This window comes from Mus musculus, chromosome 15 (assembly GCF_000001635.26).
Source record: "Mus musculus strain C57BL/6J chromosome 15, GRCm38.p6 C57BL/6J".
In the NCBI taxonomy this organism is placed as follows: domain Eukaryota; kingdom Metazoa; phylum Chordata; class Mammalia; order Rodentia; family Muridae; genus Mus; species Mus musculus.
The window spans coordinates 54241667-54303336 of NC_000081.6; the positions used below are offsets into that span (position 1 = coordinate 54241667).

General features: G+C 39.8%; 1 protein-coding gene across 1 annotated transcript; it reads right to left on the bottom strand.

The window, feature by feature from the left end:
- Nucleotides 1-8952: 8952 nt before the first annotated feature.
- Tnfrsf11b (tumor necrosis factor receptor superfamily, member 11b (osteoprotegerin)) lies at nt 8953-36818 on the bottom strand. The gene is made up of 5 exons (NM_008764.3): nt 36549-36818; nt 18138-18504; nt 14319-14510; nt 12375-12599; nt 8953-10716 (listed from the first exon to the last, which is right to left on the bottom strand). The coding sequence occupies exons 1-5, from the start codon at nt 36579-36581 to the stop codon at nt 10328-10330; spliced, it is 1206 nt and encodes a 401-aa protein (NP_032790.3). The 5' UTR covers nt 36582-36818; the 3' UTR covers nt 8953-10327.
- Between the last annotated feature and the right edge of the window lie 24852 nt (nt 36819-61670).

The following is a 61670-nucleotide window of genomic DNA, read 5'->3' on the forward strand; positions in this document are numbered from 1 at the left end:
TGGATATCACAGCAGTCTGTAGCTAAGGGTGTTAGGATTTAGTAAAATGATGATGGTAAAATAAATGAGTAGTGGCGGTCAGCCAGAGTGAGATAATTGAAACACTGGGATTTAATGAGATGATGTCTATAATAGTCTTAAGTGTAGGGCTGTGCTCCTTGTTAGCTCTCAATAAATGACATTTACTGTGAGTACCAAGGTCAATGTAGGAGCAACAGCAAATACGTAGAAGATGTGCAAATGATATCCAGGTTTTTCACTTTATATAATGTTGCTTCCTGCAACTCTAAGTAGGCCCCATGATAAGAGACAGGTGTGGTTAATAAGTAAGCCTGATTAGTCAGATATTCAAGGGTGGATCAAAGCATGCATCCAGATAGGGATAACTCTTTATTTCTATCTTTGTTTGCAGATGCCCAGAGTTAAACAGGAGTCTTAATTAATATGACTGAATATAAAGAAGGAAACTGTTTCCTTAAGTTGACTAAATGAATCCAGTAACTAGCCCTCTGATTTATGTAATCTAAATCAGTATGAAGGAGTCCTAGCAATGTGGGTGTTTAACAACCATCCCGAGTGATTCTTAGAAACCATTGAGATTCTTCTTATGAAATGTGGGAATATAGCCAGTGCAATCTGGAGGAGCTCACTTAAATCCATAAAGGCTGGGTGTTTCTACTAGTAAGTGAACTGCTTTGCCCAAGCTCAGTTTCGGTGAGAGTTTGCATGTATTTGTAAAGGAGGGAGACATTCAAGTAATGCTATTTAATAAAACTCACAATTCTGCAGGATGGTTTTAGGATGGTTGCACCGAAGGAGGATATATGAAGAGATGACATCATATTATTCCTTACAGACATGTGATTCTATGAGACAGATGCAGATTTTATACACCACCCTAACCTCTACCCTTTAAAAAAAAACTTTCATTTGTCAGAAGCCCATGAATCATGAAACCCCAAAATATTGGAGTAGAAATGTCAAACTGGAAGCCATTTTTGTTTTAGTCACAACAATTTTGTGGAAATATGACTTAAGCCTTTGTGTTTCAAAAGATGAGCTGGATTTCTCAGAGGGAGAGACTCACAAAAGCCCAGGAAATGGAAGATTTATTTTGTATTAAATACTTGGAAAAAGAGAGAAGTCTCAATCCATTACTCATAACCAAATGCCAAGGGATGGTGTTCCTCCGGTTATGACTTTTCCAGAAAGATGAACTGTCCTTGAATCTAACACATATCTTCATTCCATTCTGGACCTCCTACATTTTGTCTAAGTTGAATATGTCATCTCTTCTAATTCATCCTATTTTCCTCTCCCAGAATAATCTTTCCATTTGCTCTTTTGCAGATAATCAATGTGAGTCCTAAGCTCCCAAAGGCTCCTGCTATGGTTACAGTAAATTAACCAATGGCTTCTACTACAATAGTAACATTACATGGGGGTGGGCATACGACCTCACAAATCAGGACAGGCAGCATCTCAATCCCAAAGACCAACTTATTTACTTTATAAAGTAGCCATGAATCTTATTTAGAAATAATAGAAGCCATCTTGGTTGAGAAGGAAAAAAGAATGATTCATGAAACTGAACACTAATTTGTAGGACTTGCTATCTGTCTATGCCTGACATACAGAGGATCTATGCCCATGATCCTCTGTCACACACTTTTCTCTGTAGACTTGTTTTACATTAACACCTTTATGATTTCATTGACTACAAAAGGTCAACGGTAAGCAACTCAAAATGATTGAATCCTAAGGAAAGTTTCAAATCTCTTGAATGAGGGATGTGGAAGGTTTATTATTAGACCCACGTGGAAGCACTGGGTTTAGATGGGAGTAACACTAGGAAGAGGAGTTCACTGGAAAAACAATGATTCTGGGTAAACAAAAGTAAGTAGATTCAGCTATTAGAATGCAGTGTCTTAGTAACCAGTATCTAGGAGCTTATGTTATGCTACTTATTAAATCTGTATAGGAACCACATGGGTCCAGCTAATGTCTCCTCAATGTACCATGTACTTCAGGTTTTAGAGCTTTTTCATGCTTCAACCACATGTCACTTATAGCTCTTTAACCTATGGTTTCTGAGCCCATATAAGGAATGTGACCTGTGTGGGGCTGCCCTGGGGTCCAAGACATGACTTTGCTGGATTTGTTAAACTCAAATGGCATTTGTTCATGCTGGAAGGTTCTAGCAATTACATTTCCTCAGATTGAACTGTTTTCAGGAAAGATGCACTAGACAGAGCTGCTGCTGGTTGTTTTTGATGCTTAAATATCTGTTTTACAATTTTATACTTTGGGGATGGGGTGGAAAGACAAGCAAGAAAGCCATAAAGAATCAGAGCTTAGTCAACATCAATAAGCACAAGTACACTGAGAGAAAATGCTAGGTTACAGAAAGAATAACAGAAGTTCATCCCATGCTGAATTCAACTCAAGAAATGGCTTCAAAGAAATTAAATATATTAGAAAAACGATACTCCCAGGGCCAGAGATCTCTGTATTAGTAGCAACTGTTGGAGTTTTCCAGTTCTCCAGGTTTTCTGCTTTCTTTACGCTCTTCTCTACCCTCAACGGATAAATTCTTTTTGTTTGACAGAGACTATTCCCTGGGTTAAATTAATGAAATATTGCTAGGTATTATATACATATGTATAATAACAGCACTTGGAGGCAGAGGCAGAAGGGTTGGGGAAATTATGAGGACAGCCAGATCTACATAGTGAGACATCATTTTTAAAGATAGAAAGAAAGTCAGAGGTAGAGGCAGATGTATGGATAAAAACAATGGAAGAGTAGATAGGTTTAAAGATGCTGATAGTTTATAACTGGGTCTTTCCTTAGAGCTGCAACCTGTAGAAAGTGCAACCTTTTGAGTCCTCTACTTTGTCACTCAAAACCTTTCTTTATTATAGCAAAAAAAATTTAAGATAACATAGTAAGTAAGACTTAGGTAGAATGGAGAATAGGTTATGTAAATAAAACTTTCATAGAATGTTTTGTTGACACACAAACATTGGACTATCTGTCTAATGGTGCTTCCTTATATTAGAATTGTAGTCTATAATATGATCCTATCAATAATACTTTCTAATATATCTATGTTTTACATGGGCAAGGGAATATAACATATGTAGACTCATGGGCATACTTTTTAAACTCAAATTTATTCTTCCAAACTAACATTCAAAGAACAACTTTGACTTGCTATATTTTTGGCTTCTACTGTGGTAGATGCAGAATTGGAAGATGGATAAAGAGTACTCGAGTTCAAATTCTCGAGTAAGGAAATCTACTGGAGACCTGAGATTATAAAGCACATAAGTGGCCCCAGATCTAAGAAGAGACAGCAATAATAAGGACAGAGGGCATCCACATGCAAGTATCCCAGGAGAACATGGGGCTGAGTGCTAGGAAAAACAATTTAGCTGGTAAGAAATTGAGGACAGCCAAAGACAGGCTAGTGGGTCAGTGCCAAAATCCCTGAGAGCAACAAAAGTTGGAGGCTTCCTTCAGCAGTTTCTGCTTCTGTGAACCCCTCTGAATGTTCCCAGAAGGTACAGAGAGAGCTCAGCGAGCCATACAGCCTTAAAAGAAGGAGGAGGAACAGTAGCCCTAAGTGGAGAATAAAATGCCTACTTAATAAAACAAAACTGTTAAGCCATCAGGGAAACGGGCAAAAACTGCAGGCTTTATGATATCAGTGATCACTCATCAAAGCTGAGAGCAGAAAAATGAGGCAGAGGGAAAAAGAGTCGAGAGAGAGAGAGAGAGAGAGAGAGAGAGAGAGAGAGAGAGAGACACGGGATTCGGGGCTGAACTCACAGCTTCAAGAATTGAAAAGGCCCCACACAGACCTAATCCAGAGCCTTAATGAGAACACCAGAGACTGTGTGTACCCCCCACTCCCCCAGTAAGGCCAAAAAGCTTTGCATAACTAGCAGCAAACGCAAGAAAGCAAAGAGTACACAAATGTGCAGGGAAGCTTCTTTGAAGCACAGCTGCAGTTAAAGGCCAACATCCTTAAAGGGGCATTGCTCTCATGGACAGCCACCAAATCCAAAGGAATGCCCATGTACAGAGAGGTTTGAAATCTGGGCTGTGTGTAAATACGGGGGGGGGGGGGGAGTCAGTGTAAATACAAGAAAAAGAATCAGGTAGATCCTGTTACTAACTGGATGAATAGGAAGCCCTTCTCTATAGTTCCAGTAAGAGGGAAGAAAGGAAAGCTAATCACCAGGTCTACAAACCATGCACACTCCTGTTCACATACTGTCATAGCCAATGTAGCTTTTAACGAAAACTCGAAGCTTATGAAGAGGCAAGAAAAGAGTCAAAACAAACAAGTACAAACACACCCAATAACCTTGCCAGGCCACAGAAAAATCACTGAAAATAAGTTCAAGACTTAATAAAAGGTGACAATTCTTAATGGAGTGTGGCACTGGATAAGCAGTAGAGTCAACCAATTAATGGTGCTAGGCATGGTGGTGGATGCCTGCAATCTCTGGAGGCACAAACAGGATGATCTTAAGTTTAAGGCAGTCTTGGGTGCATAACAAGTTCAAGGCCTGTCTGAACTATATAAAACCTTGTCTCAGGAAGCAAATGTGCTCTGCTGGCGACATGGCTCAGCTGAGCTGGTGAAAGGGCTTGGACACAAGCCTGATTTATGACCTGAAATCACTTGACGCCAGATTTGATGACTCATATCTGTGACATCAACACACATAATCTAAGATGGGAGGTAGAGACAGGAAGCTTGGAGGACAATTAGCCTGGAAAACATAGTGCAGTGCAAAAACAACAGAGACCTCACCTCAACAAGGTAAATGGTAAGAACTAACTCTACTGCCAAAAGTTGTTCACTCACTTCCATATATGCACATGGGCATGAATGCTCACACACACACACAAACACACACACACACAATCAACATCCTAACTTCTTAAATTGATAAAAACCAACCAACCAATCAACAAACAATCCAAAACAATGGAATAGTACAGAGATTAAGAGCCAGGTGCACAGATACAGTGTCAGGTGAAGATATATATGTGTGTGTGTGTGTGCGTGTGTGTGTGTGTACAGCCAAATATAACTCAGTGGTGAAATGCTAGCTTTCCCAAAGCATTCTGCTGGGACAAGTAAAATTCAGCACACATTCTATAAAATTTAATGTAGTTGATAAATCTGAAATATAAAACTGTGAAAGAAAACAGAAGAAACACTTTAATTTGGATTTAGTGTGGGTACTGGAATATAAGGTGTGCCCAGGCACATGGGCACATGCTCACACATGCACAGAAACACAAACACACACACAAACAAATTCCTGAGTGTGACCCAAACCTGTAATCCAACAATCCTGAGTTCAAGGTAGGAGGATTGAGATAAATTCAAAGCCAGCCTGGCCTGTATAGTGAGTTCCCAGGAAGTTAGGGGGACAGACATAGTGAGACCCTGTCCCACAATAAAAGAAGGTATTTTGTGATTTTTTAATAGCAGCTCAAAGTTTTGCTTTTGCAAACTCACAACAAAAATATAAAAGCTAGGACACAGACTGAGAAATTATAGTAGAAAACCACTGTAGGCTAAAAGGCTTGCACCAAGGATGGATTAATATAGCAAAAATGGCCATCTTGCCGAAAGCAATCTACAGATTCAATGCAATCCTCATCAAAATTACAAATCAATTCTTCATAGAGTTAGAAAGAGCAATTTGCAAATTCATTTGGAATAAAAAAAAAAACAGGATAGGGAAAACTATTCTCAACACTAAATGAACTTCTGGGGGAATAACCATCCCTGACCTCAAGCTGTATTACAGAGCAATAGTGATAGAAACTGCATGGTATTGGTACAAGCATACATAAAGAACCCTTAAGCAACAATTAGAAAAGAAGAAATATAATTAAAATGGGCAAAATATCTGGATAAAAAATTAATGAAGATTCATAGATGGCAGGAAATATATGGAAAGAGGGCTAGAGAAATGGCTTGCTGTTTTTCTAAAGGACTGAAGTTTGACTCCCAGCACCCACATCATACATCTCACAACCTTCTGTAAGTTCAACTCCAATGGATCTGATTTTTCTGACCTCTGCAGGTAGCTGCACATACCTGCACATATCCATGTAAACACAGAGAACATATACACATATTGATGCATATATGCATATATACTTAAAATATAAATATGTATGTTTGTGCATTTTTAGATTAATATGCATGAATGTATTTACTGTCTGTCTCCATTGAGAAAGGCCTAAATATAAAGACATTTCAGTGACAAGGATTTACCTAACACCCTGATCCTGGTTTCCAAATAGTGTTTTAAAAGCTTATCCATTATTACTGAGTGTGTACGTGATGAATTGTCTACATATGCCACTGCACACACATAGAGTTAAAAACACAACTTTGTGGTGTGGGTCCTCTCTTTCCACCAATACTTGGCTTCCAGAGATTAAAGTAGTCACTAGGCTTGTGTGGCAAGTACTTTTACCCACTGAGCCAACTCTCTGGCCTAGAAACATTTTTTTTCTAAATATAATGTTTAATGAAAGGAAAAAATACCTGATTATAGGCCTGAGGAAAGAGATTTTTTTTCCAGAATTATAAATATAAAAGGGAGAGATAAATCATGACTGGAATTTTTCTCTTGGAGAAGACAAAACTTGGAATAAACCAACCCCCAAAGAGTAGCTAAAGAGGCTCATCCAGTAAGAATCTGAGTAATTTTGCTTCAATGCCTTTAGGTTTCAAACTCAAGAAGCTGACTGCTGTAGGCCATTTCATTTTTGGGCAATAAGTTCTTCAGTCAATGAATTGGGGCTCCCAAGTACCAGGTGCAGACTACTAGTTAACCCCTGAACCCTTGCCTTATCCTTCAATATTTGACTTCCATAACCCTGCCTTAGTATGACTAAGGAGGGATCCTGTTCCTGAAAGGAACTTGACTTTGCCTTGGCTTTGTATTTCTTTAGACTTATGAGTTTGCATTGCTACAACATGAGATTAAAGTTAGTGTAACTCTCTAATGCACAGGACAGGGGGCAAAGGAGGAGATGTAAGTGGACCCTACTCACAAGGTCACTTCTTGGAAAATGAAATTAATAAGTCAGTGCACTCCCCTATTAGGTGTCTTCATGTCAATCCTAGACTAAGACAACAGAGGTCACTTTAGGTAATTTGACACTCAATTGAAAGTTAGATGTGTATGAATGGAGAAAGAGTAGGAACCTCCATTCAAAGGAAAGTATTTTACTTCTCTTCTTTTGAAAGCTTGGATGCCACCTCTACGCATTTACTCCAGCTACTCTAACAAATGTCACAGATGGTATGGTTGAGAATAGCAGAAGCATTTCCTCAGACGTAGAAGAAAGATGTGAGCCCACTAGCCCACCCAGGGTCCTGGTAGCTGTCTGTGTGCTACCACTTCTGGCTTCCTAGACTCAGGGCCCCACCTCTTCCTTCTCTATCCTCACACCATGGTCTCCTTTTCCTCACTTGGGTATTTCTGTTTTTTAGTTGGATGTTTTATTTATTTACATTTCAAATGCTATCCCCTTTCCCAGTTTCCCCTCTGCAAACCCCCTATCCCACCCCCTCCTTACCCTGCTTCTATGAGGGTGTTAGCCTCACAAAATTTGTTTCACTGAAGACCAAACAAATCAAGGAGTGGAAAGGAGGAGAGCTGAATAAAGAACTTTATTAAGAACGATAGTGTGTTGAGGAAGACAACCTCTCCCCTTTCAATGACCACTTAATTCCTGTTCTGGAGGGAGAAGCCTTCAAATAATATTTCTTTTTAATTGGTTATTTTATTTATTTACATTTCAAATGTTATCCCCTTCCCTGGTTTCCCCTCTGCAACTCTCCCATCCCCCCAGCCCCTGCTTCTATGAGTGTGCTCCTACCCCCCACCCACTCCTACCTCACTGCCCTAGCATTCCTCTGCACTGGAGCATCAAGCCTTCACAGGACCAAGGGCCTCTCCTCCCATTGATGCCAGATAAGGGCCCTTCAGCTTTTTCAGACCTTCCCCTAACTCCTCCATTGGAGTCCCTGTGCTCAGTCCAATGGTTGACTGTGAGCATCCACATCTGTATTGGTCAGGATTTGGCAAAGGCTTTCAGGAAACAGCTGTATCAGGTTCTTGCCAGCAAACACTTCTTGGCATCTGCAATAGTTGTCTGGGTTTGGTGTCTGCGTGTGGGATAGTTCCCCAGGTGGGGCCGTCTCTGGAGGGCCTTTCCTTCAGTCTGTGTTCCATTCTTTGTCCCCATATTTCCTTTAGACAGAAGCAATTCTGGGTTAAACTTTTGAAGATGGGTGTGTGGTCCCATCAACTGAGGGGCCATTCCTAACCTCTCGATATGATCTCCACAGGGCATTTCCTATAAAGACCCTCATCAATGGAAATGGGTCAGTGGGACAATTGAGGATCTTTTCATCTCAAAGTCCTTAATCTAATTACATCAACAGAGTTCTCTTTTTTAAATGAAGTAACATGTACATGGTCTCAGGATTATGATATAAATGAAATGATGTGAGGACAACCGACAACCCAGTTGATATATCTACCTTCCCGTTACCGCCTTTTCTCTTTTTAAGAGTTAGGTAGTGCAGTTTTCATTTCTTCCAGTCAGGAGCATAATTTGGTCTTCTGATGTGGTTGGTGTCACTTATAACTTGTTTCATCTATACACCAATCCGGACTTCAGAAATTCTCCAGTTTCTTATATAGAAAAAACAATCACTTTGGAGATTTTCCTGGCCCACATCTCTTCATCTCTAAAAGTTTTTTACAGCGTAGCCCAGGATTTTGTATTTTAAACAACTCCTAGATGTTTGTGGTGATCAAAGATGAACAGGCAAACTGTAAGCCAGTAAGCCTAATAATGTCTTGTTCAAATAAAAACAAGAGTAAAAGAAATGAAAAATAATTTGAAAACTTTAATGATGCTATTTATATAGTATGATCATAAAAATCTTTAAATAAGGTACATTCAATTTCTCAGAGCATCTAATATTCAGATAATTTATAGTTCATACACTTTCTGACATTAAACAACTGAATACATAATGTATTTTTCTATAAAATGATATTACATCTTATACAGATAAAATTATATTATAAAAACATTCCACACTGGAAAACTGACAGTACCTATGGGAAAACACTACAAAGTTTCTATTAAAAATATATTTTATCTCTTTTATTTGTCTCAATAGTAAACAGAATATTTTTTTCTTTCTAAAATTAAGTCCTACAACATTTCTCTCTAGGTTTATAATATGTACAAAACATATCTGCATGAATATAAATAGCAATACTGTAATAGTCTTACAGATATATTAGTAACTTTTACAGAAGAACATCAGCTTTTTAATAAAAGCCTTTAATACAACTGAAATCTCAAAGACTTTTACGTTGATATTACCATATTCAAAGAGATCCAATGGAGTCTAGACTTGATTTCTATTACTACTATTACTATTATTTCCAGTTGAATTACTACATGTGGTAATGAGAGGACACACAGTCTGTAGATACTGAACCAGACATGACAGCTGGATAAACTGTTGGGGATTTGTTGAATATTGGAGGAGATATCAATTCTTTCTCCATATAGTAGTTTCTTCTGGTGCTATGAAACCAAGCCAGCCATTGTTAATGTAAGAAATAAAATTAGTTGATTATTTTTCAAACTAAAAGTACTTTGAGTCAGCTTAGGTCCAACTACAGAGGAACAAGAAACACTGGGCTCTTGGTGGCAATCTGTTAAATAAACTACCACAACCCACCCCTGCCTGTCTAGCTAAGTCTGCAACTCAAATCAAATCTTTAGAGGGAAAAATAGCTAACAGTCAAGCTTGCCTAGCAACCTACAAAGGTGATGAGGCTCTGATAAGCATTATAAACAGAACGTCATAGACTATCAGATGCAGAAGGAAACAGACCTTCATCTAGGGGTGACACATAAAATAGTAGAAGCCATCTGATTGCTCAGCTGTGAGGAGAGGAAGGAAGGGACGTATGTTTGAGGTTATAAAAAAAATACCCTCTGTTCTCACTCAGCATGCTTGGCTTTCTGGGTATACACCTGGTTTTATACAATTATAAAATAGCCTGCCTCACTCTCCGGACTCAGAGTCCCCAGTGTGTGTGTTGGGGGTGGGGGCGGTCTTCATTCCCCCCGACTGATGAGAAAGGAATCACTGGGCCGTTTCAAGTGCTTGAGAAACAGTCTTCTTCTCCTCAGTCAGTTTTGGCCCATCTTGAAGAAACAGCCCAGTGACCATTCCTAGTTATAAGCAGCTTATTTTCACGGATTGAACCTGATTCCCTATCATTTCTAAAAAGAGCTTCTGATACAGTCTGTACATTGTGAAGCTGTGCAGGAACCTCATGGTCTTCCTCAGACTGTGGGTGACAGTTTTGGGAAAGTGGGATGTTTTCAAGTGCTTGAGGGCATACATCAGGCCCTTCAAGGTGTCTTGGTCACCATTTTTGATCCTCCATAAACTGAGTAGCTTCAGGAGCTGCTCGCTCGATTTGCAGGTCTTTCTCGTTCTCTCAATCTCTTCTGGGCTGATCTTCTTCCCAGGCAGGCTCTCCATCAAGGCAAGAAGCTGCTCTGTGGTGAGGTTCGAGTGGCCGAGATGCCGCTGCACGCTGCTTTCACAGAGGTCAATGTCTGCAAGAACCAAAGCGATGCTCACATCAGTCTTCCTCATCTAACACCTCAGGCAGACATGCTCACACAATTCATGACTACATTTTATGTGAGCAGTTATTTCTGATTAAGGTGATATTATTGTATGGTATAATAGGAAATCAGACAATTTATTTGAAGTATCCAACAACAGTCTTGTGAGAAGCTTCAGCTACTAATAACAGAAAACTATGGACCGACCACCTTCAGTTTTCCCAGTAAAACGTGAAACTTTAAAATCACAACATTTCAGGGGAAAGGGAAACAGCAAGTACTCAGGTTCTTTCATTTATAATGAATATTTTTTCAGTTGGCATCTAACCTTGGCCCTATTTGACAAGAGTCACTTTAACTAGTCTTTAATAAATATACACAGCACTGGAGAAGCACCCGAGTGTGGCAGATATGGGAAGCCGGTAATGGGAGTCCAAGAACAGTGAACACACAGCCTGGGGGGCATTTCAGCAGTGAGCCTGGGCATAAACATAAGAAGGAGTAACTAATGTCTCTATTAACGACATGAGTCATTTACTATCTGTGAGCCTTGAGGCAACTCCGTTCGTCTTTCTGGGCTGCAACGGTTCTCATTTATAAAGCCGGGAATTGGGTCCTTTCACATACTGACAGTTCCCGGCTTTCTATTTCTTTTTCTTTTTGCTTCAGGGCTAATTATAGGTTCAAAGAATAATGTTGTTTTGCCAGAAACACAAGAAAAGTTTAGTCTTTGCATAGGTAAAAGCACCGGCCTGTCAAGAGGGCTAAGTCTGCTAAAATCTATCACTCTGGCTTTCCATGTCTGAAGCTTTATGGGTGGTGTAGAAAAACTCTTTCAGATATTAGGTATAGGAGGGTATTTTCTGTTCCTTATTGTCTGCATTAAGAAAACCCTCCTTCATCTCTGTGGCATGTCTTCCCAAATAGTAAGTCTCTTTGCATTGTATATCATAAAGTCAAAAGATTATGATATAGTATGCATAAATTTCATGCAGACTGAAGTTCATGTTCTCCTCTTTGGGTCCCCTCTCTCCTTCCCTCCATGCCCTTCCTCTTTTCCCTCTCCACCCTATTTCTAAAAGAGATGCTTCAGGAAACTCTAGCACATGCAACTACACGCTTTTAGCTAGCCCTTTCTTCTAAGAAGCTCAAACATTTATCGGACCTTACTAATCCTCACCGCAGGTGTTACAAAAATGGTAATTTGGATGCAGGCTATATAGTTAGGATTAATGAGAGGTTACCGGAAAGACACTTAGTGTCTCACTGAAGAGAATTACCAAGTACAGCAGTGCGCGAAATGTGAAGCAGGAGCCAAGGGACCAAGAACCTTCTTCTAGGCAGACGTGACTAGTGTGAAGACCTAAGGAACCTGTGCGCAGAATCCTATTCCCTGCGGCCTAGACCTACATGTAAAAGGCATGCCCTTTCTTTCAGTTACTGCAGCTGTTAGAACAGAACCATTCTTAGCTGTAACAGGAATTGTGTCTACACTTTCAGTTGGTGAGAAATTGCCAGTACCATGACAATTGCAGGAGGAAAACACCGGCCCTACTACATAGACAATAGACAAAGTCTACTTCCTATTTTATGGCAACTTGGTTCCTTTGATCACCCATTGACTTGTTTATTTCAGGAGCTGGTACCTTGGATGATCTTCTTCACCATTTCCTGGTCTCTGTTTTGATGTTTCCACAGCTTCAGCAGCTGGAAGGTTTGCTCTTGTGAGCTGTGTCTCCGTTTTATCCTCTCTACACTCTCGGCATTCACTTTGGTCCCAGGCAAACTGTCCACCAAAACACTCAGCCAATTTGGTATAATCTTGGTAGGAACAGCAAACCTGAAGAAGGCCTCTTCACACAGGGTGACATCTGTAGAAAGAGTGACCAATAACAAGATTCACTGAATGCTATTACTTTCTGCAGTCCTTCCAACAAAAATAAAACAAAACAAAGCCAACCACAAAATGAGTATGGGGGTTGAGTTTTCTGCGAGACACCATGCTAAAAGGGAAGTTTGAATTAACAGTTTTCTGTAGGATGCTCTTAATATAGAGACCAACTGGGCTTCTGTGTTATGAATTCTTTCATTCCCCTTTGTCTTGGGGGGGGGGTGGTGAAGAGGTAAACATTAATAGACGTTTAATGAGAATTTAATATGAATACACACAAATATTTGACAAAAATTCTATAACTTAATGTAAATATTAATACTTTGTTAAGAGGTTGCTTGGCAACTACCAGGTACCTCAAGGTCAGGGTCAAAGAAAAAAACAAAACATAAAATCATTCCCTAGAAAGAACGTAAGCAATAATCAAAATAGTGCATTGTGTTTGTGTGCAATCACGATAGTGTATTATTTAATGTGTTGTAAACATGTTTATCAGTAGAAACAGAAATATATAGGTGAATGTTAAACATTAACCATCTACATTTTTTTCTAAGTAAATTTCACAGTGTTTTCTTTATAAGTATTAAAGTTAATAAAGTGAAGGAATTGGCATATAATAGATGCTCAATGAATTGCAAAAATAGATTCAGTATTAAGGCTAGAATTAACTCTTTTCATTAGCCTTCCCATTCATTCTATTTGATTTTATTTAGATTAGAAAAGGGCTAAATTAATTAAGGTATCAAATAATGTAGTGAAAGACATTGGAAATGGTTTGAAACTATAAAATATGCCTGTGTTCATTCTTATATTTCATGTTTCTCTATAATAAAGAAAGGACATTTTGGGAGAGTCACATTGGTTTGTGTCACTTTGACCTTATGAATAAAGGCACAGCATTGGTGTATAAGTCCCTGAGGTGAAGTACTGAGATTAGTGTAGGAGCAGGGTGGCAGGGTGAACGAATACACTGATAGGATCACCAAAGGGAGTGGTTTCTTCTATTTGCTGTGACTACAAGCCAATAAAGGATTTAACACAACCAAAGCCCCTTGCAGCTTCAATGCACTAAACGTATGGATATGACTGATAGCAAAACCAAGTTTTCATTTCTAATTTCTCAACAGTTTATGTCATTTTTAGTTGCCAACTTATAGTTTAGCTAATACAGACATTCTAAGAAATTATAAAAATATGGAAGTCAATTCTACAATTTAAGGTTGGCAAATTCGTGCTCAGGTTATAAGCTTGAGGTCCACAATGGGTTATTCTTGATTTTAGTGTGAGAGCTCTAGGAAGCTTCAGTGTCCCTGGGATCAGTGAGGAGATACAAGGATTTGTGTTGTTGTTTTGTTTTCTTTGTCTTTTGTTTTTGAGACTGTTCGTTTGTTTGAGTTTGAGCTTTCAGCAGCTGTTAGGTAGGTTAAGAAGCAAGAAATGTGAAATTTAGCCAGACTTGGTGGTATACGCCTTTAATCCCAGAATTCCATAGGTATAGGCAGGCGGATCTTTGTGAGTTCAAGGCTAGCCTAGTCTACAGAGTAAGTTCCAGGACAGCCAGGACTGTCAACACAGAGAAACTCTGTATCAAAACAAACAAACAAACAAACATAAAATGCAAAATGTGAGTTTGTGTTCTTCTCAGAGAAGGCTATGCTGAGATGATAAGAGGACAGGGTGGCATGCTGTGTATAGTTACCTATTCCACACTTTTGCGTGGCTTCTCTGTTTCCGGAACACACGTTGTCATGTGTTGCATTTCCTTTCTGAATTAGCAGGAGGCCAAATGTGCTGCAGTTCGTGTGTTTTATACAGGGTGCTTTCGATGAAGTCTCACCTGAGAAGAACCCATCTGGACATTTTTTGCAAACTGTGTTTCGCTCTGGGGTTCCTGTTGGAAAACACCCAGAAATTTAGCACCTTCTTCCCCAATCCTTTCTCTGCAGACAATAACTTAGCACAGTTCTCGACAGTTTTCACCAAGTGTTTACTGCTACTGTGTATTGCAGGGAACTTTCAGAGTTTCCATTTTTCACTTCATTAGACAGAGATAACAAAACTTCTATAGTCATCCCCTCAGGCTCTTTCCCCTTCTTGTAATACCCACACAAGTTTGTTGCGCTATTACCTACAAAGACGCTCCTGAAATGGGAGATGGAAGGAGAGGCGGGTGGGGTACTCATTAGTGCTGCCTCTGACAAAGTGCCAGTAAGGCTTGTCAACCGTATTCTTTGCACAATTATTCCTGGAAAAACCATCAAGATAAGTGCTGTGTGTCTGCTTTACTGTCTGTCACTCTTTGAAGTCAGCACCCATTCAATGTTGCATCGTTAAATTCCAATCATTTCTTACGGAAGATCTTTCTCTCCTAGCTCCTAATTGGGAACCATGCTAACCTTGAGAAACACACAATTACAATAAAACTCTTACAGGTGGTGGTAAAGTTGACTGCTGACTCCAGTCATATCCCCAAGGTTGAGCTACATAATAGACACATGATGGTGTAGTGTTTGTTTACACTGTTGAGTAAATAGCATGGTTAAATCTTTGGGAAGGATAACTATAAGGATATTTTACTTTGTGCTTCTAAGGCATTCATTACTTTTGAAGACATCACTGGGTTTGAAAACTCTTGAGTTGAAGAAACTTTCAATAGAGATGCAACTGAAAATAAATATATTCAAGCCCTGGACTCTATTATGCATGAGCGCAGCACACATTATAGTGCATTTGCATATGAAAATATCTCCATCTAGTGTAAGCTGGCTGAACAGATTTAGACTTCCATATTCAAATGTAGATTGCATAGGCCAGCTCTGGCTCATGCAAGATAACAAACACAAAAGAGACAAATGAAAGCTACAGAAAGTTATTAAATTTCATTTATTAAAAAGTTCCACCTCCCATTTCATTGTGTCGTTTACCTATCCTGGAAAGAAAAATAAAAGACCAGTAAAACAGTGTGGTTCTAGTCTCATCTCCTGTCTCTTCCTTTATTTTTTTTTCTTCTTTAAAAAGTGATGATTCATTGCCCTGTAAAAAGATAAAGGGCTAGCAGGGATGGAGAAGAAGGAAAACCACAGCCCCGAAGTCTCACATAAATGCTGTTTTCAACGCTGCGGTGACATTGTCATAAGATCCACCCTCACAAAACAAAGAGAGTGTACACTGGATAGTATACTTCCTTCCTACTTCCCTCTCCTTAGATGGAACCCTACTCCATGCTCAGCTCTACAATCTTGTAAGTAGAAATATTTAGGCATCTAGTCTCTGTCAACTTACTGGGAATACGTCACTTAAGTGTGTGCATCTAAGAATCCATTTGCCAACTGCCACATGATTTACACAGAAAGAAATGTTATCCTTCTTCAGGTATGTGTTTGTGGCTTGACTTTTCTGGTGTCACCTAACAAGAGATCATGGATGTAAAATAGTTCTTTGGGTGAATTGCCCTTTCTAATTCTTTTAACAAGAGGAATCCAAAGAATAACTTGTTGGTAAGCTTCCTCTAATAACAGGACTTTAAAAAAAATCAACAGAACTGTTGGGCCTAAAAAAGATGTAGTCATCTAAGTGATGATTCTGCCTCATTAGTATGTGTAGAAACAGCAAGCATCTAGCCTGACAGATAAAATGTGAGACACTACAATGACAAGATGAATTGTAATTCACTAAGACAGTCCAAAGAAATTCAACAGGAAACAGAGGACTGGCCAGCAGAAGGATATGAAGGACAGAATATGAAGCAATCTTGACTTCAAAACAACAACAAAAATAGTTATCAAATATTTTGTAGAATAACACCAAACAACACTCCCTGCCTTTGGGCCTGCAAACCTCTGTGCAAAACCACCTTACAAGTTTTCAGGGGAAAAAAAAAAGGTTAAATAAAGTCTACCATGGTACCTCAGAAGAAAGCATTTGCCTTTACGCTAAGTCTTCTGGTTACTTGTTGCTTCATCCTACAGAAACATTTTCATGTTTATGAGGGCAACAACCTCACTATTTCTACAATATTCAACTTTTGACCTGCACAGTTCATGCTTAATTTCTGAATATGAATCTATTCAAACCACTTCACTGAAGTAATGAGGCTAGGGTTTTTCTACTCCATTGAGTCCCAAAGTAACCGCCCCCCCCCAAAAAAAAAAGTAGGGAATTACAGTTCTTTCTCCTTGAACTGCAAAATGTGGTGGTATTACCAAGGTCTTTCCTGCAATGGTCACTCTTTTAAAGATTCCCTGCAAAAGAGACTAAATAGATTTCATTTTTTTTTTTGGTTTTGGTTTTGTTTTCTTTCTTGAGACATTCATACACTCATTGAATAGCCTAGGCTGGCCTGCCACTCACTATGTACACTTGGTTAGCCTCAACGGTGTGACCATCCTGGAGCTTCTTTGGAGATGGGACTTCCTTGGCCTTGCTATTGCTCCTGGCTTAAACTGTAGATGCTTCCTGCATTTGGCTTCAAACGTAAAATACTGATCATTTAAACTTTAACTTGTCACAAGTAATCCATGTCCTAGGCTATGACCTCTCCACCAGGAGCAAATGGACCTCCCGTAATGGACAGAAGCCTGCAGCTGGTAGCTAGTTGCTGGACTCACCAGTCTCAAGGGAGACAGAGGACAGGCTCTCAGGGAAAAGAATCATCCAGCTGTGTAAAGAGCAGTGAGTTGAGTGAGAGATCCTGCTTTAAAGTGAGTTAGAGCAAGTTATAGGGATTTCTCTCTCTTCCTGATAAATTCGTGTGTGCTCTTCATTTTCCTAAGCCACAAGCAGTTGTAAGTTACAGTGCAGCTTTGTGGCTTTGTGCATGTGCCAGAAAAGGAATACGGGTTTCAGCTTTCAAAGTTTCTCACTAGCCCCAGCCCATGCTGTGGGGAATGTGAAAAGGAAAAGTAATTTATACACAAGGACTTCCTGTTTGCTTGACAATCTGTTTTGTCTAAGATAAAGACTAAGCTGGTAATAGGGTGTGCTACTGTCTTTCTCCTCACAAACATTCAACTCCCATGCCAAGGCGAGAAGCAGCTTCATTTTTAATAATGTAATGTATTTCTCCTAACCGTTCCCATTTTTACATAATTAATTATAACTCTTCATTGTTAGTACTCCGGAGTCTCATTAATATCAGCATAATTACTCTCTTGGTATCGATTAACATTTCTGATGTTTGTCAAAAAAGCACTGAAGACTGAAGCTGTCCATGCCAAAGTGAAACATGATGGTCTATGTCATCCTCTCTCCATGCAGCTCAGACCATGGTCCTTTAAAATGGGCAATTCATCATGTATCTCATCAGGGAGCAATTTGCTGCATTTGCGATTCCTCACTAAATTACACTATAGTGGTAAAGGACTCCTTGGAGAAAGGTCCTTTGGAAACAATCCAGACACATAGCACACAGATAACAGGTACTGTTACCTTTTATTAGGACAAGTGTCCCCTAAGTTAGCTGCTGTCTGGCTCTACATGGTCCTCCTTGATTTTTCTATGCCTCATAATAGATACTTACCAGCTTGCACCACGCCGGAGCCCGGGGGACAGCTCCGGTGCTTCAAGCAGAATTCGATCTCCAGGTAACGCCCTTCCTCACACTCACACACTCGGTTGTGGGTGCGGTTGCACTCCTGCTTCACGGACTGCAGTTCCTTGCACACTGGGCTGCAATACACACACTCATCACTGGTGTGCCAGCTGTCCGTATAAGAGTGGTCAGGGCAAGGGACACACAATGTCTTCCTCCTCACTGTGCAGTGCTGTTTTAGGTAGGTGCCAGGAGCACATTTGTCACACAGGAGCTGATGACCAGTTTCTGGGTCATAATGCAAGTACTTTGGAGGAAGGGTTTCCTGGGTTGTCCATTCAATGATGTCCAGGAGCTAGAAGAGACACAATAGTTTATTAAGGTGGAGATGGAATGGTAATTCTATGCCAAGGTGACATCTGAGCCAAAAGTCACTAACCACCCTAATCTTAATTCCATTCCTGGGAGCTCCTACACAAGAGAGGCTCTAAAGCCATGACTTTGCTTCCAGATGTTTTGTCAATAGCCAACAAGATAGATGGCAACAGGTGAACAACATGATGCAGACTCAAGACTGCAATCAAAAAAGCTCAAAACAGCACCACTGACACATAGGCTACTGCTGAATGGCCATTTGACCTCAGAGATTTCATTACTCCAGGTCTCAGGGTCACCTCTGTATTAATATGTGGATGAACTGGTCACTCTCCCGACAGTTACACCAAAGTCACTAAATCTCCTTGTTAAAAATGTAGACCTCCAAGACTGAAGAAGTATGGTTCTCTTCGTGGGGAGTTGGACTTATGAATTAGCAATGCAAATGAACAAAAGCACTGTGTTTATTCTAATGGATGGAATGACCATAATAATAATGGTTTTCTCATTGACTTTACTAGTTACTGTAGGCCAGTCTCTGTTCTAGGGACCCAAGATACAGCTCTACATTAAATGGCTCAAAGACTCTGCACCTAGAAGTTTACAGTCCAGTTAAAAAAGACAATCCATGCAGTAAAATGAAATAGGTTAGAAACTAAGCATTATTTTAAAAATAAATGGAAATAGCAGGTTAAGGGGGTGGGAAGCATGGAGTAGAAGATGAAAAGGGCATAAATTGCTAATGCAGTTATAGTAGCTGGACTCAGGACCAGATAATGTCTCAATTTCTGTAATTAAGGCTTAATTGATGAAAAGCAATGGAATAGAGTTGATGAAGTGGGACAGGACATGATTTTCAGTGGCCATTCATAGGATGAATCATTTACCCATCCATTCATCCATTCACCCATCCATTCATCCATTCACCCATTCATTCATTCAATAGATCCATGTGAAATGTCTACTGGGAGTCAGCACCAGGAGTATGCTGGTGCATCACACATGAGGACAGTCCCTGTAAACTTGCAATCCACTAGGAAGAACTCTAGTATTTTAAGATGGACATTTGGGAGAAAGAGGATAACATTTGAAATGTAAATAAAGAAAATATTCAATTAAAAAAATGGGGAAAAAAAGATGGACATTTTCTCCAATAAGGATGCTGGCAGACAATCTTGCATCACATAGGAAAAATGCATCGAGAAGATGGAATGACTCTCTCCTTGGATTAACTGGGGAAACATGAGGGACCAGGCATGGTTTCAGAAGCCACCATCCATCATAAGAAGTCTGTGAAGGGAGAGAAATGACTCTACAGGCAAGGGAGCTTCATGGAGAACCAGTGGCACGTGAACTCTGTCTCTTGTTCTACATCCCCAAAGGTCTTCAGAGAACAACTTCCCACTAATTACAGGAAACATGTTTTCAGAAAGAGCAGTGTTATTTGTGTGTAGAAGGTGGCTTGCTTGCTTTTTACTGTTTGTTTTTTTTTTTTTTTTTTTTTTTTTGGTACAAGGATCAACACCGACTGTTTACAGGTTCGGGGAAAGAAGCAAACCAAACACAGTATGTTTTTCCCCCAAACTCTCCTGTTTATAGTGTTCAGGCAATGCCCTCTGCTCACCACCACACATACCAGGGGCAAACATGCCAAGTTAGAGAAACAGTATTCACTATTAAATCATATGTTGTCAAGGCAAAGAAGGCTAACTAGTTAGCACCTTTCATAAGCATTCAGTATTTTAATCTAGGAGACTCTGTTCACTTTGCAGTAGAACATAACCAGTATCTTAGGCTATATGAGCCAATAAACTGAAAGAAAAGAACCAAATACCTCCTGAGAATGATGGATCTTTTAGTAGAATCCTTTGATGTGACATACTCCAACCTACAACCTGAGAGTGGAGCAGTCTGAAGTCAGGCAGGCCTGCTGGCTCACCGTGACACCCCACAACTCTGACGGGTTCTGAAAAAAGCTTGCTCTTTTGTTTCCCTGAGGCTATTTATTAGCTTGAAAGACACAAAGATGAAGTGACTGGCTAAATTTTGATTTGAATATGGTATGAGGCATGTTTTAAGGATCTGGTTCAAATATTTCTCCAGTCCCCAATGAGGTTTTCCTAACACAACATGCAAACCCATATGAAAGCAATGAGACATACTTTCATTTTTTTTCAATTGCTGTTCACTTTAGATTTCCTGGAAAGCCACTTTTGAGGGTTTTGTCCACTTTCAAGAGGTCTGGCTCAGAGGTCCAGAGAGGCCTTTTGTCACGAGTACAGCAGCTAGTCATGCTTCACATCATTTTCCTGTGCCCATTTCCACAAGGGTCAAGAATGCTCATTTGTTCATCAACATTGCTCCACCCCTTCCATTATTCAAATGTGATGAAGATGGGATGGGAGAGGGAAACTGCTCATGTGCTTCACCCTGCAGAGCCACAAAAACTCCAACAACTGCATAGCACTTCTAACCTGGAAACACAAATTTTGAAATGGTCTAAAATCCAAAACTTCCTGACTCTCCTGTAGGTGTTCAAGAACATTTAGATTGTAGAGAAATGGGGGGTTGAAATTTGGGGACTGGGGGTCTCAACTGTCAAAGCACATGCAATTATTCTTAAATCATTTTAAAAATCAAAATAGAAAATATTTCCAATTCTAAGACTTTCAGATTCAAGACTCTAGCATCAAGAGCATTAATGCAATTTGTATTTTTCTAGGAAGTTGACATGATATTACTGTTTCTTTAAACCAATACCATAGAAAGCAGTTATTTCTTTAAGATAAAGGAAAATTGAGGTGAAAGGTATTTAGAAAGAAATGGAATGAACAAACTCTGAATTTAAGAATTAGAGAGTAATTAGTAGAGACACTTTCCTCAAGACTACCATGTGGAATTATCATCTTACACAGTTTTAAAACCCAGAAGGAAAAACAGACTTGTTTTCAGCAAGTTCAATTGGACCTCTGTGCTCTGCTTGGGAAAAAAAAAATCCTCTTTAGTAAAAGTAAAAATTCTGTGTGGTCAAAACTGGATAGTTAGGTCTCAATCTTTGGTTAGCCCCAATTCCCACACAGAATTTCTGGACTTGGTATTTGGACAGAGGATGGGCAAGTTTACTACATATCTTCTTCTGCATCCCCTTTCTTACTTCCCTTTCCATTTCCTGGAGCAAAGACAGAGACATGGTCTTAACATTAGTTATTGCTTCTTTATCTACTGATAAGATTTAAAACTTAATAAGGGTTTAAAAATAATGCAATCTTCAAATATCCCTGACCATCTTCAGAGGCTGAGGTACATATATAAGCATGTCTGTTATCCGGAAAGAGAGGCCCATTGGACACGCAAAGTTTATATGGCCCAGTACAGGGGAACGCCAGGGCCAAAAAGTGGGAGTGGGTGGGTAGGGGAGTGGGGGGGAGGGTATGGGGGACTTTTGGGATAGCATTGAAAATGTAATTGAGGAAAATACGTAATAAAAAATACTTAAAAAATAGTTCACAATATAAATAAATAAATAAATAAATAAATAAATAAGCATGTCTGTTGAACCTGAAAGTGCTTTTTATAGAAAGAAACATCCTTTTCAGGACTTATGTCTGCTTTATAAAAGAAATTAAGTATAGCTTTCCTTTTTCTTTCTATATTTTCACCTGTCCTCTTTCCATCCCTTCCATCCCCGCCTCTCCGTTACCTGGTCTAACCTCACATTTTTTAAAGTAATCTAAAAGTCCTACACTCTGCTACTTTATACCAGATTAAGATTTGTTCTAGAAACTTCCATATTACTTTTCTTGAAAGCATTGTTAAAATTCTATGTCTAAATGCTGTACTGTCCACTCCATTTTCAAATGTTCTACTCAATCAAGGAATTTTCTATACCAAGCCCGACCATCTTTCTTGTGTACCAAACTTTAACAGAGGGCAGAAGTGAGTGAAGATGGTGGGTAGACTGAATTAGTCCTCTAGTGTCTTTTCTAGCTTGACCATTGCCCTCTTCTTAGATTTGACAATATAGTCAAACAAAGTCAGATACAACTATCCTAGTCTCACGTCTTTTAGACTTTTAACTCTACTCTATTTAGCAGCCTCTTGCTATGCAGACTTTTTTTTTATACCAATCGCCACTTTTCAGATTCACCTATGTCTTCCATTCCCTCTCAGATGAGAAGCAATTTGACTAGAGCCTTCTATTGGTTTATGTGACTTTATGACTTCCTAAAGGAGAGAAGAATACACTTCCTCTGGCAGGTTTATTTTTGCATTATGCAATACAGACTGGGCTTGCTCTCTGGTCTGCAGAACCATGAATGACCCAGTGGGTTTCCATTTATGGAAGGTTCATTAAAAGCATCCTACGCAGGTCCTGAAATAGTCACTTGGTTTGGGAGTTCCTTTTGTAATCCCTCGTCATGATCTTTGCCACAGAGAACTATTTGAGGACTGTCCAGAGTTAGCTAAACGTCTGGTCAGTGTGTAAACCATGCCATTTCCAAGTCCATCTCAGTCATTAAAGGAAAGATCCAGGATACATGCAATGGAGAGTTTCCTGAAGATTGCTTGTAGTATAAATCATAAAACTTATTTAAAATAAGCAGTTTTTACATTAAGTCCGATTTGTTTGTCTGTTTATTATTTTGATTTTGGCCCTTTTTATTCTTCCATTCACCTTCCATTCCTTAATTAATTGGCTCATTCAGCAAACATTGATTAAAACAAACACTATTCTCTGGAAATATATATCTATAGATTTATATATCTATGCAACTCACTGATTCCCCGCCCCCCCCCCCAAGCCCAAATGATGGCAGAAAAAGAGACTAGACACTAAGGAACGAACTGAGCAGACAACTGGGTCAACATTATGCAAAACAGTTGATGATAAGAGAAGGGAGGGTAGAGGAATATTGGCAGATTTTTACTGGGAAGGGCTGGGATTCAAAGAAGCAGCTGTATTTTACATTTCCTGAAGTCTCCACTAATTTCTGAAAAACGAAGTATCAGCATATATGAATAAAGAGAAGGACTTTAGGTGGTAAATTTTGTTGTTTGCTTGTATGAGACTCAGTGATGATGTTGAGCAAACAGCTGGAAATACATATTGATAATTCACAAATGCAACTGAGGACCCATTTTTAAAGGTCCTGAGCACATAAATGTCTGTAGGAGGAGAGCACATGTATTACCTAAAGATGTTGTATATAAACAGAAAAGGGGAACTACACACTGACTTTTAGTATTTGTATATATTTGTGACATGAGATGAAAAGGAGAATGTAACAGTGTATGAATGTCATTGACAGTTTGTTAGAAGTGTACAAAATTAATTATGAATAAAGTTTGAAAAGCCTACAGCCTGGCAACCCAATATGAACACCCATGTGCACTTTCCACTGGAGAAGTTGCATTTAGACTATGTTAACCAGATTGCAAGCTTAGTTCTAGGACTGCCTCAGTGACCCTGGGCCAGTTATTTCTGTCTAAAATGAGAATGATTCTGATTTTTGTATTCTCCAAATAATCAGTTTCAAATAAATAGTAACACAGAACCTTATTTTTGTCAATATCAGTTTTTATTCCATCATGCCCATAGGTTACTACTCCATCTCCAGCAATGTATAAACTTGGGTGTTTCATCTTGGAAATGCAATTGATAGGTGGAGGCATGAAAATCAAAAGATCAAGATCATAATTGGTTCTATATAAAGTTCATGACCAGTTTGGAGTTCATGGGACCCTGTTTCTAATATATACATAATAATTTATATATGATATATATATATGAATGACATAATTATATATTACACATTATATAATAAAATTGGTTTTGGTATCTTCCCAATGATGTTACTACTTTTTTTGGTTCTGCCAAAGAACTTAAGGCTGATCCATGTTTTTCAAGGATTTTTCCCCCCTGGGAGATTCAGAGAGTCAAGATTTTGCCTCCACATTCTTTGAATGCTTTCTATGAGTTTGTACAGATAGAAAGTCTTGGCTATATCTCGATATTGACTCAATCCAGTAGATAGGTTGAATGCCTTCTGTGTAAACCTCAGATAATTGGAGATTGGACAGCACAGGTTGACAACAGTGTAAAGGATACATTTGCAAGGACATGCACAGAGCCTGCATTTCCTTGTCTCTAGAAGGACAGAGGTGAAAGATTTGCCTAGATGCGTTTTTTAACACATCTTTCATTTGCATGGAGTTTTGCAAGCACTGTTTCATTTGGACTTAGCCTCTGTGAGCAAAGGCAGTTCATTGGAGAGGTTTATCTGCTGCTGCCAGGTCCCCTCCTGGGGAGTAGCCTGCTTAGCAATTTCCACACTAGCCAGTTATTTGACTCAGGGTTATGTCTCCAGGTAAGGAGTCAAAAGCAAATGAATTAAATCTGTTCATCTCCACATCTGTGCTCTGCTGCCAAAAGCGTTCCCAGGCAAATGGGGGAAAGGAAACACAAATAACTATGATTTATTAGAAGAATTACTGGGCCAAATTTGATGTGCATTTGCTTCCCTGAAGGCTGAAGAACAGTCTCCAGGTAAAACGTAACTTCCAGTGTAATTTTTGTTCACTTCACAAGTTTCCTTTACCTTTCTGAAGGCATTAACATTAATTAGCAATGGTTTGTTTGTGCGTAGACTCAGTCCTAATGCACAAAAGAGATTTGCTTATGAGGTTTTTGCTGAGATGAAAAAGTGTTAGAGGTGGTTAACGTTTTACTAATTAAACAATTTGTAAAATAAAAAAAAACAGTACAAAGTTAGCATTCAGGAAGAAGGAATTGTGGATACAGATTAAGAGGTTAACACACACACACACACACACACACACACACACACACACACACCATAGAAATCTCACCCATTTGGGTCCCTAGATCCTAACAGTTCTTCTGTTGGTCTCATGCTAATCACCTTTCTGGAGACATAATATTAGTTCTGGAAAAACCACCACAGGAGTACTAGTTGCATGATTATCTCCACTCAGTCCCCCTTGACAAGCACCAGGCAGTACTAGGCCTTGGAAGGCTCTCCAGCCACAGTCCCTGGCATCTGGAGCTAAGAACTGGTAGTATATTTTGACATGTTGGTACTCCTGAACACATTTTTAAGGTTAGAACTAATTTTTATGGCCCTTTCCTTGGAAGATAACATATTGCTCACAATGCCCCATAGATCCTTCTGCTGACTACGAAAACCTATTGTTGTTTAATTAACTCATGGCCACAGGCCATTGTTGGAAAAAAAGTAAGGAAAGCTATGTTAGGGACCAAATGAAATAAAAGCTAGAAGGAAAGGGGGAATCAGATAGCATCTTTGTTAAATATGTAGCTATTCCCTGTCTGTCTAGGATGTCTGAAGGATCATACATCCATCCTGTATGATATAGAGAAGGATAACAGCGTTGTGTATTTTAAAAAGCAGGCTATGGGCTGAGCTCATTCTTCACATCCTGCTATTCTTAATCCTCAACAACAACCTCCAAGAAGATAGGCTCCCCATTTTAAAGATGAAAAAAACTGAGTCTTAGGAGAGTTTAACGACTAACAACAACCTCCAAGGAGATATGATTATCTCCATTTTAAAGATAAAAAAACCTGAGTCTTAGGAGAGTTTAATGACTAATCAGAGATAACAAAAACTCCATACCTTTGAGAGTTTAAACCTAACCCCTGCCTGAATCTTAGCCTCTGAAGACTGGATCTTCTTGTTGTAGTCTTGGGAACAAGCCGCCATGTCTCATGAAAGAGATGGATGTGACAGTGACTGTAATAAAATGTAAAGATATCATACATGTGTCACTTGTCTATCTCCTCAGCGACTAAACTATTTCTCTATCAACCATTCATCAATACATTCACTCAACTCAATGTACAAAGTCTCCTGTTTTCCACTGAAGTAGTTGACACAAAGCCCTGGTAGGAAGGCCAGACTGGAAAATTAATTCCACTTTACATGAAGCAGTGGCTCCTCAGAGAGGTTTCTCGTTGCTTGGAGCTCCTCCTTCCTTTCCCACCTCCCATTATACGCTGGATCTTTCTTCCCCACGCGTTTAGTGACTGATAGGACATCGGCTTCTTGCTTTATACTTTGTCACCTTGGGAATTTGGACTTAGATTCTTATCTGATGTAAAGACCATTGGGGAAAAAAATTCATATCCCCTTGAGCTAAAAAAGCTAAATGAGTTCAAGAAGGAAAAAAATAAATACATGGAAGCACATTTTTTAAAGGATTTGGCCTAAGGGCCCACTCTGTTCACCCTTCACGCCACTGGATATTCTGGGTTGAAGATGCCCCCGTTTTTTTTTCTTTTCTGATTTTGATATTAGCATGCCTTGCTACAGAAACAGTAAATAATAATAATAATAATAATAATAATAATAATAACAACAATAATAATAATAATAATGTTCTCATCTAGTTAACCTTAGGGAGAGTTACTGAAATTAGTTAAAACTACTTAACTCCTCTGATTTCCTCAGTTTCTAGTCTGTGAATCTCTGTACCAGAGGATTTTTATGAACAAATATATGGAATGGTGTATGTTACATGTAGGTGTGATAGTCATTGTCAAAGGTACTATGTCTTTCGATTTTATGTTTTCATCCTTTGTGGTCAGTTAAGTAGGTTGATGTTGTAGATGAATGCATCTTTACAGAGTAAATGTCCGGGGCAACTAAGGAAGGAAACCAAGTATAGTTTGCTATATGATGCTTGTGGGCATTTTAAGGCAACCTAAGCATCTGATAGGTGCTCTACTTTGAAGCCCAGCTAAGAGTTTCTGTAATGCCTAAATTTTACATTTTCCGTCAAAGAAAGTGTTAGACCTGAGGAAGGAATCATTTCTATGACTGATTAAGCAATTTCTATTTAAACTGTCCATCCAGTTGCCTCTCCCAAATTTAGGGTTTTACAGAGCAACCCCTACTCTTTATGGGGAAGGATTAGGGTTGATAGAATACATCTGTCAAAATAATTGGCAGTTAGCACCTGGACAAAAGAGTAGCGAACTCAGAGCTCAAGATTTATTAAACAGAAAATTATTCTTGGAAGGTAAGGGGATTTAATAACAGTATTAAAAATGTGGTTTCTGTTTGAGTTTCACAAAATAAAGCTGTCTTTATTTGTAAAGCCTTTAACCATCACTTGTGGGTTGTGATGATCATCATAGTTAACCTGTCTCCGGCATCACACAGACTGGGATGTTGGCTGCTGGGTCACCCAGGCCTGATTGGGTTCTACTATGTTCAAATAAGCAACTTCAAAATTGCAATGCCTGCAATCAACACTGAAGGTGCAGGTTTTACTTGTAATCTGTCCCAGGGGGTCTGTCAACAGCCAATGATTTTTGTCTATTAAAAATGTTTGGAAATTACTTATATGTGTGGAAATTTGAGGAAAAAAATCAAACAATCAAACATCGCCAATATGATGCTTGGTTTGGGAGTGAAGATATCATTTTACTTCACCAGTCCACTGCTTGAGATGCCCATGCCCCTCCCATTACATTCATACTAGTTGAAACTCCCTACCAAGTTTCCAGGAAGGAGAGCAAATGAGAATGCTTGGCCAACACCCACTAATGATTATACCACCACACAGTAAACATCATCACACCTACATGGACCAGTGACTCCTTATTTCTTCCTTTTAGAGGACATTAAAAGAGCATACAAGAAGAAGAGTGTGATGATGGAGGTCTGTTGCCTGGCAGCTGGTGTATTATTCAAGTGTAGATTTTAATGGTTTTTCCAAGGTGCCTATCACCATGCATGGTATGCCTAAAGGTTTGACATTCATTCAAAAGAGGACTGTGCAGTTGTCAAGCACTTCTTGGTGAATATAGATTCAAAGAAAATTTTCTCAATGACTCTAAAGATTGCTTATGACCATAATTATACCTCTTCAGCAAGTCCTGGGGGAATGTCTTGAATTTGGCTTTTACCTAAATGAAGAGCGCAAAAAGATGCCCATATTGCCATACTCTATGTATGCCAGCTAATGACAATAAGGAGAAATTGGTTTTGTTTTAAAAGAATAACTCATGACACTCAAATATATGTTACACTATTTAAAATTAGATAACATTCCAAAAGCGGCTGCTTTGAATCATGTCCTTGACTTCAACCTCAGACCAAAGGAACAAAGAGATTCCTATAAAACATTTCTGTAATGTTTAATAGTTAGACAAGTATACTTGGTTTCTGATATCTGGGGTAGGGAACAATATACAATCGATTAACTTTTAAATTATAGTAGATATTCCATATACCACTTGGCTCAGCTTCTCTGTTGATCAGAGGCATACGGGGTCACTAAGCAAATATTGAAGGTGAGGGCAAAACTAAGGAACCAATGCCCTTGAGTCCTGTCTGCCTTCCTATTGCAGAGTATTGTCACACCACTCTGTATCTGGGATGATGACTTACATGGCGAGTTTTGGTAGTGTTGATGCAAATTGATGGGGAAGGGATGTTTTATGAAATGGGCTCTTGATATCAATAGTTTCTAAAGATAAAACACATAAGTTTTGAACAAGAAAGGAATTTTAAAAAAGGGTTCTGTATTTGATCAAGAACATAGGAAGACTGAGTAGAAGAGCAAGACTCAGACTGTCCAAAGAGCAAGAGGGAAAGAAGCCAAAGACAAGGGCAAAGTCCAGGCTAGGTCCACAGTGAAGTGTAGAATATGAAAAAGAGCAAGACAGAGACCAAGAGAACAATACGGATAGAGCAAAACCACAAGGAAGAACAAAAGTAAGAGGAAAATGGGAATCAGAAAATGTACAAGGATATGGGACAGCAGAAGAAAGGAGGCAGGCTCCTAACAAGAAGCAAGGAAAGGCAACTAAGAATTTTGCATCAAAAACTTCAACAGGGAATTTATTCCCCTAAGGCAGTGACTGTGCTTAGAGGAACCATGGCCTTGTTTCAAATCTAAATTAGTCTTCTCACCCATTTCTCTGTTTTATTTATGGTTACTTAAGAAACATTTACAAAGAGTGTTGCCAAGGTGGATAATGAGTTGAAGTGAAGGCCTTGGGGGCTAGTCTATGTTCAAAGATGCTCCACTTCTACTATGAATAGAATGTTCATTACCAGGGGCAGAACACAGGAGGTTACTAACCCAAGGGCCTCAAGTTAAATAAAATAACAATGCTGCACAGTGTATTTGAAATTTGTTCAGATAGTAGATCTTACATGTTCTCAAACACAAGAATGCTTAATTAAGAGGGTAGATGGACGTGTTAACCAGATCTAGAAACAGCCTACCCTCTTTTTTTAATGTGTGTTTTATTTCTTCATTTTTATGTATGTATGTGTACATATATATATATATATATATATATATATATGTATGTATAACATGCATATGTATGTGTATGTATTTGTATGTGTATGAGACACACACCTGTTTGTATATGCATGTGTGCATACATATATGCAGAGGGCTGACGTCAACGTTGGATGTCTTCCTTGGTAGCTCTCCACCTAATTCATTGATGCAGTCTCTCAACTTAAGTCACAGTTTGGTGTCTTGCCTTATCTGGCTAGCCAGCTTGCTCAGGGGATCACCTGTCTCCACCTTGGGAACACAGAAATTACAGGTGGAGCACTACACTCACCTGTCACTATGTAGGTTTGGGAGATGCAGACTCTGCCCCTTCTGCTTTCCCGGCAAGCATTTTACTAGGATACCTCCCTCCTTTCCCATTCCCCATCAATGTCCTGTCTGCAGATTAGATACTTGTGAGAAATTACATGAGAAAAAAAAAAGTATCTACCTAAGCCCTTGGGAAATTGCATCACCTAATAGCTGGGTTAAGTTGTTCTACTGAACATGTAGAGTCCACATCACTTACTGAGGCCAGATTAGTGTGAGGAAGAGAGGGTACCATACATCTTCTTACCTAATGTGTTGTAACACTATTCTTATCCCTTACAACTGTCTAAACGTATTCTTTTTTTAGACTCTCTACGCTAGTTATTCCAAAATATTCTGTGGTAATGAGCTCCAAAAACTAATTATATGTCACATAAAAATACTGTCCTGGTATCTATTTCAAGTTGGCCGAACCTCACTCTTTCTTCTTGCACAGAGAGTTTACAGATGTTGCTAGGATTTCCGTTTCTCTAGTTCCTGCTATTGTGGGTTGCTAAATGTTATTTTGATTTTTGTTTTCTTTTCTAAACACGATTGCTACTGCTGTTCTTATTTGCATTTTGTTTGCAAGGTTCTCAGTAATATAGAGTTTAAAAGGTACCTTCACACTTTTTCCTCTTGTCATGAGAAATCAGCTTTCTCTATAGTTGTCTATGGTAACAAGCTGTGGGACTGTTAATATTATTTATTATTAATATTATTAGTTCAAGATCCTTCTAGGGGCTGCAATTTCTTGAATCTAATACTTATCAACTGTGATGGGACCTTTTAAAAAAAAGATTTAAAATTTATCCTGGAAAAACTGAGTATCTAATGCTCAAATATAATAAATGCCATGAGACCTGTGTTCTATCCATTTAACTTTGTTGCTTTCTTAAGAATATTCATGAATGTTTTGGAGTCTCTGTAGTAGAAATGTATACTATCGTATTTAAAATATTGGCCAGATAAGGAGACGTTTACATTAATATTTGGAAAGTCAAGCCAACCTTATATGGTTAAACCACAATAACACATCAGATAAGAAACTTCTGTTAAAGAAAGTCCATGGAGATTTCTAGTAGATTACCTTGTGCTCTAGAAATTTTCACCATAGCTCATTGGACTCAGCAAACATATAAATCATGATGGTGGAGACCTTGGGGCTACAAATGAGGAAGATGAAAATCTGTACTTTCAAAGAGCCTATGTTTGTGGAAACTCTGTCCATAGAGAAGTTCTGGAAATTTATGGAGTGCTTCTAAGGATACCATGCAGTTACCATTAGGTCAACAGAAAAACCAAGAATAATTATATGCCCTACAAACCTTCTAATGTATTATTAGAGACTGATGCAGAATATAATAAGTGAAAATTATTTTATATATAATAAAATATACAGACAGACAGACAGATAGATAAATAGATAGACAGACAGACAGATATAAAATGCCACTGTTATGGTCAGCTTTAATTGTCCACTAACATCACCTAGGATAACTGGCAAAGATCCTCAAAGAAGAACCACCTGGATCGGTTTGGACTGTTGGATATGAGCATGCCTGTGAGGAACTTTCTTATTTCATCTAATTGAAGCAGGAAAGCTCACTCTGAATGTGGTTATCACCGTCTCCTAAGCAGAGGTTCCTGAACTGAACAAGCAATCAAGCAAGCCAGTACTCACACATTCATTTCTCTCTACTTCTGACTGTGGAAGCGACTGGCTGCTTAAGGCCTGACACTGTGACTTTCCTTCTATGAGAGACTGCAACCTGGAATTCTAAGCCAAATAAACCCATTCTCCCTGTGTTGCTTTTGGTCAAGGCATTTTATCGCAGCTACAGGAATAAAACGAGGACCATTGTCCAGACCTTTGTTGGAACACCATTGTATTTATACAGGAAGGACCTTTTTCATACTGCTGTCCAAAATGAGTTTTCCAGGAATTTAGTAACACATGGTTTGGTAAGAAATGAAATGAAACTAAATTTTCTGGCAAGATTGTCTCACTGTTTTAGAAAACCACAGCACCAAGCCAAGCCTGATTGAGTGTTTGGGTCACTCCTGAGTCAATCCTACCCCCATCTTTATCCTTAGCTTTGTCTGCAGTGCAAATGCCACATGCCAATGCAAGCCCAGCATGACTTCATTATGACATTTACTGAAGCTTGTTTTATTATGAATTACTTTCCTTTTATTACTGCTTTATAATATAGTTATATCAGGATATTGGTTTTGTAAAAGTTATATGTGTCATCAAAAGATATGTACACTGAATCTCATTTCAAGAGACATGGTGTTGTTACAAAGGATTTATTATAAAGGTGCATGGAAGAGAATGTCAAATATGATCAAGAAGTCGCCTTATGGAGGAAAACATAAATACACTAATAATTTGGGCATTTTCGCTCCATCAGAGCAACACAAGGGGCAGCGAAATAATTTAGCCCTTGATTGACTGATAGCTATTGTTAGTAAATGTAAAGATTGTTTGTTTTGATGTATTTTAAGCGCCCCCCGCCCTCCTTTTGGCTGAAAAGTCGAATGAAGGCTAAAGGAAATTCTCTTGATTAATGCAATGCTAAGGAAAATAGTGTTTCTCACAGAAAGCCTTTATACAGAGGAGCATGTGGGTTGGGAGCTGTTGAGAGCAAAACCCAGAAGGCAAGTTAATGGATAGGAAGACAAGAACAGCAGACTATGAGCCCAGTGTTCATTTGGAAACCATGACCAGGGCCTCTAAATCTTCTTGAATAACACCTTTGGCATAGGCTGCCTTCTTACTCCACCAATGGTGTTTGGCTACTGTGGTTTTTAGCCTAAGAAGTCAAATTGAAAACTAGATTGAAGTTAGGAACTGTGCTGAAGATTGCTAGGTGACAGAGGCCAGGAAGGTTGCTATGGACACAGGGCAGGGCTGCATGGGTTGGCTGTATGTCAAATGCTTCTAGAAACAGTTTACGCAGGGACATTTTCTGAAGAAGAAAGAGATGAAGAGGAGGAGGAGAAGGAAGAGAAGAAGGAGGAAGAGGAAGAGGAAGGAGAAGGAAAAGTTAAAGAAGAATCAGAAGCAGCAGCTAGACAAGCCCATGAACTCAGAGGCTGAGGTAAGGGGAGAAAAGACAAAATAAATACATGTGAAATGTCTGAAACTTCAAGACCGTTACTCTAAAGGAAGACCAGATCATCAGGCAATTTGCCTTAGTAAAGAGCAGCTGGATCTCTGCTTTCCTTCCATTCTCCTCCCTTCTGGCATGGAAGGACAAACTCAGAGCTTGGCTTTGAAAAGTTCAGGGCGTGTTCTGACACTGCATGATGGACGATGGGGGATTTAACAAGAGTTAAAGCCAAGACCTAAGTCAGGCGTGTTGATATTCTCTGCTCACCTAGTAACACATGGCAAAGAGGAAAGAAATGACTCTGGATGATGAATGGTATCTCCTTACCAAAGAGCTCTCTGCTTGACTATGCTAGTGAACGTTCTAGGAATGCTAACCTAAGGACTGCGCTCCTCTCCTCCACCTGCATACCTTCGACTCTCCCAGAAGAACCCAGTGTAGACTTCACCCACCACATGGTTTTCCATCTCTCACTTGGATGTCTTCATCTCCAGCAATACATGTCCATTTGCCCCCTCACAGTGAGAGTGGGAGGTCATCCCTTTCTTTGAGAATTGTTAGTACTTCCATTATATAGATGGTTCTATATCATCCTCTAGTTACCTGTTGTCATATGGATAGTGCTAATGAGAAGCAGGGACTTCAATGGTTGTGTTAATTCATGCACCTCCCTTCCCTGCAACCATATTATAGAAGACAGGAACTTCAGAGGGAAGAAATGCAGTCTGTTATTCTGCAGGTAAGTGGTGTGTGGATATTTGAACTGGGTCTAGTGGAGAACCACCATGTTGCAACTTCCCTTATGAGTTCACGAAGAAAGGCTGACTTTTTTTGATAATTCCTCAATCATCTGGAGCTTCCTCTTTAGGAACGGGTATGACATGCAATACTTGTCTCAAATCTGCCTCTTTAAACAGGATGTAAGGTCCAGAAGTCAGGAACCAATGATACCTCACTGGATGCTAACATTGTTCCCACTGACTAGTACAATGCCTTAGACAAAGAGCTAAATATCTGTAGTGAGTCAGGTTCCTACAGCCACACCTCTCTGTTTGCCAGGGGAAATTCGTCCTCTCCACATGCAAACTCAGTGTGTCCATTTCCAACCATTCATAAAATAAAGTCAACCTTAGCAACTAAAGAAAGAGTAAGATCCTTTCTATTCCTTTATATATTCAAGACACGTTCAAAGCTGTCACTTCTGACAATGTATTATCTAAAATGAGTAATATTTAGGTACATATCTCCTTATATAGACCACCTATAAAATTATGACATTTTTTTCTATTTGGGAACAGTTATGGGGAGAAATATATATGCTATTTTGTTAAAATCCAAAATGTAAAGGCAGAATACAAGAAGCTAGAAAGAATAAAATCATCACCATATTAACCATGGGCTTATTTATACCAGCCAACACCTAAATTAATTAAATTTTTATGAGGCCATAGAAACATGGAATACAGGAGAGTCAGCAAAGCAAACTGTTCTGTATATCCAACACTAGTGATGTATCTCTGAGATCTTTGAAAAGACCCAATGTGAAAACTACATGAAGTTCATAATAAAGTTTAATTACATGCCAAACCTGTTTGTGCTATCTATTATTCTGACTATGAACACAGTAGTAAAAAGGGAGGGATGCACGGACCTTTATGGGAGGTACTGATATGTAATTGTAGCACTTTCTGCCAGCTCATGGGTGCTCAATTTGATAAAGGCACTTAGGCACTACCACCTGTGCAAAGCACTCTATGCTCTTTCCTCTTTTGAGACTTCCATTCATTTGTTGTGTGTCAGTGCAGATACACATGTGCCAGAGTGTGTCAGTGGAAATCAGAGGATGCCCGTCAGGAGCCAGGTCTCTCCTTCCACACAGGTTTTCAAGGATTGAGTTCACAATGATTGGTTGTAAGTGCCTTTACCCATGGAGCCATCTCACTGTCTCTAAAAATTGCACTTCTTAAAAAGTTCTTCTTAGTGGAACTGGAGGGATGGCTCAGCAAGAGCACTGGCTGCTCTTCCAGAGACTCGGGTTTCATTCCCATCACCGACATGGCAGCTCACAACTGTCTGTAACTCCGGTTCTAAGGGACTTGATGCCCTCCTCTGGCCTCAGTTAGCATCAGATGCACAAGCAGTACACAGACATACATGCAAGGGAACCACATATACACCTAAAATAAAGTAAAATTAGAAAATTCTCCATATGTCCATATTAGTGGATATATGTAATATATATGTATATACATGTATACATATCTGCATATGTACACATGAAGTTGGCATATGTATGTATACTCTCCTGTCCACTTTTTCCTAAGTGACTTTGGTATTACATATGATTGTCTGTGTGTCCCTGAAGCTCAGGGAAAGACTACATAGTTTTTAATTCTCACTATGTGAGCAGGAGGATGAAATTGAAACACTGACTCTAGTGCATTCCAGACAGAGAAATCACTCAAAGACAGACTTCTCTGTCTGATTTGTAACTTCATGTGTTTCACAGGCTACTGATGTGAAGGAAACAAATTTGGGGCATGGAAAAAACTTGTCTATAAACCTAAATAACAATTTGCCAAATGCCTGAGCCAATAAAAGAGATTCCTTTATTTTCCAAACAACGTTTCAAAACAGGTTTGAACCATCTTTCTTTATAGTTGAACTGATCTGGTTGTTTAACTATATTCTACAACGTAATAATCATTAGTCTGTTCATATTTTTCACACTACTGAAGTTGAGAACTAGACTAATAGAACTTTAGTAAAACAGCAAATTGCACAGAAAAATAAGAGAATATTTTCTGTATTGCCCACAACCCATATGTAAGTTAGGCTAATGTTGTTTCAGACTATCCTCTCCATCCAAACTTTTCTACAGAAGTTTCAAAAAAGTCTGGCCTCTCTTTCCAACACCTGCAGTAATAAAAAAGTTCGGTGAAGCGAAGGTATGGTGTTCCACATAAGAACATAAGTAAGTAAATAAATAAGGTAAATAAAATGAATAAAAACCAAGCAAAAAAGTCTTTAAAAAGGCCTCTCTCCGTGTCCCTCTCCCATCTGCATAAACTCAGCTGGAACTTTTCATGAAAAAGCCATTCACTCTTCAGGGCAGCCTGCTGCTGTAGCTAGAAAGAGGCTTCGTGTTCCAACCAAACCCCAGCTCCCTCCTGAGGTAGCCGGGCTTGGTCCCCATCAGCAGGAGGGGAGGTCCCGAGCCCAGGTGGTCAGCAGCCTCCTGCCCACGACTTACCACCAGGAGTGCGCAGCACAGCCACTTGTTCATTGTGGTCCTCGGGAAACCTCAGGAGGCAGCCGCTGGGTCAGTGCTAGGTGCGTCTCTGCAGCCCAGGCAATCATGACGTTTTATATAAGGTCGGGGCAACAGGAAGTATGCCCTGCCTTTGATCTATTAGTCTCTGTCTGGACAAACCTTGTTCCTTTTTAGGAACCTTGGGAGCTAGTGGTGGGGCTTTGGGACACTCCGGGGTTAACGCTTTAGGAGCCGGAGTGGGAGGATCCTGCGCGGAGGCGTGGGACAAGGGAAGGGAATGACTGATTTCTGCAGGGGGAGAGAGAGGGGGAAGGAAGAAGAAAAGAAGGAGAAAGCCACCGCTGAGCTGAAGAACAAGGCAGCAGCTGTCCCGCTGCCTCTGGGAGTTCCGAAGCTTTTTCTGCCAGCGGCTAGCCTCAGGGCAGCTGTGACCTGTGGTGAGAGGCTGAGTACACTTGGGGGAGCCGCTGGGCAGCCTCCAGGCTCTGGCTCCTCTACCCGAGGTTTCAACTTCAGCAGCCTATTGCCACATGTCTCAGTCACTGTACCCTTTCTGGGAGAAGGCTGAGGTTTTCGTTTGGCCTATTATCTAAACTCCTTCCCAAAGATTCTGTAGCTCCCCAAATAATCCCTCTCGCGTAGGGATGGCATTGTCCTCAAAAACGACTGAGAGTTTGTAGTCGTTAACATGCAAAGTGTCCTGGGCCCGTTAAAGAATTTATTTGTCCAACTCATATTTACCTGGGTTGTCAGAAGCTAGGGAGAACCAGAAGAATAAATTCTTTGTACCTGGAGTAGGAAAACCTTACAAGCATCGCTTCCCTTCCCAGCATCCTCTTTCATAAAGGGTTGTTGGCTCCTTAGAGTCCTAACCACTAAGCTTCTGGTCAAACGCCTCTTCACCCATTAAGTTGCCTCTTCACTGCCCTCTGCTGTTGGCACGTTTAAAGATTTGCAAAATAAGGTTCTTCTCCCACCCATCAGCCGTCTCACTGGTTAGAAGTCACTGTTTCCAAATTGAATTCCCATTCCAAGATGCCATAGGCAACTCTCAAGTCAGCTGTAGGTGGTCACTCAAACCTGCATATAATGTGATGCTTACAGCGTGATTACTCCTTGCAGAACTGGCTTCTCTATCAGGAGCTGGGTTAGTGAGATGTCTCCTGAGTAGGGCAAATTCTTCTGTCAACAAGAGGAGCTCCACCTCTTCACAGCACGATGGATCTCATGCTATCATGAGTTCAAAGTAGTTCACTCCATCAAGACATTTTGGAGGAAGGAAAAGCTGCATGATTCTATACTAGTCTCCTGTGTTTTAGTTTCTACTGCAACAACAGTGTGATAACAACACTTACCATCCAAATAAACCTAAATGTTAACTTTCAAGCCCTGTGTAAGTGGCAGAGCTATTATTTCTGTTCAGGAATAGTTGTCTGGGATATTAGCTGAAAACATTTTTCTCAAAATGTAACGTGATGTCAGGGTGCAGTAGTGGCAAAACCTAGAATCATTTGGAAAAGCAGCTGCAATGAGAGATTGATTATCTACACAGAATTGGCCTGTGGGTCTGTTTGTAGGGCACTGCCTTAATAAATAGATGTGGGAAGACTCAGCCCATTGTGGGCAGAACCATTCCCTAGGCAAGGTGTCTTGAGCTAGAAGTGCAGAAATAAAGATACAAACAAGCAAGTACACGTGCATGCATTCTTTTCTCTCAGCTCTTGGCTCTGGATGTGATGTGACAAATTTGAAGTCCCTACCCTAACTTTTCCACAATACTGGGTTATAACATGGAGTTATAAATTTAAGCTAACTCCTTTATGCCCCACCCTACCCTCCAAAAGGTATGACATTCTGAGACATAGATTATAAAAATATGTATGTCTTTCTAAGCCTGTTTCTGCTGTAACAACAACCCTGGTGTTGTAGAAGGAGACAGCAAGTAAAAACATTTAAAATCATATTAAATATATGTCCACATTTTCTTAGTTGTAAGAGTAAAATAACAAATGCACGCAATGTAAATTAGTGCTAATAGGAAATATTTACTAAAATAAGGGTTTGCAGGGTGTGTGTGTGGGGGGGGCAAAGGGTGTTTGTTTGTTTGTTTGTTTGCTTGCTTGCTTGCTTGCTTGTTGGAGATATGGTTTGTCTATGTAGCTCTGCCTATCTTGGAACTCACTTTGTAATCAGGCTGGCCTTTAATTCACAGAGATCTGCCTGCCTCTGCCTGCCTCTGCCTGCCTCTGCCATCCCAGGACTGGGATTAAAAGCACATGTTGCCATGCCTATCCTGTACCTTATTTTTCCAGCACTTAGGTGATGGAGACAGAAGGATCCAGGGTGCTGACCAATATCAACCTTAGCTGAATATAAGTTTCAGATACCATGAAAGTCGCCCCCACCACAGGGCTAGAAACATGGGAATGCACCAGTACTGTGTTTACCTGGGATCATACTTTAGTACCCATAATTGTATCGCAAGTGCTGCAAGCACTTTACTGACTGAACCATCTCCCCATGGTATGAATTCTGCATGGTTACTATTGCATCATCACTAGATAGTGTGGCCCAGCTGGATTGGAAGTCTGCACTGACCCCAACCTCAACCTTACTGAGATCTAAGATTATGGTCTTCACCACCAGGCCTCACTTCAATTCCAGTTGGAATTGATCTTGGGAAAACCAGATATGAATCCTTTAGTCCAGATCCCTAGTTTTAAGCCTTAGTTCCACATCTTCCTACTTATGTAACCTCAGACAAATGACTAAGTCATTTGAGTATCTTTATCTGTGTAGAGTGTTAATCAATCTACAGATTGGAACTACTTCCGGATTTGGATGGGGATTTGGATAAAGCATAAAAACACTTGAGAGAATAATATCACACAGGTTTTGATAAATTGTGTGTGCGTGGAGGTTCCTTACTTAATTCTAGACAGTCTTCTGTAGTCCAGATTATGTTGGACTGCCTACCTAGGCGTGGCTAACCTGAAACTATGAATCCCATTGCCTGAATCATTTTCTAATGCTGGGATTATACTCTTGTGTCATTGATTCTGGCTTTCATTCTGTTTTAATTGTTGCTAGTTACAATTTAAGATCTTAGGAAACTTGTAGGAGCACGAGGTGAACTTATGCTCCTGGGAGCAGGAACCCTGTATTTTCCTGAGGTATTCCCTAAAGTTTATAGCTCATGCTTCTGGCTCCCTGCAATATTGGGGGGGGGGGAGAAGCATGCTAGTGGCGGCCATGGGAATAGGGTAATTAGCTGAAATGGTGATGCTAATTTGGTTATCATTTGTCACTTGACACAAATTGGAACATCATTTATCTTGAATCACACAATAGACCGGGTATTGACTATGTATCTCAGACTTTGACTGTGGGCTCTTCATTAATCACTTGCTAGCAGGAAACTGACAAGAGACTGTGAGTTATTGGCCATTTCATTTGTTATGTTCGGGTACCAATCTGACCAACCCCTTGGGATATCCCTAAGTGATCTTCCACTGTGGATAGCAGGCCCTGGACACTTGAAACTACAGTTCATCTCAAGAATTAATTGGAAAGGACCTGAAGATATGAACTAATCCCAAGGGGATACATTTGAATGGTAACCTGGAAGACTACATTCATCTTCCCGTGACAGGGAGGTCCCTTACAGGCAGAGGCCATTGGGATAGTAATCAAGAGTCCAGTAAATTTAACCTCTGTTGCTGGATATGAGGGATGCATGATGCTGGCTTTCGAGGCAATACCTTTTCAAATATAACACAAATTCATTCTCCTGAAATCTTTAAATGAAGTCCTATATTAAAACATTTTCACTGTTCATGATGTTGATTATCCCCAACAGCATTGTCCATCTCTCTGTCCTCTAGAGCAGTCACTTCTAACATTTAGAAAAATGGCACCTGAACACTGTGTGCTTCCAGTTTGAGAGCAATTTATCTTTATAGCACAGTAGCTCCGTACCTGATATAGAAAATCATTTATAACCATCATCATAATCGGGATAGCTGAAACCCGGACAATGATTGATTAGGTGATCCGAGAGACAGGTCATGCTCTGAGGTGACAAGGTGACTGATCAGGTGTTTAAAACATTGCAAGCTTAAGCTTCCTCCACTGAAAATCAAGAATAGTCATTTTGAACTTGTGCGTATAAAAAGAACATTAACTTGAAGAATAAGAACATAGTCCTCATTATTTCTTCAGAATGAAGAAGAACCTTCATTCTGAAATAGAATGATAGAAAGAAAATCATAGTGCTGACAGGGTACAGGTCTGATCTTTTCATTCATGTTTGCTGGTTGCTTCATTAACAATATTCTAAACCTCAATTTTCTGATTTTTGAAAGTATTATATAGTGTGTTAAGAATTGGATGGAAATATTTTGGGTTTTGGTATTTATCTATCTATCTATCTATCTATCTATCTATCTATCTATCTATCTATCTATCATCTATCTTTCTATCTATCTTTCTATCTATCTATCTATCTATCTATCTATCTATCTATCTATCTACCTATCTACCTATCTATCTATCTATCTATCTATCTATCTATCTATCTATCTACAAAGTATATGAAAACACCAAAATCAATTGGAGCTCTTTTTTGATGGAGTTGCTCTCTAGCTGATTCTAGGCTCTGCATTCAAGTGTTGGGATAAATAGCTACTACACTGAAGTGACTCAATGTTCATGTGATTTGTGCATCAAAATAGTGGTTTATTTGTCTCAGCTCCAAACTTTGCCTCTGTAACTCCTTCTATGCGTGATTGTTTCCAATTCTAAGAAGGGGCAAAGTGTCCACACTGGTCTTCGTTCTGAGCTGAGACAAAAGGATAGACCATCTAGAGACTGCCATATCCAGAGATCCATCCCATAATTAGCCTCCAAACGATGACACCATTGCATACACTAGCAAGATTTTGCTGGAAGGACGCTGATATAGCTGTTTCTTGTGAGACTAGGCCGGGGCCTAGCAAACACATAAGTAGATGCTCACAGTCAGCTATTGGATGGAGCACAGGGCCCCCAATGGAGGAGCTAGAGAAAGTATCCAAGGAGCTAAAGAGATCTGCAACCCTGTAGGTGCAACAACATTATGAACTAACCAGTACCCCGGATCTCTTGACTCTAGCTGCATATGTATCAAAAGATGGCCTAGTCGGCCATCACTGGAAAGAGAGGCCCATTGGACACGCAAACTTTATATGCCCCAGTAAAGGGGAATGCCAGGTTCAAAAAATGGGAATGGGTGGGTAGGGAAGTTGGGGGGAGGGTATGGGATAGCATTCTAAATGTAATTGAGGAAAATATGTAATAATAAAAAATATTTTAAAAAAAAGAAAAGAAAAAAAAAACAATAAAGAATTTCAATGTAAAAAAATTAGTGATTTATTTGGACATTAAACTTAGTCAATCTCAGAAAAATATAATCAGAGCTATGTGCCAAGTAGAAAGAAATACATCTGCAAAGGGGACCTCTGAACTTGTGTGACTTTAAAGTTGAGCTCTAAGAACTGAGCCTGTTAGTAGATGGTGCGAAGGCAGAGATGGTCTTGGAGAATGACCACTGGAAGTTGGGGAGAATGGGTGAGCAGATCTACAAAGGAGGAACGATGCTATGATTTCAAGAAACTAAACTCCATCCTCAGGATTTAATTACCTCTACCAATACTCCTTGTGGTAGATTGAATAGAAATGCCCCCCCCCCATAGGTCCATAAAGGGTGGGGGTGGCACTATTAGGAGGTGTGGTCTTGTTGGAGTAGGTCTGACCTTGTTGGAGACAGTGTTCACTGGGAAAGGGTTTTGAGGTCTCAGATGACACAGCCACATCTAATGTGGCTTTCATGTAATGCTGCCTGACAATCCAGATGTAGAACTCTCATCTTTTTCTCTAGCACCATGTCTGCCTATGTGCTGCCATGCTTCCTGCCATGATGATAATCAACTAAACCTGTAAGCCAGCCCCAATTGAATGTTTCCCTTTATAAGAGTTGCCATGGTCCTGGTGTCTCTTTACAGCAATAGAAATCCTAACTAATTCACTTTTTTCCTGATATCAGTCCATTGGAGTGGTTAGATTCAAAATAAAAATGGGGTGGGGGGGTTGAGGATATAACATTCATCCTATAGCAATATGACTTTATGTGGGTTATATTTTTCTAAATCTCACCCTGCCAAAGTCTGAGGACCATGCATCCAAGCATGTGGGGGAATTGCAGGTTGGTCTCCAATCCAGCTGAAGTCTGAACCCCGATGGTCATGATTTACCTATATGACACAGTAGGCATTTCCGCATACTCCTGGAACTCCGGCCCCTGCCTAAGGTACCACCTCCCACAGCCCCCACAAGAGAAGCATGGTCAGTAGTCATGTAAGCAATGGCCAAGCTTCTGACCTTCAAGCTAAACTCCTCCCCAGTTACCTAGCAACAGTGAAGACCATTAAAAGTGGTGCTCAGCCCCCACCTCTCTCTTTTACTCCTTTGTTCCTCTACCTCTCACTTCTCTCACTTCTCTCTCATCTTCCCTTTCTCTTTGTCTTCTCTTCTCTCCTCTCCTATACTTTCTCTCTCTCTCTCTCTCTCTCTCTCTCTCTCTCTCTCTCTCTCTCTTTCCCTTTCCCTCTCCCTCCCCCCCCTCTCCCTCTCTCCCTCTCTCTCTCTCTCTCCCTTCTCTTTTCCCCCCTGCATTTCTATAATAAAGCTCTTAAACCATAGATAGTCTCTGTTTCTTCAAGTTCCGCTGTACACTCTGATCTGTGTCTGGAACTTTTTCCCCTATTCCCTCTCTACCACAACCCTGGTGGCTTTAGCAAAATAGCTTCAGGGGGTCCCCAGGCAGGGCTTCCCCTTGACCAACCCCTGAAGAGTGGGATAGAGTTATACCCACCCAGGGATGAGTGGATAGGGTAGGTAGCAGCCCTCCCATGCCTGACTAACTAGAGAATAGGGAAACTTTGGCGGGGTGTGGGCATCTTTTTCCTATCCCTGGGCCCCCCTGGCCTGGGAACCCCCCACCCCGGCCTCCCCCTTTTTTTGTTCCCAACACAAGCATAGACACACAAGAACTATGTGGTAAGCTACAAATCATTGCCAAATGTATAGTATCTCTGGAGATGCATATTATAGAAACAGGACCAAATATGTCTTCAGTCCATAACAGAGGGCTTTGTTCCAATCAGCTAAAGAGGCATGGTTTCATATTGACACTGTGTGTGACCTTTCCTGCCAATCACTGCAATTACTCCAACTGAAATTTCTTGAAATCCAGATATCAATCTTAGTGGCAACACAGTCCCGAGAATTGGTTCCTTAATTAAACAGTGGTTTGTTTTCTCAAATGAGCATTCACCCAAAGGCTTCTGAGCAAATAAATATTCACAAAAACAGCATGTTAAAGAAACATGCTATTTACGGCTCCTGTTCAACTCAAAACCTCGACCATTTTTTCCTTGGGAGAATCTACTCACCTCTCATATTAATTTAGCAACTCTTATTGTCTACAAACCCCTGTGGAATTTTTCTGTGCCTACCTAATGGAGTTATGATATATGGGCTCCGAAGAACTAATCTTTTAATAGACAATTAGCTGCCTCTATCTGGGAAAGAACCTTCCTTAACTAAATCTATCCTTGGGAAGCAGAGGCTAGGATGTGATAGTTTTTGCAGAATTAATCTACAAGACTGAATTGTTTCTTCAAACAAGGGTTTGTTTATAAAAGTTTGAACTTAAAGGAATACCTTTATGTGAATAGCCAGTTAAAGAGGTATGGTAGATAATCTTCCTTGTCAATCTGACTACAGTCAGAATCACCATGTGGACACACTTCTAATTGTATCTGTGAGCATATTTTCAGAAAGACTTAGGAGGAAAGCTTGATCTGGAGGTGGGTACAGCATCTAACAGGCTGGGATCTCTGACTTGATAAAAAGGACAAATTGTGCTGAGGGGCCAGCATTTATCTCTTTGCTTTCTTATTATAAATGTATCATGCATTTATACCAGCATGCCTTCCTACCTATCACAGATGGTGTTTTCAAACTATTAGTCAAGACAAAACTTTCCTTTAAGTTGCTTTTTTATCAAGTATTCAGTCACAGGAATGAGAAGAGAAACGAATACAAGAAGGAACCACAGTCATCTAATGTTCAGCAAACAAACAACATAAACAAATCAGGAAATAAAGTCTATCTAAGATTTAACACGCTACTAACATATTCAGATAATGTTTACTTAGCCATCTCCTGAATATTCAAAAGCCTGTATCTCTACTCAAATTTTGACTACTTCTTCCACAAACAGTAGGAAGCTATTGATACATCTTAAATGGGAGAAATAGTTTGATGCACAGGCTAAAGGATTACTTCGTGTGATGGAAATGTGAAATATGAAGAAGCAGAAGGACTACCAGATAGCTCACACCAGGAAGATCCTCATTAAACCCTTAGGTCCTGAGAGATAGAAAAATTAATTTCAACTCCATCATTTACAACCAAAGTGGCTTTGGTGATGTCACTATATGTCTCCTGGTGTCTCCATCCTCTGGATTTTATTTATAAATGTGAATATTCTAGTCACTAATGAATTCATAATACTACATGAGGATTCTAGCAGAGCCAAATAATGGGACAGTTTTTGAGTCCTAAAGCACTCTAAGTTTCTGTAGCTTTTAGTAATAGTTAACTCCCTTGATCCTACTTTTAATTTGCATTCAAAATGAATAGAAAGACATTAAAAAGCTAAATGTGAAAAATAAACAGCTGACATACTACATATTCCAGTCTTACCAAAAAGTAGCTTGAATACTTTCATCCTCAAAGAATAATAGATAATTTAAAAGACAGACAAGCTATGATACAATGTAAACACATATTTAAGTCATTACACAGTACAACATAAATACGTATAGTTTTTACTCATCAATTTATAAAAAGACACCAAGGCAGGTTGATGATACAGCACAACAGCAAAGCAGAGCGTTCACATGGCTTTCTGTTCTGCTCCTAGCACAAGGAAAAAAACAAACAAACAAACAAGAGTAAGCAAAGAAAGCAGCAGGGAGATATCCAAAGTGAAGCATTTTTGCTAGGGGCAGATGTGACAATGTGTGATTGTTTTAACTTTTAGTTTTAGTATCTATATGTTTTCTATATACTTGTTAATTATTTTTTGCCCAAACAATGGCGTCATCTTGAATGTTCATGGTGTGTAAATGCTGCATGAGTATTTCACACATAACAACTTCTTGGACACGGGCACTGTTGTTGTTACTGTCTCTTCTGTAATAAGACTGTATCTAGAGAAGTTAGCTAAAGTACAGACTGTCAGCAGCCAGATTTGGGACTGCACAGTTTAATTTCAAAGTCTATGTTTCTCATTATCTCTGCTGCCTTTACTAGATGGAACAGTTTTCTGAAGCTGAAATTCAATTAATTCCATTATGCAGAACTGTTAAGTGTCTGGGATATCTTCAGAGTACCCAAGAATTAGAAGTAAATAAAAATTAGCTTCCCTTATCAGAGAAATGTGCATATTCATATATACTTATTGGCAATCGGTCCACAAACTGTCAACCAATGTGTGCTAATACTTTGATGAAGTTATAGCTATCCTTTACTGGAAAGTTATGAAGACAATTTGCCAAACAAATGAACTGGATCAAATGTAAGAATATCCAAGAGAAGAAGAGAAGTGTAGTGCCTCCATCCAATGAACACAGAATCAGAAGAGAATCTGGGAATTTGAAAGTCAAGTCTGAAGTAATACTTTTAAATGCAAAGGGGGGGGGGTACATTCTGTATTTAGATGAAGGCTAAAAATTTTAAAGAGCTTTAAGCCAATGTTTACCACATTTTTGGCTGCTATTGTCCACATAGAGAAAATGTTAAATTAACAGAATGCAATAAAGACTAAGGAGTAGACTTGTTCCTTAAAGCAAGAAACACTTAAATACTAGGGAATAAGATTTGCCAGGCTCTCAGGGTTGTTTTGATTTGCATTTCCCTGATGACTAGGGATGTTGAACATTTCTTTAGGTGCTTCTCGGCCATTCGAGTTTCCTCAGTTGAGAATTCTTTGTTTAGCTTTCTTCCCCATTTTTAATAGGGTTATTTGGTTTGCTGGAGTCTAACTTCTTGAGTTCTTTGTATATATTAGATATTAGCCTTCTATCAGATGTAAGGTTGGTAAAGATCTTTCCCAATCTGTTGGTTGCTGTTTTGTCCCATTGATAGTGTCCGTTGCCTAACAGAAGCTTTGCAATTTTATGAGGTCCCATTTGTCAATTCTTGATTTTAGAGCATAAGCCATTGGTGTTCTGTCCAGGAACTTTTGCCCTGTGGCCATGTGTTTGAGGCTTCCCCACTTTCTCTTCTATTAGATTCAGTGTATCTGGTTTTATGTGGCAGTCCTTCATCTATTTGGACTTGAGCTTTGTACAAGGAGATAAGAATGGAATGATTTGCCTTTTTCTACATGTTAACCACCAGTTGAACCAGCACCATTTTTTGAAAATTCTGTCCTTTTTCCATTGATGGTTTTAGCTCCTTTGTGAAAGATCAAGTGACCATAGGTGTGTGGGTTCATTTCTGGGTCTTCAATTCTATTCCATTGATCAACCTGTCTGTCACTGTACCAATACCATGCATTTTTTTTATCACTATTGCTCTGTAGTACAGATTGAGGTCAGGGATGGTTATCCCCTCAGACCAGTCAGAATGGCTAAGATCAAAACCCCAGGTCATAGCACATACTGGCAAGGATGTGAAGAAACAGGAACACTCCTCCATTGTTGGTGGGATTGCAAGCTGATACAACCACTCTGGAAATCAGTCAGGTGGTTCCTCAGAAAATTGGACATAGTAGAAACTGAGGATCCAGCTATACCACTCCTGGGCATATACCCATAAGATGTCCCAATATATAACAAGGACACACATGCTCCACTATGTTCACAGCAGCCATATTTATAATAGCCGGAAGCTGGAAACAACCCAGATGTTCCTTAACTGAGGAATGGATATAGAAAATGTACATTTACACAATGGAGTACTACTCAGCTATCAAAAACAATGACTTCTTGAAATTCTCAGGCAAAAGGATGAAACTTGAAAACATCATCCTGAATGATAGAACCCAGTCACAAAAGAACGCACATGATATGTACTCACTGTTTAGTGGATATTAGCCCAAAAGTTCAATATACCCAAGATACAATTCACAGACCATATAAAGCTCAAGAAGAAGGAAGACCAAAGTGTAGATACTTCAGTGCTTCTTAGAAGGGGAAATAAAATACTCACAGGGAGAAATATGGAGACAAAGTGTGTAGCAGAGACTGAAAGAAAGGCCATCCAGAGACTCCCCCACCTGGGGATCCATCCATATACAATCACCAAACCCGGACACTATTGTGGATACCAGGAAGTGCTTGTTGACAGGAGTCTGATATGGCTGTCTTCTGAGAGGCTCTGCCAGAGCCTGACAAGTACAAAATCAGATGCTTGCAGCCAGCCATTGGACTGAGCACGGGGTCCCAGATGGAGAACTTGGAGAAGAGACTGAAGGAACTGAAGGGGTTTGCAGGCCCAAGAGGGGAGCAACAGGGTCAACTGGCAAGATACCCCTGGAGTTCCAGGGGGACTGTACCACCAACCAAATAATACATGTGGAAGACCCAGGTCTCTACCACATATGTGGCAGAGGATGGCCTTGTTGGACATCCGTGGGAGGATGGGCCCTTGGGCCTGAGGGGGTTCAATGCCCTAGTGTAGGGGAATGCCAGGGTGGGAAGGCAGGAGTGGGTGGGAAGGCAGGAGTGGGTGGGAAGGCAGGAGTGGGTGGGTGGGTGGGGGAACACACTCATAAAGGTAAGGAGAGGGAGATGGAAAAGGGAGTTTCCAGAGGGGAGAAAATATCCAATAAAAGAAAAAATAAAGATATGATTTAGAATAAAAAATTATATTTGCTGGGCTCAAATGCTCATACCCGGTCATTACACTGTCAGGAGGTTTCCTCCAACTGTTTTTTTTTTTAAACATGCTTTAACTTTTAACAGCAACTTTTGTCTCTTGAAGACCATATTTCTCTATTAAAAATGCACAATGTAACCAATTCTGCACCTTGAATACCCAAAGTCTCCACCACAAAGTCCCACTTACATTAAGAAACGGAACTTCAGAATGGACTGAATAGATTCCCAGCATCTTCCCAAGGAGCAGGCATCCCAAATAAATCAAATGGCATCCTTGCAGAGAGTAGGTCAACAGGACTGAGTTGTACACAGGTCAGACAGGTCAGAGTGTTTCAATCAAGAATTTTTAAATGAATTAAGTCATAAAAACAAACAAACCAGCAAAGAAGCTGGTCATGGCCGTACAAGCCTGTAATTCTAGCTCTCTGGAGGATTTGGCAGAAGAATTCCAATTTCCAAATTAACATGGGCGTTAGAGGAAAGACAGAAAGAGGAAGGACTGAATGAAGAAATGCAGAGAGGAAGGGGGGGGAAGGACAGAGATTTGGAAAGAAGGAGGTAAAAAATGAAGAGGGAAGGAAGGAAGGGAGGGAGGGAGGGAGGGAGGGAGGGAGGGAGGGAGGGAGGGAGGGAGGGAGGGAGGGAGGGAGGGAGAAGGGATGAACAAGGGAAGGAAGGAAGGAAGGAAGGAAGGAAGGAAGGAAGGAAGGGAGGAGGGAGAGTGGAGAGATGGAGGGAGAGAGGGAGGGAGGGAGGGAGGAAAGAGGGAAGGAAGGAAGGGAGGAAGGAAGGAAGGAAGGAAGGAAGGAAGGAAGGAAGGAAGGAAGGAAGGAAGGAAGGATTGAATAGGACAAATGAGAAGTGAGTGGGAAGAGATTTGTGGGCAGAAAATAGCCCAGGCTAGCATATGGGGAAAAGAAAAAAGATGGGGCTTGGCTGTTGAAGACTATAAACGATACACAAATAAAAAGCACACCAGCTTCTGTTGCTGCTGTTCCTCCTCAGACACTGCAGTCACCCTTGAAGTCTCATATTGCTCTGAGCACCACGTGCCACTGACTGGAAGCTAGGAATGTGAGAAGAAGGGAACCTGAGACCAGCCAAGGTCCCCTCCTGATGTCTGCTAGGAAGGGTGTTATCTGGACTTTGCTTTCTTCTCTCAAAGGGCACATTGCTTTTCTTGCTGGGATGGGTTCCAAAAAAGACAAAGGAATACTTGTACTTCTAAGCCACTTGGGAATATTTAGCGCAGAGGGACCAAAGGCTGGGTCCACAAAGAATGAAATATTTGTTTCAACTTCAGTCAATTTGTACAAAAATATGTTTTCTTAGCAAGATAAAGTCTAAAAGTAAGAGAGGTTCTGCTCAGAAAGAAAAGCAAAAAACACGTAGGCAAGCTCATACCAAGGTCACATTCAGTTTTAGAAAGTTTAAAGGGTTGCGGGGCTTATAATTTTCAATCTTCTTTATTTTTTAATTATTTGAGAATTTTATAGATCCATATAATACACTTTTTTTTCTTTTAGACAGGATCTCACTCTGTAGCCCTGTCTATCCTGGAACTTGCTCTGTAGACCAGGCTGGCCTCTAGCTCACAGATCCTCCTGACTCTGCCTCCCAAGTGCTGGGATTAAATGTGTGCACCAATGTACTTTTTATGTAGAAGAATAAAATATACTAAATATTTTGATCATATTCGTTCCCTTTTCACCAATTCTCCCTGATCCTACCCTCCCCATTAGCTACTCAATGTTATGTTCTCTTTTGCTTTCTCTGTTTCAAAAGAAAAGAAAATCAAAACAAACAAATGAAAAAAATCAATAAGAAAAAAAAAGAAAAAAAATCAGTAAATATTCAAAAACCCATGGAGACAGTTTTGTGTTGGTCAGCTACTTACTCCTGGGCATTAGACCTGCCCTGGAGTGTGGTAAATATCCCCAGTGACACTTTTTTTTTTTTGGAGAGTTATTTTTTTCTCTCTTTTTTTAAATTAGATATTTTCCTCGTTTACATTTTCAATGCTATCCCAAAAGTCCCCCACACCCACCCTCTCAATCCCCTACCCACCCACTCCCCCTTTTTGGCCCTGGGGTTCCCCTGTACTGGGGCATATAAAGTTTGCAAGTCCAATGTGCCTCTCTTTGCAGTGATGGCCGACTAGGCCATCTTTTGATACATATGCAGCTAGAGACAAGAGCTCCGGGATACTGGTTAGTTCATATTGTTGTTCCACCTATAGGGTTGCAGTTCCCTTTAGCTCCTTGGGTAATTTCTCTTGCTCCTCCATTGGGGGCCGTGTGACCCATCCAATAGCTGACTGTGATCATCCACTTCTGTGTTTGCTAGGCCCCGGCATAGTCTCACAAGAGACAGCTATATCTAGGTCCTTTCAGCAAAATCTTGCTAGTGTATGCAATGGTGTCAGCGTTTGGAAGCTGATTATGGGATGGATCCCTGCATATGGCAATCACTAGATGGTCCATCCTTTCGTCACAGCTCCAAATTTTGTCTCTGTAACTCCTTCCATGGGTGTTTTGTTCCCATTTCTAAGAAAGGGTAAAGTGTCCACACTTTGGTCTTCGTTCTTCTTGAATTTCATGCGTTTAGCAAATTGTATCTTATATCTTGGGTATCCTAAGTTTCTGAGCTAATATCCACTTATCAGTGAGTACATATTGTGGGAGTTCCTTTGTGATTGTGTTACCTCACTCAGGATGATGCCCTCCAGGTCCATCCATTTGCCTAGGAATTTCATAAATTCATTCTTTTTAATAGCTGAGTAGTACTCCATTGTGTAAATGTACCACATTTTCTGTATCCATTCTTCTGTTGAGGAACATCTGGGTTCTTTCCAGCTTCTGGCTATTTTAAATAAGGCTGCTATGAACATAGTGGAACATGTGTTCTTATTACCAGTTGGAACTTCTTTTGGGTATATGCCCAGGAGAGGTATTGCTGGATCTTCCAGTAGTATTATGCCCAATTTTCTGAGGAACCTCTAGATTGACTTCCAGAGTGGTTGTACCAGCTTGCAATCCCACCAACAATGGAGGAGTGTTCCTCTTTCTCCACATCCTCGCCAGCATCTGCTGTCACCTGAATTTTTGATCTTAGCCATTCTGACTAGTGTGAGGTGGAATCTCAGGGTTGTTTTGGTTTGCATTTCCCTGATGATTAAGGATGTTGAACATTTTTTCAGGTGCTTCTCAGCCATTCAGTATTCCTCAGTTAAGAATTCTTTGTTTAGCTCTGTACCCCATTTTTAATGGGGTTATTTGAATTTCTGGAGTCCTGCTTCTTAAGCTCTTTGTATATATTAAATATTTGTCCCCTATCAGATTTAGGATTGGTAAAAATCCTTTCCCAATCTGTTGGTGGCCTTTTTGTCTTATTGACAATGTCTTTTGCCTTACAGAAATTTTGCAATTTTATGAGGTCGCATTTGTCAATTCTTGATGTTACAGCATAAGCCATTGCTGTTCTGTTCAGGAATTTTTCCCCTGTGCCCATATCCTCGAGGCTTTTCCCCACTTTCTCCTCTATAAGTTTCACTGTCTCTGATTTTATGTGGATGTCTTTGATCTACTTAGACTTGAGCTTTGTACAAGGAGATAAAAATGGACATTTTATTAAAGAGAACTGATTTTCCCTTTCACAATGGGTATCAACTGCAAATAGCTTCTTGTCTTTGTGTCTACTTCTGCTCTGCAGTGCTGGAATTTTGTCTTGTTTGAACCTGTTCAGATCTTATGTGATCCCACAGTTCTATGAGTTCATATGTGTATCACTACTGTGCACCTGAAAGATGCTGCCTCTGTGGACTCATCTTCCACCTCTGCCTCTTACAATCTGCCCATCCCCTCTTCTGCAGAGGTTTCTGTTGATTTTTTAAAATTTCATTTTCATTTGTATTTAGGTATATGGGTATATGTCTATATGGACTTGTACCATATGTGTCGGGGTGCCAGAGGATGCCAAGGGCGTCCAATACACTGGCAATGGAGTTAGACAGACAGTGTGAGCACTGGGGACAGAACAGAGCAGAAAGCACTTTGAACCACTGAGCCATCTCTCCAGGTCTTTGCTATTGCATTTTAAAGAGTTGCTGGTATGCAGGTTAACAGTAAAATTGTTGTATCATCGTTTCTCATACTTCAATATTTATCTTTCCAGGGTTCTTCCTCAGGCTACTGAATTTTCCACATAATATAAATGAGTGCTGTTGCCTGAGCATTTGTGCATTGTTACTTTCACCCAGTCGGGAGCTTCTTTTACCCTTGGAAATTGTGTACTTCCTGGCAGCTCAGAGATTGGGGCAGCTGACTCTCTCTGGCAGGTATGGGATGTGAGACTGACTCACTCTAGAATCTCAAAGAGATCCTTGTTTGTGGAAGCAGCAAACAGTGAGTGATTCAGGAGCTTGGTGGATTCCTAACAGCCTGGTACTTACCACTTACCAAGGTTTGTGTTGGAAGGAAGCTTGGTCCCTGCTTTACTGGTTGTTAGCTGTGGGAGAGATGAAAGGAATACAAAAGCAGAAGTTCCAACTGTAAGCCCAGGAGGAAGTGTGCAAGAGGGGATTTTTGTTGTTGCTGTTGTTGTTGACAATTTACATTTTGTTCTTAAACCAACAGATTTAAGAAAAGGGCTTGGATAACATGGCACAGAGACCTGCAGCCTATGGAATCAAGACATTTGGGCACCTTGTAGAACAAGTGCTCACAAGTTGAGGCTATGATTTTAGACTGTTTGCTTTTGCATCCTAGCTCACTTGATCAATAGCTCCATTCTATTTCGTTGTGCTTCCATTTCTCCATCTTGAAAATGGAGAAGGTAATGCCAGTATCCACCTTTTGTGTCGTCTCTGCATGCCCCCACCCCCACCAAACATGCATGAAACACTTAAAACAGTGTTTGGAAAACCTTAGTTTACCACAGGCATTAGTTCCTATCTTCAATAAAATTTATTGCCGAGTTACTAGAGTTGTACTTTGAGCTATGTCAACACAGCTGCCAAGGAAATTTTTATAATTGTAAAGAATGGGCATTCTTCAATGGCCACTTACCTAACAGGAAAAATGAAAAGAAAAAAAAAAAACCTAGATTCATAATACACAAACTCTCCCAGGACCCTGGAAGTCAAGTTACTTAGGATTCAAGTGTCCCCGAGTACTTACAACATAGAAACCCTCACTTGTCACAGTTCAACCTACTACCTTGGATGTCTATGTATGCTCATTACCTCTTACCTGATCTCTTCCACTGAGTTTTCTCATCCTCAACATCCTATACTGTTACATAGTTTTCAAAAAGATCCATAAATGTAGTGGTCAGACAGCATAAACATAGAACTATTATATAAAGAATTTAGTTTGGAAGATAAGATGGGAGTACTTGCAATTCAGTGGAAATGGTATATATAAAGGCTTCATGAGAAACAGTTATTTGGAAAAACTCGTAGAGTTTTGAGAGGAATATAAAAGAGGGATGTGTCCCAGACAGAAGAAAGATTACTCATGGTTTAGGAGTGGATGGGAATGGGGTTGGTGGATCACAACCTATGACAAATGACAGGTATCAGAGGGGAAGCAGAGAAGTCTTCAAGAGGCTGTAATCGCTAGTGTTTGAAATGATGGAGAAAAGAAAAAGGGTGTCTTAGGGTAACAACACATGATGTGGACAATAGGCATTATTGTTTTGGGGGAAGTAGAGGTTCAAAAGTTTTAATATATTTAATTATTAATTAATAATCTATCAGTGTGCTATATAAATGATTGAAGTAAGAAGCAAATAGCTTCACCGAGGATGAGTGGATAGTCCAAGATAGCACAGTTAGAAAGAGGTGGACACAAATTAAAGATAGTCTAAACCCTAGACTTTTCAAAACTTCTGTGGCCTGTCAAATTTTGATGGTGGTTTTCACAAAACATTTCACTAAAAAATATTGTCTACCATTTTAAGTAAGCTCTCAGGAATCATAGGCCAAAGAATAATTTTGTCTGTACTTCAAATCCTGATTTGCTTGGAGCTCATGGGTAAGAGACTACAAGTGTCTTGTTGATTCCGGATCTGGCTCTCAGCACAGTGCAGAAACTGGCCAGCAGTGTTGAAGGACTGAAATAGAGGCTTGGCTACAGGATGTGATGCAGTTTGTCAGCTTCTTGGTCTGTTTTCTCCCTTTCCCATCTTCGACTCTTCACACTCAGGGTAGAAGGACAGGGAAGTCCATTGCTGAAGCTCTACTTCTCTGGTACCACATCTGCGTCAAAGTGGTGTTGATTTTGGCATCTGGTTGGTTGAACTTGAAAACTTGAATCTTCCTTGAACAGGTTTTTGTTTTGTTTTGTTCTGTTTTGTTTTGTCTTTTTGACCTTTGAATTAGACCAAGGTTATTTTTACTTAGAGAGACCTCAAGATTTCATCAAGAACTTGAGTGGAGAATATTTTATTTTTAAAATCTCCTACTCAGTTTCCAATGTAGGAAAGCAGCTAAATCATTTTTAGAGGTGCACTGAGCAATTTGGTATGTCAGCTAGTTAGCCGAAGGAAGGCTGAGCTCATGCTCACACAAGGCTTGCTCATCTCAATAAGACTTGAAAACAAGCATTCCGTGTTATTTTGCATTACCTAAGAGCTAGACACTCTGACAGGGTGGAGGATGTGAATTCTGGAACTAGAACAAGAATGTCAGGAAGCATTGCAGTCACTTTAGACCATTATAGGGATAGCAACTATAGGCTGCTGAGACAGCACATTCAAATCCTACTGGAAAGAGGTCCTCCCTGTGGCAAAGATGGGGAAATCCCAGGATGAGTCCTTATCTATGTATTCCATAGAATTTTCCTGTATATTCTAGAAAACGATAATGTTCTTTCAGGGTAATGCCATTTAACTCTCCAGTGAAAATTCAGTTGAGTGAATGGATAGATTTCTCCATGCATTGCAAAGACAAAGACAAACATAAAGACAGTTCATTTACTAGGAACAAATATAACAATTTAGACTGGCAAAACATCTTTGTTGAGGCATAATTAATATACAGAAATTGAAAGGAGCTGATGTGTGCAATTTGAGCAGTTTGTTCACGTAAGGGAATCGACACACCCAAGGCCTCTCAAAAGCTCCTGCTCATCTGGCTTTGTTTTGATGGTGAGAAAACTTATGTGATTTCCCTAGCTAATAGAATTTGAATTTACTCCAACTTATAATAATGCTATAAGTACTATGCCTTATCCATATATACTAGAACAGTGGTTCTTCTCCTTTGAAATGCTATAACTCTTTAATATAGTTCCTCATGTTGTAGAGCCCCAATTATAAAAATTAATTTTGTTACTGTTTATTTATAGTTATAACTGTAATTTCGCTACTGTTGTGAATCTTAATGCAAATATCTGTGTTTTCTAAGAATCTTAGACCATCCCTCTGAAGAGGTCAGTTGACTCTCAAAGAGGGTCATGGCCCACAGGTTGTGAACCACTGCGTTTGAACCTATTTGCCTGATATAAATGAACACCAGTTGAATGGCTTTACTTCTTTACCCTTTGGCCCCTGGAAAACATGATTGTGCCCTACGCTTGGATGATTAGTCTCCTCCAATTACTCCATGCAAGTGGACTCAGCAGTTGTTCTGTGACTAGCTTACTCAAATTGATTCTTCCACTCAATCAACAAACATAATAAGGACCTTTTAGCTGTCAGACATTGGCTAAGTCAGAGCTCAGACGTTCAAGGAACAATTATTTAGTGGGAGGCAGATTCCTTACAAAGAGAAATAGAAGATGCAAAAGAAATACAAAAGACAAAAGAGGAGAGTGCTGTGGACATTCATGCAGTGAGGAGGAACTGTTCTGACATGAGGAAGGAATGTGTTGTTGTTGTTGTTGTTTGTTGTTTTTGTTGTTGTTGAAGGGAGAGTCTTAGTATATTGCCTTGACTGCCTGGAACTCACCATGTAGACCAAAATAATCATGAACCTATAAGGATCCACTTGCCTCTAGTCCTGAAGTGCTAGGAATAAAGTCTGAACCATCAAATTCGGTACAAGAAACTTCCTTTCAAGTTGTTGGTCTAGGTAGATCAAGAGATTTCCAAAACAGTATAGGTTATTGCTGTTGTCCTTGGTTGCTACTCTGAAGTTGAAAGTATATCCCTATTACTGAAGACAATATGTACTTTGGCCACAGCACTTGGTAGCACTTGGATTTGACCTGAAACCCTTCTCCCTGCAATCTAGCACTCATAGTGCCATCAGGTGTTCCAAAAGCTTTTCAGAGAGTAGAGCAATTAACATCCCCTACCCTGCTGTGCTATGAACCACAACCATGAAGAGTGCAGCATGCTGCTTCTAAAGGTGTAATAGTGGATTCATATTTTGGTGGCAACCAGCACTAACATTAAGGACTCCTCAGTAGAAGGGAAAATGTGCTTGGGAATGAAAACTTAACCAAGTACTCACCCTGGATATTGAAGTTGTGAATCTTAGGGAGGAAGGAACATTTTAAAACTACTTTACTAATGAACATAATTCCTAACTGCATCCTTTACCCATCCTTGAACACACGATATTTCTAGTTCTCAACCCTCATCAAAAAAGGTGTCTCTTTGAAGGAGACAGAGTTCAATACAGGAAACAACAATTGGTCAAAATGCAAAGAAGAACTGATTGTGGTGGACCGAATCTAATGGATGCATCTGCAACACAATTCCCCTTTGTAAGGCTCAGGAAATATCTCAGAAGAAGGGGAAGAAAGTTTGTCTGAGCCAGAGGTCCTGGACACCTGCTGGGAGATTGTTTCTCTTAGAGATGACAAGGAATATACACCCATGAAGCATCAACAGTATGGCTGCCCATGAAAAACCTGCAAACATATGTTAATGTGAATGGGGGAAATATCATTGTCCTAGTTAGGATTTCCATTGATGAAGTGAAATGCCATGATTAAAAGGAAGTAGGGGAGGGGTTTATTTAGCTTATACTTCCATATCCTAGTTCTTGGAGGAAGTCAGGACAGGACTGAAGTAGGGCTGGAACCTGGTAGCAGGAGCTGATGCAGAGCCATAGAGGGTGCTGCTTACTGGCTTGTTTATCCTAGCCTACTTAATCTTCTTAGAGAACCCAGGACCCCCAGCCCATGGATGATACCACCCACTGTGGGCTCTCTTGCACAGCCCACCCCACTGCCACATCAATCGATAATTAAGAAAAATGTCTTACAGCTAGATTTAATGGAGGCATTTTCTCAATTGAGCATCTCTCCTTTCAAGTAACTCAAGCTTGTGTCAAGTTGACATAAAGCATAGCCAACACACTAGTGAAACTCTTCCTAGAGAAAGAACTATAAGCTACTAATGACTACCGAGAATGAGAATTAGTCTTTTATGGGGGTGAACACACTAATTGGTACTCAATATCAAGCATTTAGCCCTAAAATCATATAACCACAACAACATTAAGGAGATTTAATATATGAGTGTTTGTAACAATATTAAGAAGAAAAAGAAGTCATTAATTTGAGAGGGAGTGGGGGATGAAAGCAATTGAAGAAAGGAAAGGAATAAATAATGTATTTACATTCTGATTAATATTTTTAATTTATAAAAAATTAGATAAAGTTCATTTCTGTAGTTATGGAATAGAATCAGGAAAGTAATTACAGCATACATATACAGAGTATCTTTTAAATTTAGTTACTTTGGTAAATATTGCTGATTTTCAAAATATCAAACAGAGACTCCAAAAGTTGTTCAAGCCCACAGAATAAAGGATTTCCATAAAGCTGGAGATATGCTGTATCTGTCACTAGAGTCACAATGTGTCACATGAATACAGGGCTGAGCCTTACTCAATATGTGTATTTTTTCTGATGACATCAAGGCAAGGTTCTTTCTCTTGGTACACGTGGTCTGCCTGTGTGTTTCTCATTTCTGCTTGTCATCATTAAATGCACACCCTGATGTATTTCATCAATTTTAAGATGCCCTACTATTCATATTTTTCATGTCTCTAAATGTAGCATCAAGATATCAACAACTACAGCAAGGAAAATTTTGAACTACTGTTTTCATTATTGACTGTAAAGTCTACAGTGCATTTTTGAAATGGCAGCTTCTACTATTCCTCAACTAGGTATAGCTTTGCTTGTGCATACATTGCATGTTTTCTTGAGTGGTATGCAAGGTGCCAAAGGAGCACTATTTTTCCCTAATTTTTTTTTCATTTTCCCATCTCCTGTCATTTGAAATATTATATAACTAACTGATGGCTGAATAGGTACTGCGTGCCTACTGTGCGCTGGGAGTGATGTGAAGTGCTGGATTTAGAATGAGGAATAGATCAGGCCTGCTCTCTGCCTTCAGGGAAGAGATGCACACAAACAGGGAGCACACAAAGCAAACATGGAATTTTGTTTTGTGGCGCTGGAATCAAAGGGTCAGTGTTCTACCCTGGAGTACATTTCCAGCCAACAAATGTGTAATTTACTGTGGGGAGTGGAGAGAAGTGAAAATATTGATGTGTGTGTGGGGGGGGGGATAAAAAATGGGACTGGAGTGTTTGCCATACTTGGATGGAAAGTGGAAAGTTGGGGAGGAACTCTCTGAATAGATAACAAAGCTGACAGCAGATGACTAAATAACATAAATTTAGGTATCTTGGCTATCGGCTGCATGGAACATTGTTTCTCATATCAAAGTATGACCTTTTGTATCTACAGATGTCTATCTTGTTGTCTTTTAATTTTTATTGAAATTTTTTCATGCAATTTATCTTGATCATATTCTTGCTCCTCTCTAACTACTTCTAGATCCTACTCTCTTCCTCACCTCCCAAACCCTCTCTCTCTCTCTCTCTCTCTCTCTCTCTCTCTCTCTCTCTCTCAGAAACAATAGAAGAACCAGAAAAAAATAAAGGAAAATCAATACAAGAAAAAAATTACCAAAATAAAACATACCCACAGAAGAAACATGGAGTCCATTTGGTCTTGACACCGACTCCTGGACATGAGGCCCACCCTAGGGTGTAACTGAAATATCCACTTACACTCCAATGAAAAAAAAAACAAAACTAATTTTTCTTTCCCAGAAAGTATCAATTGCAAATGGTTCCCAGATTAAGGGTGGGATTTTTGTGTACATTTCACTTTTTCACTGATGGGATTTTGGTCTAATTTGAACCTGTGCAGGTCTTGTGCATACTGCTGTAGTCTCTCAGAGTTCTTATGTATTTCAGTCCTGTTGCGTGTAAAAGAAACTGTTTCTTGGAGTCATCCACTCCCTCTCTTCTGGCCTCCTCTTCCACATGGATTCCTGGGCTTTGTGGGGAAGGAATTTCATAAAGATATACAATTTGGAGATGACTGCTCCAAAGTGTCTAACTCTCTGCTGATGAGGATTAAGCAATGCTCTATGGGTATAGCAATTGGTCATTAGGAGCCCATACCGGGATATTTGCATGGATCCTTTGTATTGAGTAGATTGCAAATGCACAGATGGCTTGCAAAAGACAAAAAAAGAACTCTAGAGTAGGAAACAGTGCATGCCCCCCCACACCCACACCCACAGAGTGATGCATCTGGCATTGCCATTTTATAAAATCTGATGGTCACCTACTTTCCCCAATCCTCAGCATCTTTACCCACTTAACTGGGAAAATATTCTAGAGGTGAGAATGATGGCATTGAGCTTTAATCCTTAAATACAAGGTTATTAATCTCTCTAATGAACAGTTATTGTAAAGAGGTTGGTAAACTGTCTATAGCTTGTAGAAAAAGCTTGAGTGCAAAAAGAAAGTATCTATTTAATCACGGAATTTAATATGCTGAAAGATGAATGATAGTTGATGACTTCAGGGTAATCTTCCCTGATACAATTATTATCATAGGCCTTCTAGATAAGAATTGGGTCCTGTACCCACCTATATTTACAAAAGAAGATCAAATCCATTATACACCAACAAGCAACACAAACAGTCCCATCAACTAGATGATGTTGCATTAAATTTTAAGGCTAAGGGATAAGGTGGAGATCTAGAAAGACAGGGACTTTTGTGGTTTTGGTTTTGTGGGGAGCAGGAGAAAATTATAAGGCACAGGACCATGGAACGCTGAAAAAAATTGATTCTACTTGGGTTGGAAAGAGATGGGATTGATGTAGGATGCATCAAAAACTTTAAGGAGAGATTTGGAAGTGTTAATATTACAATTACATTACAAAGGTAAGAGAGGACTGGGCAGTTCAATTTCCTGACAGCCCTTCCACAGCAGAGGTGCAAACTTCTTAAGCAGGTAACTGAGAAGGTAACCTCTTGTAGGTGCAGCTATGTTTCAACAGTTCAAAACGTCATTGCAGTCAAGCTCTTTCTAACTCTCTGTTACCCCCTCTGTAGTGCTGGCCTGTTCTCTGAAGTCTTTTCCTTTATGATTGCAAGATGGCTGCCACATCTCTTGGCATAGTTATTTTAAGTATTATTTAGTTACCACTAGTTTGCAAAGAATTGGGTTTCATCAAGGCATTTCCCAAATGAAATTTGTTGTTCTTGTTTCTTGTCCTATGTCTCGCCCAGCCTCCTTCTTTCCATTTTATTCTCCCATCCATGTCCTGTCTATGACATGTATACAGAATGGAATTTAACCTAGCTGTTAAGAAAAGTACATTTTAAAGTCAACATATCATTTTTATACAATTCTACACACACACACCTAAAATGGAAACATCTTTCTCAAAATTCTTTCCACCAAAGAGAAGGACCATTCTCCTTCTGACTATTCTGTTTCCCCATTTCTCATCCTAGATTTCACTTTATCTGGTAAAATAGCTGGGCCTCATACCATGCTGTAAGGGCAAGTGAAGCTGGCTAAGAGTTCTCTTGATGCTTGCTGTCTCTGTTAGATGGTAGAAGCTGTTCACCAGGAGGAAGCATGTGTATGAAGAATAGGGAATGTATGGTGACTGATGGGTGGGCTTCCAGAACCATCTCTCATTGGTCTCATGCTCAGAACCTGACACAGAGGTCTGCTTTCTAAACCATAGAAACTCAGTTGATATTTTGTGGCTCTGAAATTATTATCATGGAAATAGAAAAATCAATATCAGGTCAAGCCAATGAGAA

What these genes read in the sequence shown, in the direction of transcription:
- Tnfrsf11b (NM_008764.3), bottom strand. Translation starts at nt 36,581, where the DNA reads ATGAACAAGTGGCTGTGCTGCGCACTCCTGGTG. An exon ending in TGTGCTGCGCACTCCTGGTG is followed by an intron (nt 18,505 to 36,548) that starts GTAAGTCGTGGG and finishes TGTCTCTTCTAG; the next exon opens with CTCCTGGACATCATTGAATG. An exon ending in CTCCGGCGTGGTGCAAGCTG is followed by an intron (nt 14,511 to 18,137) that starts GTAAGTATCTAT and finishes GTTTTCCAACAG; the next exon opens with GAACCCCAGAGCGAAACACA.